Raw genomic sequence first — 72,089 nt, 5'->3', positions numbered from 1 at the left:
CGGATTTCATTTGGGTCTAGAATTTCTAACTGAGGTCCGATTTTCATGCGGTTTGTGGCAAAATGATGGCAACGTATTTAATAACAACCAGTAGGAGCTTCTTACACAGAAAAAGCAAGTGCTAATGTCTCCAACGTATTTAGTATTCACGGGAAATCTCGAGATTTAAAATAATGGGTAATAATAATAAAAGAAAACTCTTAAGGGTACATATATACTGAAAAAAGGTTTGGTCAGATTGACCAAAAGATAGGTGATAGTGACCAAACAGTTTGGTCAATATAGTGCCAACCAAAAGTTTGGTCACCAGCACGAAATTGTTTGGTACGATTTGTTTGGTTGAAGGAACCTAGTATTTGGTTACCAGGACAAACTATGCATTTGGTAATTTTGACCAAATAATGACCAAATAAGTAGGATTTGGTTGGGAATTCCAAATATTTGGTTAAAATGATCCAGATTTGGTTCTTGGAACTAAATAATTTGGTTGTAAATACTAAGCCTGCATTTAGTGAATTTGACCAAAACATTTGGTAGAAATTACCAGATACTGTTGGTATAGGTAGTAAACTGAAAATAATACGGTTATCACAAAAGTCATGGGAACTTTTTTCTAACAAATATGGTAACAAAGCAAGAAATTCTTCAACATGCAAATGGAAAGTTAGTACATTTGTAAATATTACGTCTAGGTTGAATGAAAATACACATCCCATAATAACTTTTTAAAGGTTTAAACCATTTTTTAAAGTACGAACAATGAAAACTTTAAAGCAAAAAGTCACCAATCATGTGCACTTCATGGTACGTTTCCACTTATCTTAAACCATCTGCGTTAAATGATTCCCACCGGCAAAAGCCCTAAAGGAACCTCCACAGAACGAAATGAAATCTTTCAGGTTTACGTCCTACGCTTATGCTGCTAAGGATAAGAGAGACGATGATGATGAGAAACAAATGACATGGTGCAATGAAGAAAGTGGGAGGAAACGGGATAACCTCGAGGAAACCACGCACACGGTGTTTGACTACCACAAAGTTCCCTATGCACCAGAGGTGAACGCTCTGCCAGTGTACCACGTAATGTCTATGCTACGTTTCATGAATATACATCCGGTGGTACAGACATTATCTGCCTCATTGTATTTACGATTCGTTGGCAACACTGAAATAATGGGTACGTCTGGGTGCAAAGTGATAGTATCAAACTCTTGCCCGAATCACGTTCTAGCAATGAGCCAAAAGGAACATGATGGGTTCAGGTGCTTACGCATGATGCATCGTAACATTCATTTTTAATTTTGTCGAATATGCCATACATATGGTCACAAACACCAACAAACTGACTCCTCATAGGGTCAGGTTGTGGGTTTGCCCGTGATCTGAAAACGGTTTCGTACTTCAAATGACAAGAGCTTTCAGACGATATAGGTTATCCCCAGGTACTTGGTCACGGAATGGAATTATCCCTAGGGTGGAAAGGAATTTTATCTTTATTTCTGTTAAGTCCTAGAGGGTTGTTGGAACCTGTTTGATGAAGAAATAGTAATGTACTATGAATGAAAGGTAAAGGGAAATGGAAGGCGAAGAATCTATTTAAGGTGGCATTATCTACGGCGAATCCATCTCAAATTCATTGTACTAGTATTGTCCCTCAGTAAGAAATAATTGAAAGTAAATTTGTAATAACTGTTGTCCCCTTCATGCTGCACAAATAACTTATTCCCCCTCAACTGTAAGAACCCTAGGATTCATTTTCCTATTCATCGTAGGATGTCTTACTGGAGTTATATTAGCAAATTCATCCCTAGACATTGTCCCCCATGACACTTATTATGTTCTAGCACATTTTCACCATGTACTATCTACTGTATAGGAGCCGTATTTCCTATCATAGCAGGCGTTATCCACTGATTCCCTCTATTTAGAGGAACAACAGTAAATCCAACATGACAGAAAATTCAACTCCTAGCAATCCAAAGATTAGGTATATTTATGATTATGTAAAAATGAATGTTACGATGCATCATGCGTAAGCACCTGAACCCATCATGTTCCTTTTGGCTCATTGCTGGAACGTGATTCGGGCAATGTCTTTATGATTTGTAGAAAATAATCATCCTTGCAATTAAATAGGATGGCCGAAATGTTAGGTGATAGATTGTAAATCTATTTATGGTGTAATAAGCCTCCTGTTAGGTCCTATCTATATTATAAAATTGAAAGTGACTATGTTTGTGACTCTTAATCTCTTGAACCGCCCGACCGATCTCGATGAAATTTTCAACGTAGATGCGGTTCTGGCCTGGGAGTGTTTTTAGCTATTTACTTTGTCTGTAGAACTTAGGAGAGGGAAGAGGGGGACATAGAGAAAAATAAATAAAACTTAATAACTCTTGAACCACCCGACCGATCTTGATCAAATTTTCAATGTAGATGAGGTTCGGGACTGGCATGATCTTTATTATTTCACATTGACGGAGCAACGTAGGGGAGGGGGTGGAGGGGGAAATATATAAAAATAAAAGTGACTATGTTCGTGAATTAATAACTTTTGAACCACCCGATCGATCTCAATCGAATTTTCAACATATATGAAGTTTAAACCTGAGAAGTTTATATATATATATATATATATATATATATATATATATAATTTCATTTTGATAGTAGATCTTTAACTCTTGAACCACCTGACCGATCTCGACCAAACTTTCAACATAGATAAGGTTCAGTCCTGAAATGTTTTCTTCACTTCACTTTTACAATGCATCGAAGGGGAGGGGGAGGGGATATATGTGTCAAAAAAGTAAATATAAAAGTCTGACTTTGTGACTGTCTGTCTTTGTGACTTCATCACGTTTAAACCACCCGACCTATCGTAACCAAATTGTCAACATGGATGAGGTTCAAACTTGAGATATTTTTTTTATTATATCACTTTAACGGTAGAACTTAGGGCTGGGGAGGAGAGAGGAGAAATCTACAAAAATAAATAAAACTTAAAAACTCTTGAGCCCTCAGACCGATCTTGATCAAACTTTCAACATAGATAAGTTTCGGACCTGGGAATTGTTTGTCAGCTCACTTTTACGGTGCAACCTAGGGGAGGGGGAGGGGAGATATATATATGGAAAAAGAATAAAAAGTGACTGTCTTTGTGACATCATCGCGCTTTAAGCACAGGACCAATCTTAATCAGATTTTCAATATGGATGAAGTTTGGGGCTGGGGTTGTCTTTATTATATCACTTTGACGGTAGAATTTAGGGGAGGGGGAGGAGAGGGGACAGATATATAAAAGAAAATAAAAATAACTCTTGAACCACCCAACCGATCTCGATCAAATTTTCAACCTAGATGACGTTCTGGCTTGGGATATTTTTTATCATTTAACTTTGACGGTGCAACGTAGTGGAGGGGGAGGGGGAAGCGGAAATATATGTAGAAAAATAAAAGTGAAAGTGACTGTCTATGTGACTTCACTCTTGAACCACCTGATCGATCTCGATCAAATTTTCGACATAGATGAGGTTGCGGCCTCGGATGGTATTTATCTATTCACTTTGACGATAGAACTTATGGGAGGAGGTAGGAGAGGAAGATATATAAAAATAAATAAAACTTTATACCTCTTGAACCACTGGACCGATCTCGATCAAATTTTCAACCTAGATGAAGTTCGAACATGAGATGACTTTTGCCATATCACTTTGACGATGTAACTTAAAGGAAGGAAAAGACATTTTGAAATTATCGAACATGACTGATATTAGTGTCGAATCTATAGTTTTTGAGGTCGCTGAGATGAACAGTGACACTTCTGATGTGATTTAAATCCAAATTCAGCCCCGCAAAAATTGTGGGAGGGGAGGGGGATATATATACGCTTAAAACACTGATAGCTTCCATAAAGATTACGCAAAAGTCAAACTGATACATGTGACTTTGTAACTAAACACTTTGGTTAGGAAAACCAAATCTTTACCAAATCACTTAAGATTTGGTTGGCATAACGAAATTAATCAATCAAATATTCTGACCAAAAAATATAGTGTTCATGACCAAACGTGTTTGGTAAAAATGACCAAATTTTGGTTAAACTAACCAAATAAGGTGACTAAATGCCCTAACCAAACAAATTTGGTATTCCTGACCAAGTCTTTTTTTTTTTCAGTGTAATCACCATGAGAGACCGCGCAAGCAGCATTTCGTTTAGACAGCTAATCATGGAGATGAATTTCTCTCTGCAGCATTCAGAATGCTCTTTCTAAATTTAACGTAGCTGGATGATGGGGGTTGCTTGAGCCCTGTGAAGTCTCACTTTTTTCCAGATGTGCTCGATAGGGTTTAATTCCAGAGATTTTACAGGCTATGGGAAAAGGTGTATACAGAAAACAGCAAACTTAATTGCCCTGGCAGCATAGAGACTTGCGTTATACTGTTGGAAGTTATAGGCCTAATCAACTAAAATGTGGAAAAAAAGTCGCAGAACAACATGGATAATTTCATGAATGAACGACACAATAGTCATACTTTTATGAATGAAAGCTTGATGGAGATGAACCAAATACGTAGCTTATAGTTCCGCCTTCTCAAATATCAGAATGCGAAACATGATCCTTTGTGGAGGATGTGAACACATGCTAGATTTTTCCGCTCACTTTTGTGTCTATGAATACGCATATGGGGTCACTGTATTGGAGACATAGACTTTTCCTATCACTGATCGCCTCGCCATTTTATCTAGAAAATGCAAATACATGTTGCACGATAAGGATTTGTCACAAGTAATTTTGGGAAATAACACGAAAACTTGAATGTTCATTCAGATAACGAACAGTTTTCTATAAGTATTACTGCTAAAAAGTCTGACGTTTCAAGTTTCAATACTGTCTGTTCATTCTTGCCTCCTTTACGAAGTAAAGCGTTTAAAATAATAAAGTGGAATAACGATATAAAATGAAGAGATTTTAAAATGCAGAATTGAATGCTTGAGTTGATAAAGTTTTCATGAAGTAACTTCCTCGATAATGCACTGAAACTCTAATTCCTGAAATAACTGGAAGTAGTTTACTTCAACAAACATTCCATTGGAATATTGGAACGAATCATCTTTTGACTTTCCAGGTGATACTAACTCCAGTAAGAAGATTAGTAAGTCTCTGTCATCAGAACGCAGAACAATTGTATTCACACGAAAGCTCTCGCGGAATTTGTTTTGAGTACATCTTCTCGTGTGTGAATATAAGTCTGCTGTCATCTGATAAGGATTAACAACAGTTAGCCAGTGAAATTGCTCCCTTCAGTCAGACTAGCTTATAGTTACACTTGGTTACATCGTATAAGCGGGGATTATCTTGCTTGTATAATCTTCCATTATAGATTGTCTTTATGTCTAAGAGAAGGCAATGGCAATACAAGATAGATGATAACATACACACATATACAAATACATATAGACAGGGTGCCGCTGCGAATTTGTACCAGCTTGCATTGTACACCGACAGTTAAAACGAATACATATTATATAACATGTACTAAATATAGTGTGTTATTTCAAATTTCCTTAACAGACTAGAAATGTTTTGCCTAGACCAGAAATACAATTATTCTTTATTTGAAAGGATAATTGTTTTTATACAGACTCAACTTACATGGAACGTAATGAAATTTTATTTCGATCATATTTATCTAAAATACTTCCTCTGTCCTAAAAATAGTGTTAGAAACGTAAAGGAAAATTTGGCTTAATGTACTGGACACTACTCATTAATTACTTCTGAAATTGAACAAGTGAACTTTCCTAAAACATTAGAAACAACGATAAATTTCAATTCTCACTACAGATTGGAAGTTGTCTGGTCATACCAAAAATCGATTTAAAAAAATACGAGATATGGACAAGGCACTAAACTTTCTCGCTTCAATTCTGTAAACTTAATCATGAGTGCTGCTGTTATTATTGTGTACTTTCTTCTGAAATACACAAACAAAATTATGAGGCATTTTTGGGAAACTTCACCGAAAGAAAACTCGTCCTCAAAAGTAAACTACACCTTGTAGATTTTTCAGTAAAAATTTACTTATCCTATATGTTACGGTTATTAATAAAATATTTATTTATAAAATAATAATAAAATCAAATGAGTGGTATTTTACATAGGGAATAATTCAAAATAATAAAACTCACCCCCAAGAGTGAAATACCCCTTGTGATTTTTTTTTTCGTAAGAAATAATTTACTCAATATTACAGAGCTATTAATGAAATATTTATTTATAAAATATGAACAAAGTTACTTGAGTCATTTCGGTGAAGATCGTCCGAAGAACTTCTGCTAAGAATAAACTACTCCTCGTACACTTTTCAGAACAAATGAGTTATGTCGTATTGTCATGTTATTAAGGAAATATTTGATTATGGAGTATGAACAAAATCTCCCGAGTCATTTTTGAGAGAATCATACGAAAACACTCATCCCAAGAATAAGTACGCCTTCTCGATTTTTCCTAGAGAAATAACATATCACATAACGGGGTTGTTTTTGAAAATTGATTTATGAAATATAAACTAAATTTTTACAGTGGTTTTTGAGAAAATACCAATTCTTGGTATTTACCCTTAAGTAAACTACCATTATTTTTAGGAGTAGGGAGGTAACTCGACCCTCCTGGAGAATCACAAAGCACCTGAAGCATGGGAGCCTGAAGAAAATTTTCTAGGGGGACTCAAATTTCTGATTGCTTTATTACGTTTGGTATTTTTTTTTGTTTATATGAATAAAATTTTAAGAAATTTAATACATTTTCGTGAGCCGAAGGAAGGGAGGCTCGGGAACCCAACACGCCTTCTCTTTCGAGCGCCCATGGTCTGAAGTGTAAAATTTGGTTGATGTTAAACAGAATCTCTAGGTGAAGTGTACATCAAGACGAACAGACGGACATATGTCGGAAAGTAACTTTTTCGGTATCTGTTATGAAACGTGTAAATCCGTTGAAATTTCGAATACTTTTCTTTTCACGACCATCATACTTTCTTCCCTTCTTTCGTTGCTCGGAAGTAAAAATGTAATGGAATGGATTTTTTCAGTTTCACGTTCTACAATTATGCCCATTAGGCTAAGGGAATCGGAGGTATAAGGCGAGTGAATGATGATGGAAGAATTTGTGGAATGAGATTATATACTGGAGCACAGAAATATATATATATATATATACAGGGCCGGATCCAGGATTCTCTGAGGGGGCTGCACCAATAACTACCAGTACATTTGAACTAAATGTATTTTTTAAAAAATGCCTTTAGGCATCTGTGATTTGAATGAGAAATTCCTTTGGAGCTGCTAAGTGCGTATTCTCGATGAATTCTTTTCCTTCAACTTTCAGAAAATTGACTTAAAATATTGGTTTTGCAACATTCACTGCTAACTTCCTTTGCACCCCCTAAATCCGGCGCTATATATATATATATATATATATATATATATATATATATATATATATATATATATATATATATATATATATATATATACCCCCACAGAATGGTCAATTCTTATTTACATACATTCTTTAGCTAATTGGATTGATTAAAGTTTAGCACCGCTTTCAGCACCGAGGATATGAGACGTGGACCTAAAGTATAATGTGGGATCCGTACCACATGAGCTTCCGCCAGGATTCGTACCCGGGGCTCTTGCGACAAAGTACACTTGTTGGTTTTGAAAGTTATTCTTTCTCAAATTGTTGTGAACATCTCTTCTCACATCTCTTGCCCCGTGAAGCTACTTAGTATTCTTTTTTAATATCTAAAACTTTCTCTTTACTTCGTGTTAAGGTTCCTGACATTCACAATCACTCTGAAGTAATCTGGTTTTACCGATAAAAGGAAAAAAAACTACACAGAGAAATAGATCCAATAATATGCTTTCGTTTGACTTAAAGTTTTCTATGATTTTCTCATGTACCTGTCTCTTTTGATCTATCGACTAAGCATCTGAAATATTAATACTCCCAGTGGATTAGAACTTCTCTGCTGTGGCTGAAACAAACAATTCGCAGTGCTTTCGTGTTTTTAAATTTCATTATTATGGATTTTATTTTTGCTTCATAGCTTCCGTGAAGTGGTAGAGCATTGCTGATCCAAGGCAAGAGAAAACCATTCTGAAAAATTGAAATGACCAATTGTTTTTATACCTATGGGCTTTCTGACTTTTCAATAGATTTAGCGAAATGTTTGACAAAGGATTTCTTGTTTGCTTTAGTACTTATACCTTATTCAAATTTTATTCATGGTTTCTGCATATATCGATCACATGTTACAAAACACACACGTAGCGTATGTTGAAAAGCGAGATATAAATGAATCATTAGGTTATTGTCCGATGGAAACAAGTTTCTCGCTGGTTCTTTTTTTCTTTCCTCCAGGAAAAAGAGTGAAATTCTGGGATTTGTTTGCTTATTCACTCGTAGCTTGCATTGGTCTACGCTACGGAAAATCAAAAGCAAATTTACGATTTCCATTGCCTCCATAGGAATACGCTATCATAGACTTTTAATGACCATATGCTATGCTCTTAAGTTAATATTTCGATAATTTCACATCGCATAGATTTAAAAGATATAACACGAAACAGACATTTTGTTCATGTGAATCTTAGAATGACATTATGATGCGATAGAAATGACTCGAAAGTTTGTATCCTAGAATGGATGATATTGTCATCCTCTTTATCATAAATATTGTAGTATGTTTTTGTTTCCAAATCCAGCAAATTAATGAGAAAACATAATACTGATTTTCCGTTGATTGTGTGCTAGAAATATTTCGCTGTAATTAATCGTTCATATACGTGGTGTGAAAATAAAGTAATGAGACTGGCTACACTATGCACGAACCTGTAATACTTGTGATGTGGTACTTAGGGCGAAGGTGATTCAACATGTGATACTTCATCAGTATAAGTGGGAAATCGCTAGCGTCACGTTGGTTGTCCGTAGCGATTCTTTTACTGAAGCAGGTTTTGCTTGTGCGTTCTGGCAATGAGTGACACGAATATCGAGGAACGCTATGCGATCAGGTCTTGCTTCATACTTGGACACCGTGCAACGGAAACTTTCGCAAAACGTCGCCAGGCATCGGAGACAGTGTTTTGTCAAGGGCCCGAGTGTTTCGTTGGTTTATGGCATTTGCAGAAGAAAGAGAGCCAATTGAAGATGAACCATGACATGTTCCAAAACATTTGTGTGATATGAATCGAATCCAAAAAATTAACGCTCCTGACCCTCTGCGTGTGAGGATTCTCGCAACTAGTTTGGAACAGTGACGCAGATTTCTCTTATCCTCAATTCATTTGTCAACAGCTGATGATCTGTGGTGTGACTCAAATTCAATTCTGCTCCTATCCTGACTGTCAACCGATGATCGGAATGCACAAGTTTCTTTATTCTTTCAACATTTGCATCAGTTCTTGCAACCGAAGACCTTCCTTTGTGAGATTCATCTTCACTTGATTATCTTCCTTCTGCAAATGCCTTAAACCAACGAAACACCTGGGGCCTTGATAAAATACTGTCTCCGTAGGTCTGGCGAAGTTTTTTCAAAGTTTCCATTGCACTGTGTCTGAGTCTGAAGCAAGGCTTGATCGCATATCTTTGCTGGATATTCGTGTCAATCATTGTTAGAACGCAGAAGCAAAACCTGCTTTACTAAAACAATCACTATGGACAATTAACATGCTGCTAGTCAGTTACCATTTACATTCATGATGTACCACATTTTCCAAGTCCCACGTCACCATCGTTGTGGGTTCGTGTTCAGTGTAGCCAGAATCATTACTTTATTTACTCACCACGTATATATACTTTGAAGTAATTAACTCACAAATGTTACTCATATTACAAGACCAAACACATAAATCCATACTGATCAACGCGAATAGAAGTAGAAGGAAGTGTTCCCAATGAAAAACTGTAAGGCTGTTATTATTTAAGTATTTAGCATTGAGAGAATATTCAAAAATAAAAGTAGAAACACCTCGGAAACTCAGGATCTTGTCTTTTTTTTTTTTTTTTTGGTCTAAATTGCTTGTTCAGAAAAACGCTACTGGCTACAGTGAACTGTCCTTCCGCTGTCTTCCCTGGTTATCAACATAGTGCTTTCATCCGTCATTAATAACATTAGATAGTAGTCACCGGAAGACAATACTGTTAGAATAGGGTTGCCACCCGTCCCGATTTCTGAGAAAATGTTCTGTTTCTGTTGTGGTTGTGTCGTAACTTTAAAATGCACCGATTATCAAGTTTATATGTGAAGTTGATAATGATGATGGTTATTGTTATTGTTGGAATTTAGTTTGCAAGAGAGCTTTCAAACAAATGGAAGTCTCATAATCTCCTCCTCTGTACTGAGGCAGGCATATATTTAGGTACGTAACACTTACGCCTATACTGCTTTTGGCCATATTTGGTCACATTTTTATTATACTAAGTATATGAAATAGAGCATATCGGATTTAAAGTGCCCTATTTTCCTTTTACTAATTAGATAATTGTGATTTGCTCTTTGCTAGAAACACTTGTATTTCACTATTACGAAAAAAAGGACCGTTGTTGAAATCTCTCCCACCAATTAACTGTTGATGAAGTGTTCATACAATTTATTTAGAAAGATGGCAATCCTATATTTGAAAGAGGATAAATCACCTAATATTTCTACCTGAATTTTAGTAAAGGGAGATGGAATGATGTAGAACGGATACTCCTATGATATTTATGTTATGATTTCTTCATGGTGAAAAGGAATCCAATGATTACAGAGACAACAGCCAAAGACTGGGAAACGTGAATGTATTGCCGGTGTTTGTAGAAGGAGGCACAATAAAGCACAATTCAGTTTCTGTCACAACAAGAATATTTGTATACATCTCTAAGATTAGCTCCTCTGATATTAGATTTATTGGCATCGTAGTTATCTATGAAACTGTTTCAATAAAAATTTCAGTATAGGGCAAATGAAGAATTAATCACTATTCCTTTACCAGACGATTAGTCAGAGGGAGCTCCTCCGTGGCTAAGCGGTTAGCATACGCGCCTTTGGCGTGGGAGACCCGGGTTCGATTCCCAGCGGGAGCTCATGTGGTTCGGATTCCACGTTAATCAGTAGGTCCACGTCTCATATAGCCTCGCTGCTGAAAGGGACGCTAAACCAAAATCAACTCAACTCAACTCAACGATTAGTCAGAGAAGTTCTTATCCATAAACATTAACATGAATGCCCTCTATCTTCGTATTCTTAATTTGTACATTTTCCACTTTGTGAGCTTTCGATTAGCAATGAATAACATGCAATGACATGTCGAAGCAAATTTAAACTTGTACACTTTAGTGGTTGCACTATATCCCAAGGTTATACTTGCTATCTAGAACAATGGGAGTGCTCGAAGTCAAATTATTCTAAACTCAATACTGACAAAATATCTCCCAGATTTTTTCTTTTTTGAAAACTGGAACTGTATGACTCTACCACTTTTTTTTGAAATACTTCCATTTGAAATGATATTCTAATTCGTAATCTATATTTCGGTTTATCATCGAGAATGATGATTTGTGAATACTCACAAGATATTTTTAACCCATTGCGTCCTATGTGTCATTTTCCTATGTGTGTGCTGTAAAACCGCTTTCATTCACTGTTAAAAGACTGTCTGGGTCATTACATAGGGCTTAGTTATTGTGTGCGCGTGGGGATTCACATTACTGATAAAAAAAATTATTTGGATTGTAGGACATTTGGATTGAAAAAGGGAAATTCTGATGTTCTGAAGGGATTTTATGCTGTTTCTCGTTAGCAACACTGACCGGAGATCAAAGACAAAGTTTTTCCTTTTCTGATCTCGAAGTTGCTAATTGTTTATCGTCCAAATAAACACATGTATGTTATAATTGAATGCTCCCTTGGCCATCTACTGAGACAATTTTTTTGTCAGTAAGATGCTATCACCTGAGGAGAAAGAGTAGAACAGTCTAGCCTTGAATCCACTGACAAATTTCATCATCTCCAGGATTCATACGACCCTTAATAAGATATGTTTTCATGACACCCACATGGATGTCATTGATACGCAAATGGTTAAATGAAGATTCGTTGCATAAAAGAATGTAAGTGACCAGGGGCGTCATTTCAGACTTCGCTTGAGCGGGGCAAGAGCACCACCGATATAAGAAAACTTTTACGTTTTGTACTAGTATATTAGTAGTCAATCGATTAAAGTATATGTATTACTCAAACTCTTGGGGGGGGGGGGCAATTGCCCCCTCCTGCCCTCCCTAAATGACGCCCCTGTAAGTGACTGACACAAAAGTTACTGTAACAGTAGAGACAAAAGATAGTAAATTGTGCTGCAGCGTCACAAAATAGAAAATATTTTTGCTTAGAAATATAACGTAGCATATAACGAAGTATGAAAATCTAATTAACCCATAAACGTATTAAAAGATAAAATAAGTGAAACAATTGCAAGAAGGTATTTACATTGTTTTCTACAGCAAGTCTTCAAATATGAAATAATGTGTCTAGTTTTTATTCAAAGGCTCCCCAGTTGTCCTGAGTTATTTCTAAAGCTAACTTTTCACAAAAACCAGCATCACTAAATCTGAGTAACAAAATATTGAAAATGTTCAATGTCAGCGCCTTTTGTTTTCTATTTTACTGGACCTTACTTTGCATGAGATAACACCACAGTTATAAGATAATGATGCTCAGGAAGCAAATGGTTTTCTTCTACCAACTAATATTGTCTCTGGTGAGTTGACTCATAACGGTTTTATAGGTCACGAAGAAAGTGTTTTCAGTGATCTAGTAGGGGGTATACTTCAAACTGCTATAGAAGTACTTACTGAGGATGCAGGATTCAGATGAAATCTTTCAAAATGCCATTTGTAATTAATTATTAATGGAAATGAACATAATAGGGTTGCTGAAAATATGTACAAGAACGGGATTGCTGATGAAAGAAATGAAACAAAGACAAGGTAATTATACATGTTCTGAATCTATCTTGTCAAAAATACCCTTAGATACGGAAGAAATAAGAAAAACGCCATCGAGTATTGTTATTAGATCAATATTCCCGTTTCAAGTAGGGTGGACAAAACGAGAGAAAATAATGTCTTATCTGGGGTAGGATGATGACTCAAAACACAGGATATCAGATCCGAATCTCGCACTTTTGAAATGTTCCATGACAATGAAATAGCGTAGCATTTCGACGGCGAAAGTGCAAAACTTCGTAACTCATCAAAGCCAAACTTTTCAGGAGAGGTATAAAACCATCCTGCTTTTACATTTTCTTACATCAGATACGACGTTTTAAAAATTAGTTTTTCACGTTTTTTATTGGTTTTCGTTTACGAACTTTATAGCCCAGTCAAAATAGGTTTTGTGTCGGAACAAATTCCCGGAGAGCTGAATTTTTTCCTGTTGATAGACTATGATGAGACATGTAATTTTCCCAAAGTCCCCGGTTCTCCCCCTTGTGCTTTCCCCCCAGCCCCCCTTAAAGGTGAATTTGCCGTCTCTCAGAAAATTAGCCATAACTCCGAAACCAGTGGAGCAAATGCTTCGCAATTTTTTAATTTTCTTTCTCTAATGTTAAGCTACAAAAAAGGTGTTTTTTATTTTTCTCGAAAAATGTATAGTTTCGTGGCAATTGTGTCTTAAAGGGAAAACAACAGTTTTTCGGCGGGAAAAAATCCCTTTAATTTTTTTCTACGAGGTAAAGTAAAAGAATGTTTCAAATGAAGGTTTTAGATAGAAGTGTAAGCTTTAAAACGAGGTATAAATTGTCACAGTACGTAAAGCCAGAGCTGGGTAATGTAGCTTTGGACGTCATAAGAATATGCTTCAAGACTCGTAGGAATAAGATCAGAAAATGCCAGTTTTGGTTCGGGGGGGCTTTCCATTATCCACCACCTATAGACCCGCCGTGTTCCGGACTGGCAACAACTGGAAGCTTTCTTATATTATGAGTTTATTTTAATTTCTATACTTTTAAATAAATTCATAACAAGAACAGCATCACGGACCACCCACCCACCACTAACCTAAGAATACTGTGTGCAATGTTTTCTAATATTCATTTTAAAATGAAGCCAGTTTATTCATGTAATTGATCTTCAAAATCTTCATTGTATTGAGGTACATTGTTGCATGATAACCCATTACAGTGCTTACACATAGCTAAACAAGTAATGTCATATATTCTGCAGCGACAATAATCTCCACACGCTGCCTTGCAAGAGCATGAAATTATTGCTAGGAGGTCATCAGGAGCAAAAGGTTTCATACTTAGTATCGGTCTTAAGACTCTATTTTTCCAACACTTTCTTTGATATATTCATGTTTCCAACCCCAATCAGTAGGATTAAGTTTGTTTCCTAACCACAATTGCACCTGTAAGTATACTCTGAACAGGTGCTGACGACACGCTTTTGAGGTCGGTGGTAATTTAGCTAAATCAAAGTTTGACTTCAAAGAAGTCTTTGCAGTTAGTCTTGTAAATCTGAAATAACGAGCTTCGTTTAAAGTTGAATATCTACTTAGCCCGTACATTGAAAGAACAAACTTTTCTCCATTCTCGAGAAGAGTATCTTTTGATGCATCTTGTTGCAAGAAACATTCTGCCTCACATTTTGCCTCTGTGTTTTTTTAATTAATTCAACTGCTTTTGTTTTCCCAATTCCAAAAAATGGCGAAGTTGTATCACAGCCAGAAATAACATGGGCAAAAAGGAGAAGTTTGTCTATATTTTTGTTGGATCTTTTCAATTTATCGATATCAAAACAAGTGCTTGACGGGTTCTTTCCTCCAACATCTTTTCGAAAGAAAATGGGTCTCTTCTCTGGTGCTAATGCAACTAGCAATATTAAAATGCCCGTGTCGTTTCCAACAACAATCACTTTGGAAAAGATATCAAGTTTGTCAATTCCAGTTTTTACAATTTCAGTATCAGCATCTTCTTCAGCTATAACTGCTGCTAATCCAACCTTTTCCAACTTTTTACATGTGCATTCAATCAATTTCTTTTTGTTCTTTCTGTTAGAAAGAAAAGGCTCTTTTTATAAGTATAATACATATTTAGTATTTTCGTCGAACTGTATTTCGCGGAGGAATATTTCAGTGTCCCCTTTTGGTGTTCTTCATCTTTCGTAGTCGCCTCTTCTGGATAACCATCGAACACCACTGTACAATTATTTCCATACTTGGACAGCACAAATGAGCAATAGTTCCTAACAGTATCTCCATATGTAGCATCCTTAGGGCATGAAACATAATGAAGAAGGAAACCTCCATCGATAACTATCCCAACATCTTCTAAGCATGGTTGCTCAACGATTCCTTCTGAAAATGCTTTAACTATAGACGATTTAGTTCCTTTCCGAAGATAAGTATCATCAAAAATCGATGGAGGTACAGAAGACAATTCATATTCCAAATACATTTCAGTTTATTGGGGCTGCCACATACACATAAAATTCTATTAAAAAGCTGTTGTGGGTTTATGTTCACTTTTAATGATCGAACCGATACAGACTTATGACTGGCTTGAGTAATTACCATGTCTTTTCTTTTCAATTTTAGCTCTCCAAAACTCTTACCTTTCATTTTCTCAATATCCTTGTGATCTCTTTCTTTCCTTGATTCCCGCAGTTCAACACGCTGTTCAGTAAAATTTAAGCCTGTTCCTGCAAATTTATCTAAGGCTTCTTGTATCTTTAAACAGTAGGGTGTTCTATGAATCCATTTTGACAAAATACTATCTGCTATTCCCCTTCCATGCGTCAGCCATCCCACCGCTTTCATTGGACGCATTAGGCATGTCTGTCCATGTCTGTCCAAGTTCCCGACCAACATTTCCCATTCCTGCGAACGGTAAAATAACCTTGTTTAGTAAATAATTCGTATTCTTCTTTTGATAGTTTAGATTCGAGTTTCAACATTTGCTGAGCATATAAATGCACAGATTTAGCATAGGGCAAGTGGCCTCCAGCATGGAAGTATGGAAGCATGTCTACTACTATACTCAAGTGCATGTTCCAGTTGCAAGTTCTTTCTGCAAATATAAATTTCAACATAAGATCTATGCACTTAATTAGATTTAGCCAAAGCTTTGCTGTCCTGTTAGATTTTTTTATCTCTTCAAAATGTGTTTCAATGTTTAAAACAGTTTCTGTAACTTCATCATCCAGGTTAATTTGCTCGAAATCCAGTTTCTTGTCAATAAGCTGCTGACATATGTCTTTGAATTTCTTGCAGTCCTCTTGAATCTTTGGATATTCTTCTCTTATTACCGTAATGAGAGACGCTGCAGTTAAACAATAAGCTCTTATTCCCCTAGAATATGCATGCCTACTTAACATGTGATTAACTGTTGCCGAACCATAAACAGTTTCCCATAGATTTTGTAAGCCACTTTCTTCCATTATGCGGCCTACTGATCCCATATAAGACATTAAAAGGTGAAATCCACCTAACCTAAGAATAACCTTTGATAAGTCACTATTAGGATCTGACCTTTCTACGATTTCTGTTGCTTTCAGATACAATGGTTGGTCAAAAGTAGCAATGCAAGATTGATTTCTTTTTCTACATTGATCTGCAGCAAAAGATAGATGGTAGACGTATTATTTGATTTATAAATGGTACTGCCATAACACATGTAGATAATGTTCATAAGCCCATTCCAGCCAGATTGCTTCTTTATAACTCCCATCCAAATTAAGTTTATCGGGTAAAAAATTGTACATAACTCTTCTGTGCTCTTACTAAGATTTCTGAGCTCACTGTACTATTTCGTCGGATTACACCAGCACTGAGGTTCGCTGACCCGGCGAAGCACATTTTTGTTATGTTTTTCGTTATGTGTCAAATAAATACTATCATAATATACCTCGTTTTAAAGCTTAGACTTCGATCTAAAACCTTCATTTGAAACATTTTTTACTTTACCTCGTAGAAAAAAATTAAAGGGAATTTTTCCCCACCAAAAAACTGTTGTTTTCTCTTTAAGACAATTGCCACGAAACTATACATTTCTCGAGAAAAATAAAAGACGCCTTTTTTGAAGCTTAACATTAGAGAAAGAAAATAAAAAAAAATTGCGTAGCATTTGCTTCACTGGTTTCGGAGTTATGGCTAATTTTCTGAGAGACGGCAAATTCACCTTTAAGGGGGGCTGGGGGGAAAGCACAAGGGGGAGAACCGGGGACTTTGGGAAAAATTACATGTCTCATCATAGTCTATCAACAGGAAAAAATTCAGCTCTCCGAGAATTACTTCCGACATCTAGCTTATTTTACCTTCATTGACTGGTCTATCAGCACACGCGTAGATTCAGATGTGAGAAATTGAACGCAACCAAAACCTAAAATTCCATTGAAACTGAAGATAAAAGGTTTTGCACTTTCGCCATTTTGCTAATTCATCTGATCCTATAATTAATCCAGTACTAATGCTAATATTTACTAATTCAACAAATAAACCTTTATGCATTGCAGAAAAGTTTGATTTGAAATTACCTGTGATGATTATTCTAGGAATGGCTACGTATGTGTCTCCCGAAAGATCTACTGAGACCAGAATTTGGATACTTATAATGAGTTAATGTAAAATGGTATAAGAAGGGATTGCTCCAAAGTAATCTCCTCTCATATCCATTTCGCTGGGAATTGATTAATATTTCCAAATTTACATTTGATAGGAAAACAAATTTTAATTTGATGGGATGGCTACACCAGAGAACAAAGGTAATTATTCGTGCGACTTCAGAAACTCCATACATGTTCAAGAAACATGCTTCGGTATCCAGTTAAACTGAAAATATGTGTTTGACAGACTTGTATGAAAGTGCACCATGAAGAATGCACAATTATGAATGGTTCTTCTTTACGAATTCAAATGGAGACATTGTACATACAGTATCTAAGCAAGGAAAACATGAACACTGGAATTAGGCCAGGAATAGTGAATGAACGCATCATATGTCTGGTGTGAGAAATGTGCCGGTTACACAAAATTGAAAACTGAACCCGTAACTTAAAGGTCAACATGTTTTGACGATTTATTCAGGAACAGCACGAACCAGATCTTAAAGAAATGCTTCGTGCAATCAGTGGCGGTCGGTGGATTGTGGTTTCGGGTGTTGCAGTACGAAAGATAAGAGACAGAAGATGTAAAGTTGGCTCATTCACTAATCAGCATAACTTTAGATGCAAATGCTATGTGACATGTTAAATTAAAAAAAATTATGTTTTTTAAAAATAAAAAAACGCAGAACATTTTATCCGATTAATCACCTTAATTAATTAGTAAGTTCATTATCCTCTCTTTGATTGGAGCAAATCTGTCTAATACATGCTGGTTGAACTCTGGTATTCTTATTGTCAGGTCTTTTCGATGGAAAGCATAACCAATGGTGATAACCTTTCTTGGGACATTCAATTCCTTGGTGTCAATTCTTTCTCATGTGGAAAAAAAAAAAAAAACTTTTCGTTCTTTGCTGACGCCATAGACACAGTTAATATTAATTTCAGAAGCTTTGTAGATTCACTAAATATTTTTTCTAGATTATTGCGAACGATTCATTCTAGCAAACTCAGTCCCTGAGAGTGATCCAAATTCCTCTTCAGCTTTGACTGAAGAGAGTTCGTAGCAGAGATTAGTATTATAAAAAAATGTACATTGAAAACACTTTATTCACAGTTTATCCAGGAAAATTTAAAACAAATTGAGGAAATGTATCTGGTGCAAACAACACTACTGTCATAAGATATCCTGTAAATTTAAACTGGATTATTTTTTCGAACACTCTCCTGAATTGCCCTTTGCTTGTTTTGTCTAAGCCTTAATTGCAAATTTTTCCTCAGTTGACATCTCGTCAATGTTTTTTGTAAGTTATTTACAGAAGTCATGGTATACAATTCATTCAGAATTTGTAGGTTATTTACAGAATTAAAGCACACACAGTAAAATTAAACCTAATAATTAAAAACCAAAACAGCTGATACAAAAGAGGTACTGGTATATGAATTCCGAATGTCACATATTCATACATCAACACACACACACATGTGCGTAAAAGAAAAAACTACATTCCAAATCATCCGTCTTGGTTGTTACGCAATGCACGATGAACACAATATACTTCCACATGAGGCGAAACAACGCTTATCAATGTGATATGTTTTGGAAAGGAAACCTCGAAACACGCCAGATGAAGGATTAGCATGTAGCAGAAGCCAAAAATCAAAGAACATCAAAACAAACAGCACTACCAGTTCTACACCCAGAAATGTTAACTGGGAGGGGTCCAAAGTATTTGAGGGAGGTCCAATATGTTTACATAATATGGAACCTGTCTTATACTGCACCCGAAAAGACGATAAGTAATTCTTACTTACTTTCACCAATATTTTTAGAAAAAATGATAGAACGATTATTTTTATAAGAAAAGAAGAGTACATAATGAGGCGTAAAATAAAATATTTAGCGTACATCAATCGTTTCTCTGTTAAACAAGTATATTTCGTTAAGAAAGTCTACAAATGTTCGTCAAGTTTCGAAATTTTTGGGAGGTCCGGACCCGGTGGACCCCTTCGTAGCTACGCCCCTGAGCATTGCTAACTAGTTCAAATTCAATGTGGCGTTCCCCATCATACAGTCTTATGTTGAAATTATCAAGATTATAAAATATACTTATTTTATAAAAGAAATATGTATATACTAAAATACTATCCACAGAGGGAGGGGGCGATTATACATACTGACTTATTAATATTTGAATCACAAATTACTGTGGAAGAAGCCTTCATTATCAATATAAGCTAAGTATTAACTTGTAAATGCGGGTCTACTTTCATTTGTTTCCTGCTCTACTAGATATCTTCTTTCCTTATTTTGTAATTCTGCAATCACTTTTTTAATTGTTATTATATTGATTTGCTTCAGTATGGTCCTGTAATTTACAAATATGAATGCATAAAAACAAATTCCATTTGTTAATTGTTAATGAAATAAAATTCAGAAATCTTGTTTAGCGCGAAAAACCTTCTCGTTCACTGGAAACCGTGCTGTGTTCCAGAAGCACTGCAACGACCAGTCTCTTTATAACTTCTGAGATAGGGGAAAGGAGACTTAACATTTGCTCCAATTGCCGCGCTGAAGGAATCTGGTCGTTGTATGCTCGCTGCAACAATATAAATTAGAGGCTCTGTGACGGATCATTTTTCGCTTTTTAAAACGGATTAACGGAACGAGCAGTTATAGAAGTAAAAAATTATGTTATTTAAAGTGTATATATGCGAGTATTAAAAAGTATTTTTTTTTTTATTTGCTACTATTGATAATAATATTTTTATCTTGAAATACTTTGGTCTTTGCACAACGCTGCAACACTAACATTGGCCGCCACTGCGTGCAATTACATACGATCTAGGCGTACGGATGCGAATGGTTTTCCTGTTTCGCGAGTTTATAGTCTATCGTTGTATAAATTAATATGAACGCGTTTGTCCTCTTTCATTTTCCAGTATTTTAGAATCTTTCACTGCCATTTTCCACTAATTCATTCTAATACGTGTTTACAACGAAAAATCTGACAGTACTAGTTTATTTTCTGTTGTTAGAAAATTTCAAGAAACACTAAATAAACAGGTGGATGTGTTACATTTTAAAGAATTAAACAACGAAGGATGCATTAATAGAGTATTTGTTTCAATAATTAAGGGATAATAATATTTTTTTTTGAATCTACAGTGAGGTACCTAAATAATTCCTTATGACAAGTAAAATTTTAATTTCCTTCAAATCAACGAAAGCTTAATAGATCACAAAAGTTAACATGAACAAATATTCAAAGACAAAATAAAACATGTATTAATAATTGAACCCGATTTTTTTTAAATGTGTTTTTACTACAACATGTACTATTTTAACAATAAAGGTACTAAATTTGTAAATTGTCAAATGAAAATGTACGAAACAGGAGAGAGGCAAATGATCTGCCAATAATGGCATAACAAAGTAAAATACAAAATATGAGTATCTATTGATGATTATCGCATTACTGACGTTTAATATATTATTATACACTAATAAATACAATTTAATGGGTCAAACTATTCTGTATTGACTCTTGTTCTTCAAATATATAATAAAACTTTTATTGTAAGGTCATATTATTTATTTTCATTTTTAAATTATTATGCTGGACTTTATTTGTGTACTTTGTTTGGAGAAAATTTAACTGATCTTTATTAATTTTTCGTGATAATCTTTTGGTCCCTTACCCACTGCTCACTTTCTCTTGCTGCTATTGGCCTAAATCGGCGCTTGATCAAAGATTAAGACAGCCTTGATCATAAAGATTTTAAAGTAACCAGATATAATACTAGAAATGATTTTAAAAAGTGTTACAATTTGTATGAGAAACAGTTCCAACGTAACTTTCAAGTTAATGACGTGCTTTGGGTGCAGTTTTCCTTGCTTAATTAAACTTTTGTAGCTCTCCGGTATGTAATCTGTGGAATATATTACTAAACTAATACTATACTGTTCTATACTACTACCTTAAAATTACTATACTTAACTTTTTCCTTCTTAGCTGAAACATCCCTTGTTTCTTAATATCACAAGAATTCGAGACTAGGAATGAAGCTATAAGAATAAAATTTTAAATACTCTAATGAAGTTGTAGTAGTTGGATTAAACTATTGTCAAGTGTCATGTCTGGTTAGTTTCAAATTTCTCTTCTAGAGCTTCGTGTGTTTTCATTAACTTCAATTTTACTCAACTCAAGATCATGCCATGCTAAAAGATTCGAAAGGATTTCTCAGAAGAAAGTTTTAATGTATATTATGCAAAGTTGAAGATAATTAATTTTTATGAGTTGCTTGAAGGTAGAGGACCCTTCTAGAAAGCCGTGATTTTATCGTTGTGGAGCGAACTTTGGTAATCTGCATAGTGGGTTGTTTGTTGATCAAACACTAACACATTTTGACGAGAGATCATCGTTGTCGTTGTTTTAACCTTAGAAGACGCAGCACCTTCTTTAAAACTGCCTTTGTAGTTTAGCTGATGAAACCATCTTCTTTGCAAGATTGCCACCGCTTTCTTCGATATTATCCATTAATGAAAAGCAAAATTGTCTATTAAACGAAAAAGCTTCTAGCGATAACACACTTTGCTAAGATAAAGTAAACTGAAATTCTCTGAGGCAAGAAGACGCTGGTTTAGGATAAAAGAGGCAATCGGCAGCAGCAACATTATTTTCAGAGACTTTCTACCCCCTCCTCACAAAAATCTGGGAAAAAGAAGACAAAATGACAGAGGTAAGTTTTTTGCTTAATTTATTAGCAACAAAGATTGGAGAGTAAAAATCTATAGTGGGAATAACACTCAAAAGACAAAGAATACTGATACGTATATTCTGTGTTTGAGTACGTAAAACAATTAAAAAAAAAAACTTTAAGGTCTTCTTGGATAATTAGTTCTTATAAGCTAAGAAATGAAAGCCTTTATTAAACGTTTCTCTGATAAGACAGTAACAGCCAAGTACTTCGACAAATTTTTTATGTTTTGTCTGAAATAAAGGATGTATAATCTTTGAAAAAAACAAATTAGATATTCTCTCAAATAAGAAGACTTTTACATACAGTTGCAAGCTGTATGTTAGCGAATTTGTAAATGTTTTTCTAACTTGATATAGAAAATATTTTGATTGTAAATAAGGAGGTCAAAGTATTGTAAATAATGAGACACAGTGGTTAAGGGGTAGAGTGCTCATATCGAGTCGGAAGTCCACGGTTTTATCTCAGACTACGTGGAGCGATAGTGGACAATGTCTGTTCGTTGGTATTCTCAACAAATCTATAACTATCCATCAATTCTTCCACCATAATTTCTGTGTGTATTTCATACTCCAATTCTGTCAACAAACTTTAATCGTTGAACATAAGAATAAAAACTTAAATGAGGATTGTAGAGAAAAGTACTTAACGTGGTCTGTTTTTCTTAAAATCAATTTGAGGTATTTCAAGTTGCTAATTTGACTTAGCTTGGTCAATTTATATTTTGATATGAGTCTAATTTCCCTTTGAGTCCCTAACGTCCCAAAGTACACAAGCCTTTCAACTGTATGTAATATGTGATTCTGATATTTGCTGTTGAGTTCAGTGCGACATAACCTATTCTAGAAAAGAAACTAAGTTGATTTTAGGTATATTTTTCAATTGGAAATCAAAATTAAATACGATAACTAGGTGGTCTTCAGACAGTACCTAAATGGGAAGCAACATAAAATTTCGACAATATGCCGTGTATCGCATAAGGAGAATCTAGGGGGTACTGACCCAATCTCTATTTCTCTAGTGACTAGCATTAGCAATACCAAGTGGCTGCCGTGTGTGATTTTAGTGTACTTGGTCTTGGGTTCGATTCCCGGCGGGAGAGCACAAATGTAATTTAGCCATCATTCACATAATTGATCATCTGTTTCTTTTAGCATAATCGCACATCCATGGGACGTTATTTAATTTTAAAAATAAATTCAGTTCTTGTATGCTTAAGCCTGAAGAATTTCTAAATGATCATTGTATTGAAAACCTTTATTGATTTGTATAATCTTTGTGTGTACATAACATTGTTAGTGCGTTGAGTCTGTCTTGGCTCAAGAAGTACCTTAAATAAGTTTCGCTGTTTTTCTTCAATGTGCTAAAACAACGTTCTGATTCTCTTGTAGCTAGAAGCATTGTTGATTATGTGTCCACTAATTTTGACATCTGAAAACATAAACTCTCTCGTATCCCCTCCTTTAATGCAGAAGACCCGACTTCGATTCGAAGCCTATGTAGTTTGAATTTCGCGTTAATCTATAGATCCGCATAATATATATTGCTAAATTTCCAATCAACCAATCCATCAAGCTCAGAAAATATGTCTTTTCAGTGATTTTCAAGCAGAAACAGTAATAAATTACTGGTTCAGTTAATTTTACAAATAAGTTTGGATTTAAGATTTTCTTTATCAGTACCGGATAGGTACAAGAACAAATGTTAAGTTATTTGTCGGGAAGGGATCTTTAGAAGTTGAAAATCGCCATTAATGCACTATTAAAAACGGGCGTAGTATTTGATTCGATTCAAACTCATTTCTCATTTGCGTAATTATAATGTCACATACTTCCTTAGGTCATGTTGCACTGTACTATATATATAGTGACTTTTTTATTTTTGGCCATACACGTATACTTCAATACTGGACTATTTCTTAGTATTTACTCGACTGTCAGAAATAGATATAGCAAACGCCTTCAAAACTCTTTCACTAGCGTTTGTATTTTTTTTGATTGCAATATATTATAAAGTATATTTACAGATGTTGATCAGAAAAATGGAAACACCTGTAGTTGAAAACATGTCAGATGTATGGGTTGGCAGTGGTGTCGTGGCGCCCGCAGCGCCGAACTGCTGGTGGTGGTGTGTTAGGTCGGTCTCCATATTACGTCAGGCGCAGTGGAACAGCAGTGTCCAGTGGCTGCAGCAGACGGAGATAGTGTAAAATGGGAGACCTCTCAGATTTTCAAAGAGGGCAAATTGTTGGTGCGCGGTTATATGGAGTGAGTGTGACGGCAGTGGCTACTGTGTTAGGTGTGTCGCGTGGAACAGTGTTGAAGGTGATGACGGCCTCCACAACACACGGGAAAACCACATCGGGGAAGAGGAACAGTGGGCGGAAGAAAATCATGAGTGACAGGTCACGCCGGGTATTAAAGCGCATTGTCACGCAGAACCGCCGTGCCACTGCGGAGCAAGTGACGGAGGAACTCAAGCAGTACCTACCCCACCCTGTTTCGACAATCACAGTCCGCCGCGAATTACATGGCATGAATTTACGGGGTCGTGTTGCACGGGACAAACCGCTCATCAGGGACCATAACACTTTCGCACGCCGCAAATGGTGCCGCGACCATGCAACTTGGACCGTTGAGGACTGGAAACGTGTGATATGGTCGAATGAGCCATCCTTCACCCTATTATCAACCACGGGCCGTGTTTATAGTGTGGAGAACGCCCAAAGAAGCTTATGATCTGCAGTGTCTCCGCCCAACTGTGAAACATGGCGGCGGCTCGGTGATGCTGTGGGCTGCCATATCATGGTTTTCATTGGGTCCTGTGGTCACACTTAGCGGAGGAATCACTGCCAACGATTATGTCGCAATTTTAGGAGACCACTTGCATCCTATGTTCCGGATGTTGTTCCCGGACAATGACGCCATCTTCCAGGATGATAATGCACCCATTCACACAGCTGGCGTTGTTGCAGCGTGGTTTGAGGAATATCGGGATGAAGTTCAACACTTCCCCTGGCCCGCCCAATCCCCAGATCTCAACATAATTGAACATCTGTGGTCCGTCTTGAAAACACGACTCCGGTGACGATTTCCACTTCCATCCTCTCTCACAGAACTGGCCGATGCCCTGCACGAGGAATGGTGTAAAATTGCACTTGCTACCATTCACGACCTCTATGCCTCCATCCCACGTCGCATCAAGGCTGTTCTGAAGGCGAAAGATGGCCCGACACCATATTAATATGGTAACTTGCAATTTCGTTCAGGTGTTTCCATTTTTCTGATCACCATCTGTATATGAAGGATACATCCAAAAAAAGCTTGAGTTTTCGATACGTGTCCGCTTCATCTATACTTTCGTTGTTCGAATGTACTTTATTTTAAATGTTATCGAAGCACCTAGTCTTTTTTTTTTTAATTTCATTGATGAAATTTGTAACTCTTGAATTAAAAAATTCCACCTGTTTCGCATTCTGCTAAGAGTCATGCCATAAGTCTCTGATTAAGATGGCTACGTTTTGGAGATCATATAAAAATGAACTCCAAAATGATAGTGATATTAGCAAAGTATACTCCTATATTACTAACTACACTATGCTACAAGGGTTCTACTTCTAAGACGAAATTATAAGTTCTAAACAAAATTAAAACGGTAAATTCAAATCTGAAATCAGAAGTTTCCTGTCAGAGGTAGTTCTGCAGTAACTTTAAGTAGTTTCAGCCACTTCTGTAATTATAATTTGAACGTATGGATAATATGAATCATCATTATTTGCAGCAAATACAGTGAATTTGTGGAAAGAGTTGGTATTATTACTTTTGGATTTCTGGCCCTCTTTCTAAAGGTTGCCATTATTGTTCACATAAAGTTACATTGAGAAATCGTCGATTTGTATGAAGCATGATTATGTTGCAATAAGGAAACATAAAACTTTGCTGGAAGTAGAAGAGATTTCAAATAAAAGGAATTTGTGAATCAAGTGATCATAGCTTAAATGATTTATGGTGCAACATGTTTTTGAAATTACATTTCAGGGGTTCAAATCTGTACTTCTTCCCACAAAATTGTTGTACTGTTTAAGCCAATCATGAGAAAAGATTTTGTGAAGACACAGCTATTACGGAAAAACGTTATAAAGGAAAATTGATGTCCACAATGTTAGTAGAGCATTGCTAGACTCTAATTCGGGACAAGAGAAACACTCAGGACGAAAGAAATAAGTAAGATGTTATTTTAAAAATTTCTTTCTTCTTTCTAAACGCTCCTTTAGAACACCTGCTAAAAACTGAATATACAGTATATATGAACACAAGCACCGTAAGTTGAAACTTTTCTTGAAGGGCCACAATTAATCTTTGGCACCCCTAGAAAAGATGAATTTGAGCTTCCCTAAAAAATGTGAAATTGCAACCCCTGGAATTTAAAATCTTAATAAATATTTTTATTACTTCTAGGGACTGAAATTGGCATTAAAGCAGGGCATCTATGTTTTATCCTAGGTAAATATATTTTGTTCATATTATAGGGCATCATCATAGTTTTTCAGTTCTTCTGAAAATTGTATGATGCGACCATTCCATGCTTCGCAAGTTAAATTGCGGGTACAATATTTGACACAACTTAAAGGCTTAAGAAATATATGTTATTTCTAGGGCCCTAATAGAGAACATTTTACAGAAATTAGCCCAAATTACATTTTTGTTTCATTTAAGATTCGTTTTTAGATGGAGTAAGACATCTTTATCTTGAAGTAGGCTCCCAGTCGAACGATAGGGAGCTTAAATAGGAGGGGTGAAATGCCTACTCTTGCACACTCCACACTGTTGAACATTGCGTTATATATTATCTTCTGTTACACTCTAAACGAATAAGCATTTTTACATCAGGACGAACGGATAAATGAAAGAACAGCCAGACTATCAGGCATAAAAAATCCGTTTTCCGGGAGGTAAGGGACATGAAATGTATAAATCCGCTGAAATCTCGAGCTCCATTTTTCTTTTTTACTATCGTCTCTTGAAAGTAAAAATAGAAAAATCAAGAAAAAAATAATAAGATCATTCTCAGATACTTATGCAATAGTATAGATGCTAATAAAATAGGAACTACGTGAATCGAGTTAGATAAATGGGGGTAAGAAAATTGATGATTTATCAGTATCAATGCCTTAGGCAGAGCGCTTACTCGGCTCGAGATTCATCCCTTTAGTACTGTGATACCGAAATGGTTTTCTGTTTTCATGCAGTTTTGATTTGATTTTGTGTTTAGCGTCCCATTCAGCAGCTGACTATATAAGACGCGAACCTTCTGATTTACATAGAATGTGAACCACATGAGCTCACGCCGGGAATCAAACCCTGGTGTCCCACGAAAAAAGCGCGTACGCTAACCGCTTTGCCAGGAAGGAGCTCTGCTTTCATATAGTATATTCCATTTGTGACTACTTTGTATAGACGTAGTACGATTCTTTTACATGGATTGTTACGAAAAATAAGTTTTACACAGTCATAATCACAGTCATCTTTTTCAACACTTATCCGTCAACATAAGGATCAATATCTACCATCTGCGGGTGCGAATAGAGAGCATTAAAAGAGAAGTTTGTTTTATTTTTATTACTTAACTACGGTTTAGTCGCATAGTTAGCAAGTGCGATCCTATCGCTCCTGGTTTTCTGTATTGTAACTGAAAGCACAAAAAGTTTCTGGTGTTGACCTGCATCATGCGGCAATTGAGGAGCTACCTGAATTAAGAAGTATCGAAATTCCATCCAGAAGGCCATAAATAATGGCGCCTCGAAAGAACCTATGTCCCAGCCACTCATCATCTAGTTGAACGTAAGGCATCTAGCTGGCCTTACGTTTTTAGCAAATTTCAATAGTCAATAGTGCGTAGCTAAAGGAAACAGAAAGAATGTAATTTCTTTCTTATGTCTCTCAACTGCAATCCGCCTCATCTCTGTGTACTGAAAGAAAATACTAAACTTCGTGTGAAAAGAGATGAAGTAGTCTGGTCGACCATATGGCCCACATTTTAGCGGTGGTGCCACATAAATGCTTGGTGTATGTGTAAGAGCATTTCTTCATTAAGGCAAATGGCACTGATCAGTATTGCACTAATTATTGCAGCTTGGAATTTCCTTTATAATGAGTTGACTCAGTTTAGATTTTTTTCTTTCACACCTATCCTATTATATGAAAGAGTAAAAGAGAGTCACTCTTCAATACAAAGGCCATACTACAATGACTAGAAACATAAAATTTGGACAGGAAACATCCTTGAAATGAAAACAACTGATAAGAAAGATTTTTTTAAAATATGTGTATCCTAGAGCAGGTTAAAGGGGGTTCAAATCGTTTTTCAAGATTAAAGCATCTAACATTAGTAAGTTTAAACTTAACATATGAGCTTCCATTAAAAATAACGAACTTGTGTTTCAGTGTTTTTCGAAAATTCTGCTCTTAAATAGGGAAAAATGAAATATCTTTCAGTTAAACGTACCACGCTTATGTCATTTAGGCCAAGGAAGACGATGATTAAAGCAAGCGAATGAGGATGGAAGAGCTAATTTAATCAGAAAATGAGAGGAAATGAGAGTACCCCGAGAAAACCCAAGGACACGATGTGTCCACCACAAACTTACTTGGCCGCAGGTCAAACCAGGGACCCCAGAGGTACGCGCTCTACCACTGAGCCACGGTGCCTCTTCCTAAATAGGGAAAAGGCGGCAAATTCTGTCATATAAATTTCGACTCTTTATTGTGGACAAGTAGTGTTGAACTTAAAGCGAGTAGTGTTGGTAGTATTGAATTACTAAAGCGAATAGTTACCTTAAAAAAAGATGTAATACAGTGAAACATCTACCAACAGACACCTCTATAAAGCGGACACCTCCCGTAACGGACACATTTTGGAATCCCCACACACTGTAATAGTTAAAGAAAAAAAAAACATTGGCAAACCTCTCTAAAGCGGACACGGTCTAGTACGGACACGGAAAGTCTTTTCAGTCTTTTATAGGTATTATTTTCCTCTGTATTACGGACACTTTCTCTAGAAACAAGGTGAAAAGTACTGTAAAAATACATTTTTAGTAATTCATACATGTGTCACCATTTTGCTTCCTCAACTGTCTGCTCAGCAACCCAGACGAAGCTTCTATGTTTAACAACACTTTCATGTCCTTTGTGTGCATTCCACTCCCACCTAACCTGTTTTAGACACAAAAGTGATTGACAGTTGCCCGCCATTTGGGATGACACTTTATTTTATTGTCCTGCTGGAATCTCTAACCAAGCAGAAGACAAATTTTATACCTTTTGCCCGTGGGTGCGCATATTGTCTCAAAAACGTAATAAATAGTGATAAGTGTAAAGTGCAGAGAATTATAACATATTATTTACATGTTGTGCCTCGAGCATAGAGTATTGGATGGTGGAGGATAATGCAGGTACAGTAACATTTTGGTAATATGCAAACGTATTTTTTCCAATTGCATATTAGATTGTTTACTGATTTACGTAAGAAAATATTGAAACCTCTCTAAGGCGGACACCTGTCTATAGGGGACAATTTTTGATTCCCCACGGCTGTCCGCTTTAGAGAGGTTTCACTGTAGAAGTGTTATGTATTGGCTTTGGCTTGACATAGTTATTATTTGGCAGCAGTAACTTTAAAACTTTCTATTTTAGTTATTATCTATATCAATGTTGCATGTAAAGCATTAACATTATAAAAATAATATCTTAAATAACATACAATATTCGTTGATTCAACTGTTTTGTTTCTTGTTTGTGCGGAGTTTTTACAGCCCTAAGTTAATATGATTTGTTTGTGAGGATATGTAATAAATATTGAAATGAGATAGGAGTGTCCTTGAAAAGTTAATTTAAAAGCAGTTTCGTGTTCTCTCGTGCTTAAACAAAGAGGCACATATCTTATACCTTAATCTGTAAAACTGACTAAAATAAGGTTTTTCTTTTCTTGTTTATTTATTTAAAAAAAATAGAGCTGTAGTGTTGCAGGAAGAAGGAAGAAGCAAATATTTTGAGTATTCTGCAAAGATATTTCAACTGGATTAAACCGCAATCAACTCTAGCTATGGAATGTTGTTTTATTCTTTCTGCTTGGAATTAATTCCCAGCACATCAAGGCATGGCATGGCGGTTGAATGGAATGGGTATGGAGAGGGGTGGGGGTTGCCAACATACGTAACAATTTCGTAGATGAACAATTTCAATCTCCACAACACCCGTTCTAATCAGCCGTGTTATTGGTTTATACGATTTTACCATGGACGCTGTGCATTCTACATCTCATGCTATTAATATTTATCTCCTGAGGGAGAACGGTTGTCGGGGATCTTTCCGCTCTCTGTTTACCTTTCTGAAAAAAAAAGTAGTAATAATTAAAATGCATAGTTATAATCCCAGGTTAGATGTAAATGACTGTGCTAGTTATTGTTCAGGCACAACGGAAGCCAGCGTTGAGAAGGCTGTCGGAATTGAAGGTTAAGATTAGGAAGTAGATTTCTGGTCTTCGGCATCTCTCGCCATGTTAGCCTCTCACATATGAGGGATGACGTCCATCGGCGATCCCACTACCCAAGGTATCAGGGAGGAACAAAGGAATGGGGAAGAAAGGAACCTCGGTCCATTATGTTAGGTACCATTCCGGCATTTGTCTAGTGTAAATGAGGAAAAATGAGGTCATTTAGAGGGGCAGGATGGGGTAATTGCTCCCCCCAAGTATATGAGGAATACACATACTTTAATGGATTGTCTACTAATACACTAGTACAAAACGTGAAAATTTTATGTCGGTGCTGCATTTGCCCTCGCCTCTCACGCGAAGTTTGAAATGAAGCCCCTGAGGAAAACTCACTAAGGAGGCTAACCTGATAAAAATTTTACACTTTTCATTCCACCAGGAATCAAACCAGGGGCTGCTCGCACCAAAGGCGAGTACTTTAGTGACTACGCTATGTTGGGCCACTGTAATAAATATTTAATCCTGCACTGAAAAAAATAAAACACCGTTGAAGCACTTTTCGTAACGATGTTGAGGGGAATATTCATGAGTGTTTCTAAAGTGCGCTTTGCGTGTCCAAAACGTTACTTCTCTAAAAACAGTATCAAGTACGATATATTTGAAACACTTTTTCTCGACAAACATTTCGAAAACAAAGTGATGACATACATTTTGTACATACATCTTAGACATACTTGGACAACACAGTGTTTACAAGGGATGAATATGTGTCATGTGGAGCTGTTCAAAGAGTGTCGGCAATGTTTACAATGTCCTACTGTGTCTAAAAGTAGATTCTGTATTTTTTGCAGACTGTAGTAAAATAAGAACAATTCATTCATTCAAAATAGGTTATATGCGGTGTTCAATTTCGAGCTAATGTAGCACGGTACCTGAAACAAGTAACTCATCATTCACGCATGTTGTTGATGCGTGAAGAGTGTGTATTTTTAAATGTGTCTACTTTTAAATTTGATTATGTAGTCTATACTCTTAGTTTGTTGATCCCATCCATTGTTAAATATATCAGTATTTTTTCTTTCACTTTAAGCCCAAATTAAAATTTCCATACTTTATTATGATATTTCTGCTGTTTCAGAATGCCAAGATCGAGGTTTGGAACGGCAAACCAAGGCTCAACGCCCCAAGAAGTCATGGAAGCAGCAACCCATGCTGTTCTCAAAAATGGTAAAAGCATTCGCTCTAGTTTGTAGCGTAAGGCTTTAGAGATTTTGTAAAAAGGTCGGCAAAATCGAGCCTTTTGCTTTTCCAAAATATGATTACAATCCACACATCAAAGTATTTACCAGAGAACAAGGAATTAGTCTCCCTACTTATATTAAGCTTTCTGCAGATTTGTATTATGGTCTATCTCCTAAGGAAAATAGGGAGTTAGGTTATGACTGGGCTAAGATGTTTAATTTGAAAATTGTATCAAGGATGGACTGAGACAGAAACTGCGGGTGTTAATTGATTGTAATCTATCATTCAGCATCATCCAGATATTTCAATCTGAAAACCTGAACTAACTAGAGTCATGAATTTTAACAAGAAAAATGTCGATCTCTTCTCCAATAAATATGCAAGTGTATATACATACATGTTTGAACCTCATAATATATATAACATCGATGAGACTGGTATTACTATTGTCCAAACAGCCAATACAATTGTTGTGACAAAAGGCAAGAAATAAGGATGTGTAGGAGCCATCACAAGTGCTAAGAGGGACAGTTTAGTTACTATGTGTTTCGCTGTGAATTCCTGTGATAACACTGTCCCTTCAATGTTTGTGTTCCTGGGAATGCATTATCGCGATTATTTCGTTAGAGGTGGTCCTCCAGATTGTTAGGTGGAGTACCAACTAAATCTACATGGATGTAAGCCTCAGAATTTCTTTCCTTCATTCAGGATTTTGCTAAACGTGTCAGACTTAGTTTGGAGAACAAAGTGTTAATTTTATTAGACAATAATGAGTCACACTTACATATTCCAGTCATTGATTTTTGTAGGAAAAATGGAATAGTGTTTCTATCATTTTCACCCTCTGTTCTCGTAAGTTACAGCCACTTGATCGTGGAGTTTATGGTCCTTTCAAAAAACAAGTCAATTCTACCATTGATCAATGGATGAAAAATAATCCAGGTAAAAGAGTGTCAATTTATGATATCCCCGAAATAGTTTCTGCCGCTTTGTTTCTAGTTGCACTCTTAACAATTTAATGTCTGAATTTTTTGTGACAGGAATTTAGCAATTTAACGGAAATGTGTTTGATGAAAGCGAAGTTTCGCCAGCGTTAGTCACTAACAGAGATGTAGACCTAACTTCATTTTGTAACTGTACAGCTGACCGTCTTGCCAAACATCTACAGTATATGAGATGTAGGCTATTCCAGGCACTTCAAATGAATTGTCACCAGTCCGGCATTTACCTAAGGCTTTTGAACATGGTAATGAACCCTATGTGAGAGGCAGGAGGAAGCCTAAAAGCGCTACTTTGGCAGATACTCCTGAAAAGAATGAAATACAAAAACGAGGAAGAACCAATCGGTATTCTGTTCCCCTCAAGCCACAATTCTACCTAGAGGAAATACAAGATTTTAAGATAAGAAATAACATTGAAATAAGGATGGGCGGATCCAGGACGGACTTCTGGGGTGGGGGCGGTGGGTTGTAATACTGCTACTTAGAGATACATTTAAGAGCTCCAAACTATGGGATGGGTTTTATTTATATATACAAAATAAGAAAGTTTCTTCTCTTGGGGGTGGGGGATCGGAGTGATCGCCCGCCCTTGAATCCGCCACTGGAAATAAGAAAGAAAATAGGTACAATGCAAGGAATAATTTATCAGAAGGTGAGGAGGAGGAAGACACATTTTGCTTTGTGTGTTTGAACTATCACTAAAACAGTTTACCAAATAAAGAATGGGTCCAATGCATTGAATGCAAAATTGGGCTCATTTAAAGTGTACTAAGTAGTCTTTCAATGTATGTCTTAATAGTCTGTCAATATAAATATACAGTTCCTCCCTTTTTTGCGAGTAAAATTGTAGAATTTTTTTAGTAATTAAGAGAAGGCAAATGTAGCGATATATTCTAAGTAGAAGTTTTGTCCTTATTGTGCATTGTGTTTGTGCATGTTGTAGGTATACCTTTTACACTTTTTGCTGAAATTTGTATACACGACTCGAAAAGTGCACTGCAACCTGCAATTCTAATTTTCCTGCAATAGCAGGTAACCCCAAAATCTCGGTGGTTGGGATGGTTGCGAATTCGAAAGGCGTTGGACCAAACCTCAATTTTGTAACAAATATGTAAGTGTGCCAAATTGCAAATAAGAGAATAAAACAAATTGTTAAAAATGACAATTTTATTATCGTGATGGAGCTGGATACTCAAGCAGTTCAAACAAAATGAATGACAAGAAACATGTATCAGAGGAAAGCATTTTTTCTCTTCTCCCCACCCAAACAAAAAAATCTCATAAAAAGAAATAAATTATATATAAGTTTTAATATAAAAGCCCCACCCCAAATTCTGAAAGTTGACACCCGAAACGCAAAAACAAACTGAACCAAAGTGAATGAAATTGTGCACAGATATTACGGAAGTAAAATGAGGGAATACGGGTTTCGAATTTTCCTGGAAAAAAGGGTTGTGTGGGACACGGACTACTCCAAACGTTTGACCACGAACTACCAAAAGTGCTAGCAAAAGTATGTCAGATGTGTGTGAGGGACATGAAGAATTGCCTCGAAATCTTTTGTATGGATAATACGCAAAAAATCAAGAAATACGGTTTATTAATTTTCTGTGGAAACACGGATTTAAGGGGCAAAAGCCCCCACCCATAATTTTGAAACTTGATGCCCGAAAAGCAAGAAAAAGTGGACCGAAGTGAATGAAATTGTGCACAGATATTGCAAACTTAAATGAAGATACGAGTTTCGTATTTTCCTGGAAAAAACGGTTGGGTGGGGCACGAACCTCTCCCAAATTTTGATCATGCAAAATCAAAAGTGCTGGTAACAGTATGTCAGATATGTAAAGGACATGAAGAATTGCAAAGAAACTTTTTGTGTGGTCAATACGCAAAAAATAAAGGAACAGTTTTTTTAATTTTCTGCGGAAAAACGGTTCCAGAGGACGAAAGCTCAAACCCAAAATTTTGAAAGTTGACGCCCGAAAGGCAAAAAGGAGTGAACCGAAGTGAATTAGATTGTACACAGATATTCTAGACATAAAGTCAGGGAACTCGGGTTTCGTATTTTCCTCTAAAAAATGGTTAGGTGCGGAATGGACCCCTCCAAAAATGTGACCACGAAATATCAAAAGCTCTAGTAACAGCATCCCAGATGTGTATAAAGGAGATGAAGTATTGGAACGAAACTTTTTCCATGGACTAGACTGAAAAGAAAACAACGAAAAGGTGTTTTTTAATTTTCTGTGGTAAGACGGTTTTTGGAGGCAAAGAAACCCACCCCAAAATTTTGAAAGTTGACACCCGAATGGTAAGAAGAACTGAACCGAAGTGAATGAAATTTAGCGCAGATATTGTAAACATAAAATGAGGGAATATGGGTTTCGTATTTTCCTGGAGAAGTCGGTTGGATGGGGCACCGACCCCTCCAAACCTTTGATCAGGAAAAAAGAAAAGTCCTAGTAACAGTATGTCAGATATGTGTAAACGACACGAAGAATTTAAACGAAACTTTTTGTATGGATAATACACAAAAAATAGAGGAATACCGGATTTATTATGTTCTGCGAAAAAACTGCATTAGGGGGCAAATGCTCCCAACCAATAATTTGAACATTGAAGCCTGAATAGCGAGAAGAAATAAACCGAAGTGAATGAAATTCTGCAAAGATATTGTAGACATAAAATGACGGAAAACGCGTTTCGTATTTCCTTGGAAAAAACGGTTGGGTGGTGCACCGAATCCTCCAAATCTTTGATCACGAAAAATGAAAAGTGCTAGTAACTGTATGTCAGTTGTGTGTGAAGGACATGAAATATTGAAAGGAAACTTTTGTATGAATGATACGCAAAAAATAAAGGAATATCGGTTTTTTATGTTCTCCAAAAAATATTAGGGGCAAAGAGTCCCAAAAATTTGAAGAATGACGCCCAAAATGCAAAACGAAATACCCGAAGTGAATGAAATACTGCACAGATATTGTAGGCATAAAATGAGGGAATACGGGTTTCGTATTTTCCTGGAAAACACGGTTGGGTTGGGTACGGGCCCTTCCAAACCTTTGATAACGAAAAACGAAAAGTGCTAGTAACTATGTCAGATGTGTGTAAAGGACATGAAGTATTGGAACGAAACTATTTGTAATGATGATATGCAAAAAATAAAGGAATACCGGTTTTTTATGTTTCGCGGAAAAACGACATTATGGGGAAAAAGGATCCCAAAAATTTGAAAAATAATACCCAAAAGGCAAAAAGAATTGACCCGAAGTGAATGAAACACTGCACAGATATTGTGGACATTAAATGAGAGAATACGGGTTTCGTATTTTCCTGAAAGAAAAACGGTTGGATGGGGCACGGACCCTTCCAAACCTTGGATAACGAAAAACGAAAAGTGTTAGTAACAATATGTCAGAGGTGTGCAAAGGACATCAAGAATTGCAACATAACTTTGTGTATGGACAATACACACAAAGTAAACGAATATGTTTTTTTTATCTCCCCTCGAAGACGGTTTTAGGGAGCAAAAACTCCTATCTAAATTTTGGAAGTTGACGCCCGAAAGGCAAAAAGAAGTGATCCGAAGTAAATGAAATTGTGCACAGATATTGTAGACAAAAATGAAGGAATACCAAAGGCGCCCATCAGAGGAGCAAGGTGGGGCGCTTGTCTCACTACAGTAAAATGTACTTCGGAATATCGACAACCCAATAGAATTTTTACATTAGTTACAACAAAATTTGAAACTATATTTGAAATAACGCTTATACTTGCCCCGCCTTGAAAACCACAATATGGGCGACCTTGAGGAATACGGTTTCATATTTTCAAAGAAGAAATGGTTAGGTGGGACAAGGGCCCTCGAAACCTTTGATCACACAAAATGAAAAGTGCTGATAACAGTATGTCAGATGTGTATAAATGACATGAAGAATTTCAATATAACTTTGTGTATACTGAATACGCAAAAGTAAATGAATACGGGCTTTTAACGTTCTTTTCATTTTTAGGGGGCAAGAGCCCCAACCAAATTTTGAAAGTTGACGCCCCAAAGAGAAGAAGAAGTGAACCGAAGTGAATGAAATTCTACACAGATATTCTAGACATAAAACGAGGGAATAGGGATTTCGCATTTTCCTGGAGAAAAGGGATGGGTGCTGCATGGACCACCCGTATCACGAAATATCAAAAGTGCTAGTAACCAAATGTCAGATCTGTGTAAACGACATGAAGAAATGCAACATAACTTTGTGTATGGAAAATACGCAAAAAATAAACGAATACGGTTTTTTCTACGGGAAAACGGTTTTAGTGGCAAAGGCCCTAACCCGAAATTTTGAAAATTGTCGCCCGAAAGGTAAGAAGAAATGAACCGAACTGAATGAAATTGTGCACAGATATTGTAGATATAAAATCAGGGAATCCGGGTTTCGTATTTTCCTGGAAAATAAGGTTGGCTGGTGTACGGACACCTCCAAACATTTGATCACGAAATATCAAGAGTGGTAGTAACACTATGTCAGATGTGTGTAAAGGACACGAAGAATTGCAACGAAACTTTTTGTATGGACTACACGCAGAAAATAAAGGAAAAGTTTTTTTTTATTTTGTGCGGTGAAACGGTTTTAGGGGCAAAAGAACCCACCTCAAAATTTTGAAAATTTAAGCGAGAATGGTAATAAGAAGAGAACCGAAGTGAAGGAAATTGTGCACAGATATTGTGGACATAAAATGAGGGAATACGGGTTTCGTATTTTCCTGGAAAAATCGGTTGGATGGAGCACCGACCTATCCAAACCTTTGATGACGAAAAATCAAGAGTGGTAGTAACAGTATGTCAGATGTGTGTAAAGGACAATATGAATTGCAACGAAACATTTTGCATGGACAATACGCTAAAAATAAAGGAACATGGGTTTCTCAAAAGAACCCAGCCCAAAATTTTGAAATTTAAATCCGGAAAGGCAAGAACAAGTGAACCAAAGTGAATGAAATTTTCCACAGATATTGCAGACAAAAAATGAGGAAATATGGGTTCCGTATTTTTCTGGAAAAAATGATTGGGTGGTGCACTAACTCTTCCAAACATTTGATCACAAAATATCAAAAGTGCTAGTAACAGTATGTCAGATTTTGTAAAGGACATGAAGAATAGCAACTAAACTTTTGTACGGACAATACGAAAAAAAAAACGAATAGAGGATACTTTCTGCTGAAAAAAGGTTTTAGAAGACAAGAGACCTATTCAAAAGTTTGAAAGTTGACGCCAGAATGGCAAAGAACAGTGAACCGAAGTGAATGAAATTGTACACAGAAATTGTAGACATAAAATGAAGGGGTACGGGTTTGGTATTTTCCTGGAAAAAAGGGTTGGAGCGGCACAGATATTGCAGTAGTAAATTTAGGATACGGGTTTCGTATTTTTCTAAAAAAAAAGATTCGGGAGGGCACGGACCCCTCCAAACATTTGATAACAAAAAATCAAATGTGCTAGAAATAGTATGTCAGATGTGTGCAACATGAGTTGCAACATAACTTTGTGTTTAGACAATACACAAAAACTAAACGAATCCGGTTTTTTACATTCTATTGGAGAACGGTTTTATGGGGCAAAAGCTCCCAACCTAAATTTAGTGAGTTGATGCCCGAAAGGCAAAAAGAATGGTGCACAGATATTGTATACATAAAATGAGGAAATACGGGTTTCGTATTTTCCTGCAAAAAAAGGTTGTGTGGGGCACCAACTTCTCCGAACCTTTGATTACAATAAAATGAAAACTGCTGGTAACAGTATGTCAGATGTGTTTAAGGACATGAAGGGTTGCAACGAAACTTTTTGAATGGATAATACGCAAATAATAAAGGAATACTGGTTCTTTTATATTCTGCAAAGAAACTTATTAGGGACCAGAAGCTCCCAACAAAATTTTGAAATTTGACGCCCGAAAGGCAAAAAGAAGTGAATCGAAGTTAGTGGAATTTTGCACAGATATTGTAGACATAAAATGAGGACACAAACTGGGGTTCAATCCTACTTTATTTACACTGGATAAAGTTGTAAATTATGGTTTAGTCCATCTGTTGATCATGTAGGATTGAAACTCATTTTATCCAGTGGGATTGAAATCCAATTCATCCAGTGTATACATGAGCTTCAAGGAGGTCTATAGCCCCTATAACCTCCCCGTTGGATCCGCGCCTGTTGAAATATTTGTAGAAAATTTCATTCAATTCGGTTCACTTGTTCTTGCCTTTCCGGATTCAAATTTGTAAATTTTGGGGTGAGTTCTAAAACCGCCTTCGCGAAAAACATAAAGAAACCCGTGTTTCTTAATTTTTCGTATTGTTCATACAAAACGTTTCGTTTCAATACTTCATGTCCTTTACACACATCTGACATAGAGTTACTAGCACTTTTCATTTTTCGTGATCAAAGGTTTGGAAGGGTCGTTGCCCCACCGAAACGTTTTTTTTTTCAGGAAAATACGAAACACGGATTGCCTGATTTTATGTCCACAATATCTGTGCACAATTTAATTCACTTTGGTTCACTTCGTCTTGCCTTTCGGGCGTCAATTTTCAAAATTTCGGTTAGGGGCTTTTGCCACTAAAATCGTTTATCCGCAGAAAAAACGTATTAGTTTATTTTTTGGGTATTGTCTATACACAAAGTTATATTGCAATTCTTCCGGTCGTTTACAATATCTGACATACTGTTACTAACACTTTTGATATTTCGTGATCAAAGGTAGGGGAGGTCCATGCCGCACCCAACACTTTTCTCCAGCAAAATATGAAATCCGTATTCCTTCACTGTATGTCCACAATGTCTGTGAACAATTTCACTCATTTCAGTTCACTTCTTTTCTTTGGGGCGTCAAGTTTCAAAAGTTTGGTTGCGGCTTTTGCCCTCTAAAGCAGAAAAGCACATAGAAAGACCATATTCGTTTACTTATGCATATTCTCCATATACAAAGCTATATTGTAATTGTCCATGTTATTTACATACATCTGACATACTGTTACCAGCACTTTTCATTTTGTGTGATCGAAGGTTTAGAGTTGTCCTTTCCCCACCTAACTTTTTCTTTTCTGAAAATATTAACCCGTATTCCTTCATTTTGTGTCTACAATATCTGCAAAATTTCATTCACTTCTTTATGCCTTTTGCGAGTCAACTTTCAAAATTTTCTTTGGGAGCTTTTGCTACTAATTCCGTTTCGCCGAGAACAAAAGAATCCGTATTCCTTTATTTCTGACGTGTTATTCATACAAAATGTTTCGTTGCAATTCTTCATATCCTTTACACACATCTGACTTACTGTTACTAGCACCTTTGATTTGGTGAGATCTAAGGTTTGGACGGGTCCGTGCCCCACCCAACCGTTTTCTCCAGGAAAATACGAAACCCATGTCCTCATTTTATGTCTACAATATCTGTGCAAAATTCTACTCACTTCGGTTCACTTCTTCTTACTTTTCGGTCCTCAACCTTCAAAATTTTGGGTGGGAGCTTCTGGCCCCTAATACAGTTTTTTCCAGAATATAAAAGAACCAGTATTCCTTTATTATTTGCGTATTATCCATACAACAAGTTTCGTTGCAACTCTCCATATCCTTAAACACATCTGACGTACTGTTACTAGCACTTTTCATTTTTTTGTGACCAAAGTTCGGAGAAGTTGGCGCCCCACACAACCTTTTTTTGCAGGAAAATACGAAACCCGTATTTCCTCATTTTATGTCTACAATATCTGTGCACCATTCTTTTTGCCTTTCGGGCAAAAAGAACGGTGCACAGATAATTTTGGTTGGGAGCTTTTGCCCCATAAAATCGTTCTCCCGTAGAATGTTAAAAAACCGGATTCGTTTAGTTTTTGTGTATTGTCTAAACACAAAGTTATGTTGGAATTCATGATGTCCTTTGCACACATCTGACATAATGTTTCTAGCACATTTGATTTTTTGTTATCAAATGTTTGGAGGGGTCCGTGCCCCGCCTGAACGTTTTTTTCAGGAAAATACGAAACCCGTATCCTAATTTTACGTCTGCAATATCTGTGCACCATTTCATTCATTTCCGTTCATTTCTCCTTGCATTTCGGAATTCAACTTTCAAACTTTCGGGTGGGGGCTTTTGGCCTTAAAACGTTTGTTCACAGAAAGAGCCGTATTTATTTTTCGCCTATTGTCCATACACAAAGTTATGTTGCAATCCTTCATGTCGTTTACAGTCACCAAATGTTAGGGAGGGACGTGGTGCTCCCAACCCTTTTTTCCAGGAAAATACCAAATCCGTATTCCTTCATTTTATTTCTACAATTTCTGTGCACAATTTCATTCACTTCGGTTCACTTCTCTTTGCCTTTCTGGCGTCAACTTTCAAAATTTTGGTTGTGTCTTTTGCCCCCTAAAGCATGGATGTCACATCTAATTCATCAATGATCAAGTGAGCAGCGGTATAATGCTTTTTTTACTCTCCAGTCAGTCTTTCTCCAGTTTTATTGTTTAGATTTAACCATGGTTACACCCAGATGCGGTGAACCATGATCAGGGATGTAACCATGGAGTTAGCCTATGGGGTCCAGTTCTTCCCGGAAAGTATTACTTATAGAAGATTCATTAGCAATTTTCACATTAAATTTAAAGGTTGTAGCAGTTTTAACGTAGGGCTGTGCGATATCTTGATCGAACTATTGATATGTTCAAATATCAAAATATCGATATCGAAATTTTTGATCGATATTTTTGATATTTGGGATGTTTGATATTTCTATTTCTTCGAAATTTTAACATTGCTTCTAGTTCGATCTTTCGATATGTTTTCGATATTTGATATTTCTCAATATTTCGATATATCGTACAAGTTTCCATATTTTACCGCTGGATATAGCAAAGTTCTATCGAATTCCCACCCGAAATGACGTGTTTGGCTACGAGCCAGTTAGGGATGCGCACAACACGAGACAAGGCAGATTTTCGTTACGAAATTCAAGACAAGACAGAGCTCTTCAAGTATAAACAGATACAGTTATTTTGAGACGAGACATAACTTTTGCGGCACCTTTTCAAGAGAAGACAGCCTCAAATCTAGTCTCGTGCGCATCTCTGGGTCTGATCGTGACTTATCAAAACAAATGTTAATGAGCAATAACAAAATATAAATACAATATAGGTAGCCTAAAAACATTTTTATTTTCATTCTTGAGATCTTAATGTAATGTATTGTTATTGATCTTAGTATTTTATAAAGTATTCTTAAGCTTAAGGTAATGTATAGTTATATTTGGAATTCAGTTAACATATTTTTTCTCAAATTGCTTTATGTACAAATAGATTTCTTTTTATTCTTGAGTGCTTAAATAGAAGTATAGTTATTAAACTCAGTATTTTATATCGTACACTTAGGGTTAAAGTGATATATAATTAACTTTTGAATTCAGTTAACAGTTTTCTTTCTGGAATTGCTTTAACGAAGTATGTAAAAAAAAAAAAATTATTTTTTTTTCTTGAGTGCTAAAAGTGATGTACAGTTATTAAGCTTAGTACTTTACACTCTACTCTTAACCTTAAACTGATAGACAGTTAATTTTTGAATAAAGTATGCCAATTTATGTGAGTGACGAACACTGGTACGAAACCCTGACTACCACTGGAACATTTCGATTTTGAGATCACGACTACTCGTGCAATATAAGGGATTTATAAATATATTGTATTTCCTTCAACGGTTATTCGATTTTGAATTCTAACTAGATGGACACATATGGAAAGAATCAATGTGTCTTTCCAACTATGGTACAGCTCCGAAAGATTCACGATGCTCACAGAAGAGACAAAAGAGTAAGCTTTCAAACTTAAAGTGACGACCACAGGTGCTTTTATCTTACGTGGCGGGGGAGTTCAAGAGAGCACCAGAGTAGCTGAGGGAAATTGTAGGGGGCTAATCTTAAGGGACAAGTCAGATGAGCTAGGGCCGGCCTTGTAGAAGAAACTTTAGTAACCTGTATAGTTGAGTTAATTAAGGGAGTCTTTTAGATAAGTTGCAAATTAATAACGATTGCGCAGGTAGATTACGTAGAAATTAGGTACCAATGTTATTAACCGTAGTTCACCTTCTAATTTAGACTGCGTTGTAGGCTGGGGGAGGCCCTCAAATAATCTTCTGGTAAGGTGTTGGAGCTTATTTGTTTGGTGGGTTAGGTGAGTTTAGGTGAATGAGCCTTATTCTAAAGGTATATCTCTATTTTAAGAAATTTTAGGTAGCAAACTGTTTTTAAAGAGATTTGCTTGGATTTAGATATTTTTCATTAAGTATGTAAATTCATTTTGTGATTTCAGTAGCTCACATATAGGTTTCCCATCACTGCCGTATAGCGTATATAGATAGGATATTTTAAACCATGTTATATCTCTGCAATAGATGGACATTATTAAGAGAAGAGGAACACAATCTACATACACTTACAATCGTTCATGTGGAGGTCATTAGTGAAAAGGAGACAAATCAACCTAAAGTAAGATGGATATAGAGGGTCGCTAGTATGGTCAATGAAAGAATTGGTGTCTCAATTAGTTGTAGGAAATTTATATAAAGAAATCACAAAAGTTATTGTGGAAGAGGGTATTTGAATCAAAACAACATTGGGACAATAAGAAGAATCGGTTTCTCAGTCTGTTGAGGGAAGTGACAGTGTGAAGGAAGTGCAAGAACAAAGGAAGTTGAGTATATATCAAACAGGATAATTTTGGTTTATAGACTGAAATGTTCAATAGGTTCTAATAGCCATCAAATAGTGAGGTAAGCCGTATATATTGCATCTGAAAATTAGATACTTGCAGAACGACGGGAACGTGAGGATTCTTTAAGAACAACGTAAAGCACTGTAACTGAGACAGAAAACCGTTTCTCACACTCGAAGGTTTGAGAATGAACTAAATCAGATTATAACGCTGTAAAAAGAGGACACAACCGCTACGAATCCTAAAAAAAGATACTGAATAAAATTTAAGTTCCAATTACAAATTATATTCAGATGATGAAATAGAATTGGAAAAAAATTTGGAGAATCAGAAGATATCTCACAGTTGAAAAGAAGACAGAACATGGCGACAGTAGAGTAGCAGTTCGTTGTCAAGAACATTTGTACAATACCTTATGTCTTCCATTGAGTTTCAACTTGACAGTGAGATGTCCTCGTATTTCAGATGCCTTGGATTAGTGTTCAAGGTGTTGGCATCTTGTAAATTCTTCTGTGTGCTTCTTGGTTGCGATATTTGCTAAGGTTGAGTTTGTGGTATTGCAGGATGGTGTATTAGCAATGGAGGTTTTGGAAAATCAAAATTTGAAGATATTCATGTACTTTCCGGATTTTGTGACAATTGGAACTCTAATAATCACCATTTCTTCCTTGTTCTGGAATACCTGGAGGTATCACAGATAAGATTTGGTTGCGTGCTGTCAAGTGGGATATGAACACATAAGGAGAAGGCGAATACACATTTAATAAATGTACCGGCGAGTATTTTGCGTGAATTTGAATCTGGGGGGATAGGATAAAGAGTTCGGAAGAATTGGATTACTTTTATATCCGATGATGCAATGCTTTGTGCAAAGCTTAGCTGGAAGTAGAGCTCTGTCATGCAATTCTTAATGGAATTGACAATGAGATAACGCGCGTTAAAAGAAGAAAGGTACCAGATGGAGATACACTAGAAAAGAACCAGAAAAATTCTAGCATAACAAATATCCTATACAAAATAACTCCGATATGAATTGGTTCTCGAGAAGTAGAAAAATACCAAGATTATGCTGTACAAGAAATGATACAATTATAGTACGCACTTATAAAGCTATAAATTATAGTTCTGAAATTTATAAAATCTTTACGGAAATACTCATTTATCAATTAGATAAAGTTAAACATCGCAAAAAACTACAATTAGAAGTTATTACAATATAGCAAAACATTTGAAGTGGTAAAGGAACTAACAGAAAGGTCGAACAAGTATTCTTATGTCCTGCGTTTCTTGACAATAGAAAAGCTTTTGATTCGTTGAAAACATCTGTAATTATTCACGCTCCTACATCAAGATGGGTCAAATAACTTATGTAAAAGTTATTTGACAATATCTGTAAACATGCCAATGTACATGTCCAACTGTTAGGCTATCTGAAGACCATGAGAATATAGGAGGAGGTAGGACAGAATGATAATATTTCTCCCCAGTTTCCACAAACGAACTTGATTAGGTGTTTGATCTCTCATTTGGAATAATAAAGAAATAAATATAAATATTGCGTCCGTCTTTTTCTAGTGTATTATATACTGCGATAACACACATTTGTAAAGAACAATAAACGGGAAGGATATAGCCTATAACGAATTGATTTTTTTCCTTTTTTGAACTTCGGGAATGACACAGTGATTTCAATGGGAATTTCGTGTTTATAATTTGTGTACCTTTATAATCTAGTGGTAATTAGGATACAATTAAACTTAATTTTGTATTACAATTCTAAATTTAGAGTCGTACTTTTAAATCAGTCATGTTTCTCTTAGTTCTAAAATAACGAAAAATAATTAAAAAAAAAACTTTTATAAAACAACAACACTACCTTTAGTTAACATACACTTTAATAGGATGTAAATTTGTCCAGTTACATTGGAAAGGCTTGTATCAGAGTAGAAACATTTCGTAATTAACCAGAAAACCATAATAATCCTTTTTAATTGGCAAGTACTGCAATTAATTAGACTAATTATTTACAGTAAAGAAACAGGAATAATGGGCCATTCCATTAATTTTAGCAGAGCAATGTGAAAATGAGGAAAGAGATGAATATGTACACACAGACATATACATATAAATATAGGTTAGAAGGAACAGAATTCATTTGCAGATACCATGGAAACGACTCATTTAAATTATATATAATGAATGCTTGTAACGAGTACTTTCTAAAGTACTTAAAACTCCTATGTTTGAAGTTACCTCCACGTTCTTTACCGAACTTCTTTCACATCCCGACAAACCAGGAAAGCAGTTTCAGATTTTTAAATTATCGCATTATTTCAGCTACATAAACCAGCGATTTATATCATCTCATGGTTGAACTAAGAATATCGATGCACAGAGTGGCCACGAAGTCCCGTTACCCCTGAAAATAGGTAACATAAATCACTAACGTAGGTAAATAATTACACAGAAAGAACTGAATGACATGAACAACAATGCTCTTGAGAAGTTTTATTGATATAAGGAACATTAAGGTCCCTCAATAGGCATTCACGCATCTGGAGAATTTTGTTGTTAGACGAATGCGCCACGTAGTGGCACTTCGTGTAACTCACACAAATACAGCAAATACAGTAAGGGTGCAGGTCAAAACTCATCCGGCCTTACCCCCTGGAGTCACATATCTTGTCCCTGTGCAGAGAATGGTGGTAAAACAAAAATTCTTGTCCATTGTAAACCCTCTGTTCGATGTGTAGCCTCTCTGTCTGGTAAACATCGTTCTCTTGCGATGATTTACATTACAAATTAGATGTTATTGGCTCTATATGTAACACGGGTCATAGGAAAACTTTCAATGCATATAGACTTATTCAATATAAAAACTAATAGCAAAACGGTCATCTTTCCACGTAAATCATATTACACAGAGTTATACCTACGTATACGCACAATTCTTATGTGGAAATGACTAGAGTAGCAAAGGACCGAAGCACATGAAAGGCTCCAGCCAGTGGCGTAGACAGAAAAGTCGTCAAGGGGAGATTCACAAAGCATTGCTGGAACGCAATTCTTGTATTCATATGAAATAACCAATAGTTTATACTTTTACTACAGATAAGCTTTCCATTTTATTCTCGTATGAGTCTCCTTCTTCCCACCTATGTTAACTACATAAAATACATTACCCAAAGTTTGTATTATTATTATTATTATTATTATTATTATTATTATTATTATTATTATTATTATTATTATTATTATTATTATTATTACTATTATTCAAGAAAGCGTTGTATGTAATGTCAACCTCCAAATTATCCTTACGTACCTTATTCAAAATAGTAGTACCAGCTGCCAACTCGTAAACTTACCACTGGCGTATTAGAAGGCTATCGGGCTCCAGTCCCCTCTCCGGCCCGAAAATCGTTAAAATTTCCTGACAACCATAAGGAAAAAATAAAGTGCTTATTGACATATTGTGCATAGCCCTATGTCTCCTAAACAAAATCCTAAATATGTCACTGAAACTTACTCAATATTTCTGATAAAATATGCTATTGTATAAATTATACTCTTTTACATTATGAGTTTAATATTTCGACTTTTTTCGTTACATCTCTCTTCTAAAATTCACAACGACGCATTTTGAGTCATAATTGCAACCTGTATGTACAAAATTTAACAAAAGTAACAGATAAACTTATCCGCAATGAAAATAAATTAAAATACAATAAAACGCTGTTCATTTGGCTATATAAACTCTTCTATGTGATGGGAAAATCATTAGTAAAGTAACTGTGGCAATAACAATTTCGTACCATCAGTGTTCTAGAACTAAGCAGATCATAGCGTCTTATCGATACCAAGAAAATTAATATGAGATCCAAGTATACCTAAAGTTGTTCTTTTCTCAAAGATCATGAACCTTAGAATACTCTTTTTCTTTCTTTCCTTTTGTTTTCAAAACGTGACATTTCTAGTAACCAGAAGGAAAAGTACAATCCCAACGTTAGATTTTGTTGTACAAAAATCTTTGGAATAGATCGATCGATTCAAATGCTAGTTCCATCTTGATTTCTCTAAGCGAGGAAAATTACCCAAATTGGTCTAGAATAAAATCTTGCGGTGGCGATGAAGTTCTACTTATTGTCGTGCCGTGGAAAATTAGCACCCGGAACGAGAGTATACGACGGTGCCCCCGTACATATGAGTGAGGTCGACAGTAGGGATGGCCACAAAGTTCCGGTTCCGGTGGAACCGATTCCACGAGGAACCGGTTCTCGGATATCCGATTTTAGAAGACCCGTAAAGGAGGCACAAAGTTCACCTTCAAAAAATGCAAAGAGGACCATGCGCTTGTGCCCTCCCTGCCCAGACCCGCTTGTGCCCCCAGAAAAAAAATGGTCCACCAGTGGGTGTTTAGCCAAATGAGTTGGCCAGTTTGCCTGTTTAGCCAATGAGTTTGCCAGTTACCCAGTTTATTTAGCCAAATGTGACAAGCAGCCGCCGCCTGGGCGCCTGTCTGTCGCTTCCGCCATTTCATCTAGCACACTGTTCACAGCCTGCCAGCAGCTCGGGTTTTGCGTACGGATGGTCACAAAGATTCGGTTCCAGCGAAACCGGTTTCGATTCTTAGAGATCCGGTTTTCAGAACCGGTTCCGGAACCGATTTAAGGCCTGGGTCCGTAAACCCGGCTCCAGAACCGGATTTGGGAACCGGTTCCAGACCTGGATCCGAAGAACCGTATCTTTTAGAACCGGATCTGTTCAGACCCGGCAACCGGTTCCACCAGGAACCGGTTCTGGCCATCCCAAGTCGACAGACCAGTCGTGAAGCGCCATGTTTGCCGGGAAGCGTAAGAAAAATTTCAAAAATAAACCCTGCTTTTCATTGGTTTTGAGCACTCTTTATTATTTTTTTCTTCCATTTTATATATGTGCACGCGATGCGGACGGGTAGTTCACAGTCTCTGTCCTTGGTTAGCTGCCAGTCCTGATGGGCTTATAAACGACGATGGATTGTTGGAAGTGAAGTGTCCAAGTTCAGCTCGTGATTATACTCCAACAGAAGCGGCTACAAAATTGAATAAGTTTTACTTACACATAGACTCTCTCACAAAGGAGCTAAAACTGGAAAGTAACCATAATTATTACTATCAAATTCAGGGACAGTTACGAGTGACAGGTAGACAGTGGCAAGGGCGCCGGTTTCTCTGTAATTTTTTTGGGGGGGGGCATTCAGATGCAGAAGGTATTTTTTCTATATATGAAGATTTTAATACAAATTGCACTCATATTGTACCAAATATTGTATATTTTACAAATACAATAGGGGGCCACATGAGCTTTGGGAGCCCGGGCCCCCTCGGCACCCTAGGATCGGCGCCTTTGGACAGTACTGCGACTTTGCTGTTTGGACACCAAAGGGACTATCAATTGAATGTATCCGAAGAGATTATCATTTTTTGAATAAAGTGTTTCCAAAATTACAAACATTTTATATGTGTTATATTTCACCAGAGTTGCTGGATCCTCGAGTAAGATGAAGTCAGAAGATACAATTTCGTGATAGGAGGGATAATCTGAATTCGTAAAAGGAAACGTTGTAGGAGTACCAAATACACCCATGTAACTATGGGAAACTCATGCATTCTGCTGTGCATTTCTTCATTTTTCTTTCTTTCTTTCTTTTTTTTTTTTGTTTTTGTTTTACAAATTATAGTATACCCGTCTGCCTCAAATAAGATTTTAAAAGGTGAAAAATAAACAACATAAAACTTTACAATTCTTTAAAAGTTATATCTAAATTTTCCACCATGAAACAGTTTACATTAAAAAAAAAACTGGTAGACATATTTAATTTAATATTATTTGAATATCAGATGTAGAAACGTAAGAAGTACTGTAAAATGGTAAGATTTTTGAACAATATTTTTGTTTGAGAAACAAGTGAGTTTTCTTTGAAAGTACAAGTAGAACTACAATAAGTAGCTTCCAAACTATGGGAATTCAATAATAAAACTGGAAGTAGTACATCTATAACTTTTGTTTTCAATAGAATGATCCTCGTGTTCTCGTTTGGCAGAATCTTGTTTGGCAGATAGGGATTCCAACTGGTTTTCAACGTTCAGTGTTGCTATGTTTCGAAGAACAGAAAATACGCAATGAGTGTACATTCCAATTTTGCAGAATGAGAGATGTGGGTTTTTCGAAAATCTGTACTGCACCTGAAGCACTCCGATATCTTTATTATACGCTGAGAAACGCCGATACTTGTAATACATGTTGAGAAATTGATCCTTCGTTTGGAAATTGATTCCATGGAAACAAACGTTTTGAGTGAAAGATTTTTGTTCATTGATGACAGACAAAGGCAAACGCTATTCCGAGTCTCACCTCTTTCTTAGATTTACATTCGATTTGTTTTTCTTTCACGCGAAAGAGGAGGAAATTGAGGTGAATTACTCGTGAACATTTAGCTGCTAAGACACTTCTTCAGAACGGGGATGGGTAAACTTGGCACCGCTGTACACTGATTCTGCAAAACACCAAGTAACCAGAGTGATAAGATAAAGGATAGAACCTGTTCCTCCGACTCTGCATCCAAATCAAATTGCAATTACTTACCCGCTATCTTGCTCTTCCGGTTTGAGTAAAAGAATATGCGTGAAAGTCGAATAAACTATTGGGACATGGAATCTTTTCCCAAACAATGCTTTTAGCTTTTTTTTTACCGTTTCTGTTCTATAGCGATGAAATTGGGGACCGTAAATGACAATTTCTAAAACTTCTTGTTGAATAGAGTTTAACTTAGAAGAACCTATTCTCTGAGATATCGTGTTCAGCGCTCTCAATAATGGAGTGCTCACAACAATGGAGTGCTCACAACAATGGAAATAATTAGGAAATCAAAATTTTGCACGGATAATACACTAGATATTGTACTAGTACATACGTCTGCGTGATTTGAGATCCATTTGTGAATTACTGATTGAGATATCGTGTTCCGCGTTCTCAACAATGAATGGTTGTAACAATGGAAGAAATGACTAAGTCGAAATTTTGCACGCATTATGCACTAGATAATGTTGAGGTACGACAATGTTTTAAGTTTGGTTTCATTATTGCTTTAAATAAAGTAGTTATTGCGTTTCAATCTTTTTTTAATTTTCTAATATATTTCTATTGGCCGAGGGGTGCGCCATCTAATGGCTCAGCTTCAAACTACTTAGAGGTATTGATAAACCTTAAGTTTCCAAGGATCGGTCTGTCGATCGTCATTCTCATAACAAAGATCCGTTCTATGTTTGTGTTCGATAATTCTTCCACACGGGTAGGTCGATATGGATGCAGACCTAAGTCTTGTTTCATGTGCTGCTGGATAGTCGACCGGGGGTAGGTATACCCAGTTCCAAGGATCGCTTACGCGTCGAGTTCTGCGGCGACCCCTCCACGGACGTCGCGACGAAACGACATGTTTTTGCTCGTGTGGACGATCTGTCACATCTTTCCTTATCCTTCACAGTTCCTGTGGCGAATAGTTTCTTTTCAGATTGTAAAAATGTTTGTTTCGGGGGAGGATGTCGTTGAAACCTTGTCCGAAAGTCTGCACGCACTTCTGCTAGTGTCTTAACTGTGTGGTTTCTCTCATGCACTCAGGACTTGCGATAACACGTTCTTCAATACTGTAACTTGAAGTATCAGGCATCGTTCACACAATCTAAAACAATGGAATACCTCAGATTAACATTTGTAAAGAGGTAACGGATAAACTTACATTAGCATTTATCAAGGGGTAACGGGAATTTGTTAGCACTCTGTATATATTATGGTGGTGTTTCTGATGATTGAAAGCTGTAATAAAGAAAAATATGAACAAAAATATCTACAAGAATGTTCAAGAATATTACATGTCTATCTTTCGGGATAAATACACCTGAGACTATCCTCAACCTAGTAGTTATACACTTTATCAAATCTTGGTACTTGTAGGCTGTAAGTTTTGCGCCCTTGGTTAAGCAACAATACGAAACTTTCAATTATCGTATCTATCTTTAGCTATAATGTATAGGACTATCGTATTTCACGTTTTCGCTCCGTCTGTAAATGTCATTTATTAACAGAACATATTATATCAATTTATCACTTCTACAGGGAGTGAGAGGGGTTTTTGCTGATCTTGTGGTTTTACCCAGTGTGTCACACGAAAATATTTTGATTTTGCTGTAAGAACTTTCGAACGTAAAAATTGCTGTTATTTGTTTATGCGATGTGTTCCTCTTCCCTTCTTGAACTTATGACTATAATTTTCAACAGAGGCTTCATAGTGTTATTTGCTGTTCTCATTAGTGGCTTGAAATATGGCTTCTGTCTTCTAATTGGGTGATTGTTTTATTGTTTTCTGATGTTGAAGTTGCTATGTGCTTATGGTGAGTATTTCAATACGCAAAACATACATTTAATTGCCCAAACAAAGGGAAAGTGGATTAGAGACAATACTATGGACCAAAGACGAAATACTATATGAAATAGCAGAGCCGAAACCAACAAATAAAGAAATGAACAGGTTAAACATTAAAGAGTTTTAGAAGTTGCATAAAAATAACTTCTATAAACACCACTTCAGTGAAGAGAACAAAACCATCACAGCTAACTCCATCACTCTACTATAAGGAATGACGGTTATTACAATCAAAATAATTATCAAGTACAGAGCACAATAAATCACTACTACAAGAATTACTTGCAAGGATATATCTAATTTGAGACTAATACAAGTTTTCTTCAAGGATTACAACCTATTACTATCAAGATCTCTTTAACCACAAAAGTAAGACCTTTTCATACAGACACAAGGAACTTTCTAAGAATAAAACACCGTTTTTACCAAAAGAATGAAGCATTTTGTGACCATCAACTACATTAAAACAAACACAAACATTGAAGCACTCTACAGCTATAAGATCACAAACAATACAATACAGACACAATCCAGGTTTACGACTCCTCGCTTATAAACACGCATACAACATAAAACGCAATGGTCAAAATAGCTTTAAGGCTAGAAGTTCTTTCCACTCATACTCTGAAAGCGATAAACTGACTAAAGACTAAACTAGACTACGCTTAGTTTATACCTCGTTGCTCTTTCTTTCTTAAAATAGTTTGTTTACAGTAAATTGTATCTGTTTTCTTTTCATTTTATCGTAGTTTCTGATTAGAAAGTAGTGCATCGTATGGTTTAAAGTTCTGATTATGTATGATATTATGTCTTTATGAAGCATCTATATATCTCATAGGAAGACTGTGGCAGTGAAAACAGACGAGATCCAGGTGACCGTTTTCTGATAGTGGTTTGTATTTCTTCCTGTCTAGCTATCCTGATGGTTTGTACTTCTTTAATTGTGAAATCTATTTTATTAAGTTCTTTGGGTGAACATGCATCTTCATTCCTCTTTTCTTGTTCTGTGTCTTTGGGCTTGCTTCTTGTTTTGTATTCACAGAAGTTGTAGGAATCTCTTCGGTGTTCATATCTTCCGAACCCTCGCTTTTAAAACAGAAATAGTAAATAACAAATAGTATCTCAACCTACAACATATGTAATTGTAGAGCATAACTAACTAACTCTACGGTCTATGGAACCCGAAGGTTCAATGCCGCGTTCGCAAAAGCTCTCCACTGACTTCTATCCTTAGTCAACTGGATGCAGTTTCTACTTTGTATTCCAATCTCTGCAAGATCCATCTTAATGTTGTCCTCCCATATGCACCTAGGTCTTCCTAATGGTCGCTTTCCGATTGATTTTCCAGTCAAGACTTTGAAAGCATTTCTACTTTCTTCCATCCTAGTTACATGACCTGCCCATCTAAGCCTCCTAGACTTGATGATCCAAACAATATTTGGTAAACATTAATAATAATAATTTGTAAATTTGTAAGGTATCTCCTGGTTCGTATTTAGTAATCTTCAAAATAATTCAAACGTTTTAACACTTTCTTAGCTGGTTTTTAATACTTAACCATGAGAAGCGTACATAATCAACTTTCTGCATATACAACAAGATGTCTACACCTTTATACACACACTTATTTTCTCAACAAGATGTCTATGTACATGTACATTTATTTACGACGTTGCTATAGTAACAACTCTCTCTTTAGTTAACGATTACAAAATAAATCTCGAAATCTCTATGTGTTTTTCTTTTCTTTATACATAATACTGCTCAAATAATTCGCCTCTGATCCCTTTTTATAAACTGGCACAGATTGCTAATATTATATACAACGTTATCGTTGTAAATTATGTAGTTCCTCGTTGCTATGAAGTTTCCGCCATTCTCCATTTCCGTTTCATTTGGGTCCGAATATTCGTCTCAGGATCTTGTTCTCAAACACTTTCAGTCTATGTTCTTCCCTTAGAGTAAGCGACCATGTTTCGCAACCATATAGAACTACAAGCATGATTATCGTTTTGTATATTTTAAGCTTTAAATTCCTCGACAGAATTTGCCACGACAAGAGATTTTGAACTGAATAATAACACGAATTCCCCGCTTTTAGTCAACATTTAATTTCTTCGTAAATATTATTTTCGTCTGTTAATATTGATCCTAGATATTTGAAAGTATCCACTTTATGAAAAGTATTTAATATTTTAGCGCGTCCATAATTTTCCGTATTACGGTCCCGACGCATTTCCATGTATTTAGTTTTCTCCGCATTTACTTCTAAACCCATGTCCCTGCAAGCGTTTACTAAGATCTCTGCCTTTTTTTTATTGCTCTCCTGTCATCCTCTATTAAATTTACATCATCAGCATATGCCATAACCTGGAGAATACCGTTCAGCTCTGGGCCCTGGTCGCTATCTTTGATTTTCCTTATAGCGTATTCCAGAACAAAGTTGGACAATAATGGCGACAACGCATTTCCCTTTTCAGGCCATTTTCGACGTGAAAGCTCGTGGACAAAATTTTTCCTATCCGGACTTTACTTTGGGATTCATTTAAACATATCTTAATTAGTCTAATTAGCTTTCTCGGTATTCCAAGTACTTTAAGAACGTTGTATAACATTTCTGTCCTAACCGAGTCCTACGCCTTTCTAAAATCAATAAATAGTTGATGTACCGGGGTATTGTATTCCCACTTCTTTTCGAGTATTTGGCGAATGGTAAATAATTGGTCGATAGTTGATCGATTTGTCTAAATTCGCACTGATAATTTCCAATAATTTCATCTGCGTATGGGGTCAATCTTGCTAATAAAATATTTGAAAAGATTTTATAGGATGTTGACAGAAGAGAAATGCCTCGATAATTCAAAGTCAGTTTTGTCGCCTTTCTTGTGAATTGGAACAATGACTGATTCTTTCCACTCTTGTGGCAATTCTTCCTTGTTCCAGATAAGGAGAATGAGTTTGTGTTTTTCGCTCCCCAATTTTTCGGTTCCAGCTAAAATTAACTCAGACGGAATTTCGTCTACACCCAGAGATTTGTGTTTCTTTAACTTCTTTATAGCGGTTTCTACTTCTATTCGGTTGATTCTGGAATATACGGTTCTGCGGTGTGTATTTCCTTTTCTTCATGCACATTAGTTTTTGGCTGCGTGTTCAGCAAATCGTCAATGAAATCTTTCCATCTATTTAAGATGCTAGCTATCCTTATCAGTGAGAACTGTTCCGCCAGCTTTCTTTAATTTCTGGCAGCACGAGGTTGATAGCCTTTCTTAAATTCGTTGATCCCCTTATACATGTCCCGAATGTTTTTATTTTTGCTATTACGTGTATCTTCATGTTCCTTAATTTTAGCTTTGAAAAAATTGCGTTTCTTTGTTCTAAAAGTTTTGTCTGATGTCTACGAAATTGTGTGTAGTTATTTCATTCGGATTTTGTAGTCCATGTAATTTTGCCTGTTTTCTCTTCTCTGCTAGTTGTAAAGCGCTATCAATTAAAAGTTCATTAGTTAAGTTTTAGTTATTAGAGCTTAATATAATGCTCATTTGACTCAAGCCATGTATTTATTATTTCACTTTGACTGAAGCACAAATCCTAACGGAAAGGGGAAATTAGAGAAGAGTTCAAACTGTTTCCCTAAAATTAAGGAGATGAAACTCGGCATAGTATGTTCCAGGATAACTTTGGAAAGCCTGGAGCATTTTCAACCAAACTTGGTACACGTATGACTTATAAACTGGACACAACCTGTGAGGTAAGACACACCTAGGTGATAAAAAATAATCCATGCCGAAAAATTGTAATAATCTTAATCTTAGGAAGTACACAGCCAAAGTTGAACTGTAGAGAATTTAGATGCATACTTGTTAAAGGCGATGTTACGTATAACATATCATCATCTGTCTTTCTTTTCTCTTACCCTCTCTGTACAGTGTGGTCCGGAAGTGAGCTTACCCCCCTTTAGTTTCAACAGTATAATGTTAGTTATAGTAGAATGTCTGTATACAGTTACCTTGAAGTCTTAAGAGTCTTAAGAGTCATAAACATCGGTATGATCACCATCCATGTCATAACACAGCTGAAGTCTGCGCCAAGTTCTCGCAGATGTTTTGCAGTGATACTGCGGAGTCACGAGGGTGAAGGCGTGTTCCACAGCTGCTCGTAATTCCTGCGTTCTGTGATTTCGAGTGTTTCTTACTTGTTGCTTTATGAAACCCCAGAGAGCATTGTCTGGTGTCGTCAGATCGGGATTTCTTGGAGGACAGAGAAAAGGAGCTGGTGAAGATGCACAACTAATATTTGTTCAATGCTATATGGACTTTGATCACACACTGCAAAACACAGCAGAAAACAAATGAACATGGACAGCAATGTAGCCAGACAATACAAAGCAATGTTACTAGACAATGCCAAGCAATGTTACTAAACAAATGTGGGTAAAACTTAAAACTATCAGAAAACACCCACTTCCTGATCACGCTCTATGTATGTATATTCAGCATAGCTCTGGAACGCCTTCAACAAATTCAACTAAACTTGGCACATGCACATATAATTTATGAAAAAAATACTCTGTTTGTGAACACCCCTAGGGTAGGAATGGACAAGGAGTGACATTTATAAATAATCGAAAATGATCGATACTAGTGTCGATTACATAGTTTCCGGAGTCACTGAGGTGAATTGACACTAATGATACCTTCTAGTTCAAGTTAAATCTCGATCGGCATATGAAAAATATAATAATATATAAAAATTAAACTGATCAAATAATGAGAAAACGGTTATACAGTTTGAAATGAACTTTGGAACATAGCAGGTACTAAAAGCTTAACTTTTGTCATGCTATTTTGATGAAAAGGCTTGCCGTCCGTCGCAGGAGGCTCAAAAAGGAATGCCAGAAATATATTATCTTACAGATCTTTATAGTTACACTTTCATTGAAATGCATATCCGAAGAGAAACAAGGAGTTCTAATAAATTCCATAAAAATATACTCCCCGTGTAAAGAACGACTATTTCAACTAGTTTTATATATTTTACTGCATGCGTGCCCAGTAGGAGAAAGATATGAATCGAAACGAACATTTAAGAGGCATAACTGGGAACTTTTTTAAGTAAATTTATTTCCTAGGAAATGTGCATTTTATAGGGAAACGTTTCACTCCAAAATTACGTGTTTTGATATCTTCAGAATATTGAACTATCTTTCATTTTCATATTATGCGTTAACTTATGCCTTAGTCGTATTGAATGGTCTTAAAATTTTTGGAAGTTTGCATTTGATAAGAAAACACATAAGATACCAGAACATTCAAATATAGCAGTGCCAGTGTAAATCCTCAGTAAAAGAAATCGCAACGGCTTTATCAAGTTGAATATTAACATCAGTCAAGCTCTCTCAATTTCTGATGAATATTTAAAGATATGTGGTCTGGAGATGTCAGCATGGTACACGACAGCTATTCCGCTTACCAGCAGGGATTTATTTGTAGCCAGGGAAGCCTGGGAATTTCTCCCCTTCTAAGTTTTAGTTTCCCTGTCTCTAGGTTTAATTCTATCTTCCCAGCCTGGGAAGATATTTTCCACCTTTCTTAGGCTATACAATTTGTTTTAAAGTACAATAATTCAACTCCATATTTTAGTAACAATTCTTTACTTTTTTAGTATGTTTATTGTCGGGAGCTATGCTGGTCTTGTATATAGAATTGTTTCCCGAAGAAAAATCTTGCAGCTGATACCACTGATTATTATACTTCATCTGAGTAGCACAATAATAATAATAATAATAATAATAATAATAATAATAATAATAATAATAATAATAATAATAGAACATTTTCAGATATTAGTGAGCAATCAATGCAGCTGTGAATTGGTAGTTTCTTCGTTGACAAACACCTTAAAAAGAACATAAGGAAATGGATATATTTTAATAAAGGAAAAGCTCCTGACGATTAAAAGGCAAGTAATTCCGGTACACAAAGTAAGAAAGTAAGAGGCTTTTATTGTTAATTGTGAATGAAATTGTGTTAAAAAGACAACTGTGATATTTAGAACTGCCTATGCTATTGCGCAAAATCATCTCTCGTTTACCGTGCATCTCACTAAGTAAAGAAATAAATGCAATGAATCTCGAATAAGTTCTCTACTCTAATGTTATGTGTTCAAATATTATTGAATTTGTAGCTACAGAAATGAACGAAAAATGACTCAGTATCTTGCGAATTCCGATGAATCCTTCGTGCTAATGATGGACGAATCCTCCAATGTGTCTCATAAATCTTTTCTCATTGTGTATACCCGTACTGTAGTTAATCAGGTGTATAGCAATATATTTTAGGTTTATTTGAGTTATAGGTAACAATAGGCAGAGAGGTTTGTGATTCCATATTTAAAATATGTGAAAATATGAATCTTTCCAAACTGATATTACGGGGAATATTTGTAGCAGTTTGTATTGATGGCGCAAATAATATGCAAGGCGAAATAAATGGTGCTGTTTCTTTACTCCAGCGAGAATTAGACACCAACTTATTTTGTTTCACTGCATGAGTCATAAGCTGGAACTGGCTGAAGCTGAAGCTGTTCACAACGTTGTAAATACGATTTCAGATATGGTTCATTTTCAAAGCCTTGTAGAGTGATTGCACGGTGTTTACTTAATGTCCCCGAAAACAGGAGAGAAATCGAATTAATATCACGAGAACTAAGTATTCACTTCTATAATATTACTAAAGTTTTTGATGTACGGTGGTTAAGTTAGGCTCTTCATACCGTTCAGTAGAAGCATTGCGGAAGTCTTACCCTGTGCTAGTGGAACACTTTCGAGAAGCTTCTACAAGTTTGCAGAGAAGCTTTCAGCAGCGTGCAATATTTTCAGATCTGTACGTAGAACTCACTAAGTGGAACTTTGTTTATGCAATATACATGATCCGAGATGCACTGGAACCTCTACATATCCTTAGCCTGTTTCTACAAGAAAGGTCTTCATCCCTTGTACAGGTAATAAGCAAAATTAAAAAAAAAACTGTAAATGTTCTGGAAGCGTTGAAAGAAAAAGGAGCATGTCCATGGGGCATGTCCGCGGTGACTCAGTGGTAGAGCGTTCACCTCTGGTGCTTGGGGTCCCGGGTTCGATCCCAGTCCCCGCCAAGTGAACTTTGTGGTGGACAAACACCGTGCTCTGGGTTTTCTCAGGGTTCTCCCGTTTCCTCCCACTTTCTTCATTCCACCATTTCTCTCATCATCACCGTCTCCTTTAGTCTAACCGGCATAACCGTGGGACGTAAAACTCAAAGATTTCATTTCATTTTCACTTTTACTGTGATTGGTCGCCACATCACAGTTTCCAGAACGAAAGCAACTGAGCCATTTTTGGCTGTTGATTTTGGTAACGTATGTTGAAGAGGCTTGAAGCAGTTGAGTATTTATCAAAGAAAAAAAAGACTGTAAATTGGAGTGTAATTTTGCGAGAAATTTCCTCATCTTTATGATCCAGTACCTTACGTCTGATTACAAGAATTCCAAAAGTTCTTGCACATCAACTGGCTTCTACTACCAGATCTGCGACAGTAACATGATCCTCTGTGCAAAAGGTTTTCCGACTGACGATATTCCATTTGCTACCATTCAAAACGTTTATAATTCCATTTCAACTCGCATCAGAGCTCTTCTGAGGTGGAAGGTGAGTCAGCGACCTCAGAAGAACTCTGTATATGAATTAAGTAGTGAGATGCTAAAATCAGTGATTTTTCTTTCTGTTTCAGTAACCTATGATGTTTATCTTCGATCTCTCGTTGAAAAATTAATATCTTCCGTTGATTGTAAATGCAGGCCTGAGAAACCATATTACGTGCTGGTATTTAAAAAAATTGACAATGCATTATAAGATTAAATATATGCTGATATAAGATACCCATTACTAGCTTCCGAGAACTTTACTATGTGGTTTACTTCCTTCAATAGAACATTCTTGATCAGGTCCGTTCTTGAGTGGTTCACAGTATTATTGATGATTTCATATAGGACAGATCCCAGGGAGCTTATAAAGGCTTAAATGCAAATGTGCTACAGCAAAATCGAGAATGCTCAGAATTTAGCAAGAGAAAAAATTTAAGACATAAATCGGTCTAGTCTGAATACAGAATTGTCAACCTTGAAATATTAAAAAAAAAAAAAAAAGGTGAAATCTCAAATCTGACTACACAGTGTATTACAAATTGAATCCAGAGAGAACGAAAAGGTCAGCGAAAACTATTTTTATATAAGCATAAATAGTGCCGTATATATATATATATATATATATATATATATATATATATATATATATATATATATATATATATATCCTAATACAAATGAAGCTTATTTTCATGAGAATTTGACGTATTTATTACTTCATAGTTGAAATATACGAATACTCACTCTACATGTTACAGAGTTCTTTTCTAATTTCTCACAACCGCTTCTGAATGAAAAATCTAGTGAAAAGGGCATGAGAAAAGGTTTTGAAAATGAACAAATTTGTTCATTGCAAAAAAGAAAGAAAAAAGAGAAACTGACATTTCTCTCCAATAGAAAATTACAAAGCTTTTATTTAGAATATTTTTCTGCTGTTCTTGCGGTATACGTACATTGTGTAATTGTGTCTTTTACATTTACTTTCACAACCACTGAACTTCATTACCTAATGCTGCTCAACTGTGAGTGAATATTTACACACTCCGATGACAGCTCGCTATAGACATATTTCTAATTACTTCATCAAGTAGAAAACATCGAAACCAATTTCAAAAAGACTTCAATACACGCCCTGGTAACTAATGATGCTTTCGTTTAATTACTTTTCAGAGAAACAGCCAAAGGGAGGGAAGCCTGGAGTTTCTAATTTGCGTTCTCGGAGATCCCACTAGTTTAAGAAGGAAATGTTTCTTCTTCGTTTGCTTCGACTTTCTTCTTGTATTCGCCTTTGGAAAAACTTACTTTAAGAAAGAGTGAATTTAGAAAAAAAAAATGAGGTGAAACCTTTTGCATGATAACATGATGATATACCTGGTATATATCTATCGGTACGATCAAAGACATTGCATTTACATGGATCGTACATTATGTTTAAAGTAAACAGTCTTTAGTTTAATGATATGGCATTTTGAATGAACGTAACAGTTAACATATTTTCTACTGACCAAAATCAAATGTACATGCGGTCTCTGACATAGAATTTAACAAAGCAAGTTTTGTATGTCTTTGCACACATTTATCAATCCGTTCTTTGCTTAACTCAACTATTTATGCATATACTTTTGTTTCTGAAAATTATAATATTGAGAAGGGATACTGAGAATGCATCCAAATTTAAGAGATTCTCGATGATTGTTCTGTATTCAGCGTGTGCGAACGTAGTGTAGGGTAGTGCCAAAAGAAGGTAAACGAAACCAAAACCATGATGCGATATGAATAATTTATTATTTTTCCTGAAATGTTTAAGTGCTTTTTGCATGCGTAATGTTAAATTCATATGTCGGTCATATGGCGAAAGATATTGATGCTTATTTTTATAAAAGACAGGTACTTCAACAATTGAAAAACCCAGATGTTCATGCTCGCTTGCAATACTGTGGATATGTTTTAGCAAATGTGTTTTAAGATGCATATTATATGGAAATTTTTTTTCTGATAGAAGTTGTGTTCTCCTCAGTGATCACGTTAACAAACAATTCATGCGTCTTTTACGCTGGGAGAGACCCAATGAGTGCTCACGAAGACCACTCCATTCGACAAAAGTAATCATGTCGGCGAGGACTTAACGGACCCTATTTCATCAAAATTAAATACGGCAACGCAACAACAGTTACAGCTAATGGATATAAAAAAGGTCATAGCATGATTTCATGCAGATATACAGACATTTTGTGATTTGCATGATCTTGATTTCAATCAGAAAGTTTTTCAACAAGACCGAGCCAGCGTTCACATAATCCAGGGAAATAAAGCAACGCTACAGGTGTTAGCGGGACAAGTTCTTTCCAGAGAGACTGAATTTCTTTTTCTACCTAGGAAATTACATGTAAGATATGTTATACTTTTCTGTGGGGAATGTTAAAGGAGTTCTTCACGCCCGTCCACAAAATGTGGAAGACCTTTGCGAGAATATTCAGCCAATAATTGGGGGTACAACCCTTGAATAGTATTCCTGTATCTTGCCAGGAATAATAGAACACATAATTATTTAAGATGACCGTCATATGTTGTCATTGTGCGATAGGCATAAATGTAACTAAATATGTTAGGTTTCGGTTACCTTGTTTGTTCCACATTATACTAACGTAGGAGAAGTTTTAAGCAACACTCACGTAATAGAGGGCAGATAAGACAGCAGAAAACATGTCGGCATGCGTTACTATCCCTCATTGATGTTTAAAGGACTCAATGTAATCAGAAGATGCGTTTGAGGGGTTTCGTATGGTCGGCTATGGGAAAGTGGGTTCTCGAGTCGTGAAATTCGTGCGCATACAGGACATACCGCTACAACCATGATGCGTTTATGCAAGCCGTGGACACACACATACAAAAGTTCTACAAATCGACGATCGGGTACTGTACCGTGTAATATGATCACACAGCGAGATGACAGACACCTCGTCCGCATGGCTGTAATAGCCTTTACAACGTTGTTCATAGTGGGAGTTCGAAGTAGGCGAGCAGGCTAACAGCTGTTGAGTTGTCTCTTTTGTCCATTGGACGGCATCTTCCGAGTAATGAAGTGGTGACACACATGTCACAACGACACATGTCCCTGGCGCAATTGAATCGTGAAAACATTCGTGTTGACATACAGACAATCGTGTTTTCGTAGGGTAAGGGGGTACAATTTCGAACAGGTACAATTCTGAACACAGTAAGCTTTTGCACCATTTTTCGAAATACAACAGTTCCCAACACTGAATAAAGAATATGGCGTTGACAGTGACTCCTGTGCTTGTTTGTTTCTGATAGAGTTGTGTGTTTAATTGTTTGTTGAGGCCGTACAGAAATTATTCTTCAAGCAAAGGTGTGTATATCAACCTTAGAAAATGTCGTACTATAAAATAGCTCATTGTTTGACGTTGTATTGTTGCTTTAAATTGCGAAATGTTGGTTGTTAGTTTACTGTAGTATGTTGCACGGTCCATGATGGAAACAAGTATGGTACACCAGATGCCATCTACGAGCAGCATTTGTAACTGTTTAGTCGCAGATAAAGTATAGCGAAAGGTACAATTTCGAACACCAATAAGGTACAATTCTGAACACTAGATTGAAGATACATATGAGCCAGTTGTGCTACCATTCTCAGTGTGCCTTTCGTGTTTTGTCATTACAGATGCCACGACGGAAAACTGAAACGAAGAAGCGTCTTTTGTGGAATCCTTCTAATATGGCAACAGCAGTGAAGAGCGTCTTATCGGGTGATTTATCGTTAAGAGGGGCATTGGCATTGTATCACATTCCACTAGGCACCCTTCGTGACCGTGTAGGAAAGGAAAAGGAAAGGCAGATTGCACTTACTCCACCGATAACAGGCAATATTGGACATCCCACAGTACTATCGGAAGAAATAGAGAAGGCTTTGGTGAATAGGTTAGTGTATTTCGAGAACAGAGGATTAGGACTTACACCCTTGCAAGTAAAACATTCTTCTTTTCATGTGGATCTGGCCTGTGGAGTTCAGAACCCATGGAATCCAGATGTGAAGATAGCTGGTGATGACTGGTTCAAAACCTTTATGAAAAGGCACCCAAACAAGTTTGAGAAAACCAGAAGGACTATTGAGAGCTAGAGCTGCAGCTATGAATGAAGAAGAAGTAAGGAACTACTTTAGAATTCTGATAGGTGTAATGAATGACTTTAATTTGTTTGATAAACCTCAATGCATATACAACATGGATGAGACAGGGATTCCCTTGAATAACAGATCCATGAAAATAGTAAGTCAGAAAGGAAAGCGTGAGATCGTGTCACTAACCAACGTTGAAAAAGGGGAAAACGTAACAGTCGTTGCTTGTTGCAATGCTTCTGGCTCTTAGTCCATTTCCAAAGGTGTCAGAATGCGCCCGGAATTCAATTATGGTTTGCCACCTTGCACAGTTGTGGAGTTGAGCGAGTCTGGTTACATCAACGAAAAGGGTTTTCCTTAGGTGGTTGGAACATTTTTGTATACACAAAACTCCTGGTAAAGTTTTGCTTATACTGGACAATCATGGAAGTCACACCAATTGCAATGTTTTGAAATTCTGCCAGGAGAATGAGATCGAGCTCGTGGGTTTACCACCTTATAGTAGACACGTTCTTCAACCTTTAGATAGAACTTTGTTCAAGTCTCTGAAGGCACAGTAGCACAGGAAAGCAATAAACTGGCAACATCGCCATCCCAACGAGACTCTGTCGAAGCTCAGATTTAATCCTCTCTTTTGCGAGGCTTGGAACGAGGCAGCTTCTGTTGGCTCGGCCAAAAAAGGTTTTGCGTGTACTGGAATCATGCCCTTTTCGGACGACACTGTTCCAAAGTCCAAATTTGCTCCTTCCCTCATGTCCGTATCGTCTTCGGAAGAAAAAAAATCAGTGTAGGAATAACACTGAAACTAATGACATTTGTGCACCAGGAACATCGAAAATTGATGATTCATCTACATCACAAGATCAAGATAGACCCACTATTATCTCACCTACACCAAATACCTCAGGCTCTCCTATACCACAAGACGAAGACAAACCTACCATTCTCTTACGTACACAAAAACCCTCCGATTCTCCGGAAAATGCTTTGGTTCGTAACATCCTCAAACCTCCTGAGAAGAAACCTTCTACACGTAAAAGGAAACTCCTAACCTCGCTCCATCTTACAAGCAACGCTCACATTGTTGAAGTACGGGCTAAGAAATTATGTGTTGTTAACCGGCCTACTCCAGGAAAGAAGCTTCAAGTTACAAGACAGCCGCAAAGCAGGGCATTAACTCCAACAAATGAGGACATATATGACTTTTGTCAGTTGAGCTATTACAGTGAAGAATCCGTCATGAAAGGCGACTGGATACGATGCCAATCTTGCCAAGTGTGGTATCATGAAGTGTGTGTAGGTGCACAAGGTAAGAAACAATTTATTTGTGGAAAATGTATGTGTTCGAAATTGTACCTACCAGTGTTCGGAATTGTACCTGATGTGGTACAAATCTGAACGTTTCTGTGCTAACAAAAAAATTATGTTTATGGACATTGTAACAGAGCTTTTTTCGTAATATTTCTGTAACGCAACACATAGATTACAAACTTTGTATTTACCAAAAATTGTCCTGTTATTGCGTCTAGTTTGTCCGAAAATAAAAAAAGTTTCTAAAGTGTTCGAAATTGTACCCTCTTACCCTACATAATCCTTTCTACGTATCCTTTTACTGTTGTACCAATCTAACCCATTAGTCTTTCCCGTGGTGATTGCAATGTTTTATTGAGAATTTGTCGAACTCCATAGCCGACGAATTCCGAAGAGCCATGAAGTGCATCATGCGGTCTTGCCTGCAATGTATTGAGGGTAACTTCAGCAGTGGCTCTATATCAGATATATTCTTGAGGTGAGGTTATATACTTTGTTAAGACATTTTCGAATTCTATATGTCAGGACATTTCTGTCTGTCACACGTATCTTTGGATGTAAAAGCCTTCTTCGCAAAAGAAAGGATGCTGCTGATTCCTTGTCCTTTACATTCTTCTGGCATATTGCCCATCGAGCAGGCATACTATATTTTTGATTGACACTTTGTTCTTCACAGTCTACCAGCAGACAATATCGATGACTAGTTGGCTCGAATATTCTCAGTGGTAGGATATTCTTCAGGGATAAATTTAAAGTGTTTTTTTTTTTTTTAATTTCATTTGAGGAAGTATAGAGCATGATATCTGCACATAAGGGTTTGTGCAATATTTATATCTCTATTTATAGGAAAGAAGTGTTGTGTAGTTTTGTAAAGTAACATAATTAATTTATGATATTAATTTTGTTCTACTTACTTTGTTCGTGTTGCATTTTCATACACAGTAGTGCGTATGAAGATATTTTACACAAAACAAACACCAATATACAGGGTGCGGCACGTAAAACCGGCCCGTCGTAATATTCTGGTATATTGTGTTTTTGGCAACACTTAAATAATCTACCTTCCTACCAAGAGATGGCGTGTCGAGGTCGGGTCGACTTACGTGACCTGCAGCAGTCACGTGCAGCCCCAGCCAGTGAAACTTGTCGAAACCAGTTAAGGAAAAGGCCTCGTTGTGTTAAGCCGGGTGAGTGTCAGTGTGTGATAATGCCGTATTCGATACCCGAGCGTGTTGCCATTGTTGAAGGGTTCATTCTCACTGGATCTTTTGTGAAAACAAAGATTTTGTTTCGGGAGAAATTTCCAGGACGTTCTGTGCCAGCAAAAAGCACCATTCAGGAATTGATTGAAAAATGGCGGCGTACAGGATCGGTTCAAAATGCTCCCAGGAACAGACGACCATCTGTCTGCACACCTGAATTAAAGATGCAGGTGGAGGAGATAATGACAAGAAGTCCTCGAAAGTCAACCAGGAGATTGAGTCAACAGGTTGAGTAGTCATATTCAATACATTACATTTCATTTATGTGTTGTAGTTAATCATATTCAATACATTACATTTCATTTATGTGTTGTAGTTAATCATATTCAATACATTACATTTCATTTTATGTGTTCACTTTACGGGCCGGTTTTACGTGCCACAACCTGTATAAGATCGATCCATTTATTTATGCTAGCTAGAACAGGAAGCATCCACAGGGGTGCACCGTGCCCGGATCTCCAAAAATTCATAACCCTTTTTAAATTATATAATGAGCACCAGGGACGCACTCATAGGAGACGCACTCACTTGGCCAACGTAAAGGTCCTTTCCGAGCCTTAGCTATTTTCGAAAATTCATTCTTTTAAATAAGAGTTTCAGATTCGTTTAATTCACGTTTCTTTTCTCAAAAGATTGTTTTCCATTCATAGTTGTTAAAATACTAGAATTAATCCGTTCTACTAAGTCTTTAATATTTCATAAAAAAAAACCTTTCAAGTTTCTAACAAATGGAAATGACTTCATTCATAGTTGCAATAGTATTATATGTGTATTGTCATGTTTAATAAAAGTTTTAGAACATTTACTTGCAACATTAAAATATTAAAATTTTATGCTACGTAATTCATTAGCAGAAATTTGGATATTTAAAATTAAATCAGAGAGGAATATAGAAATGTAAAAACGAATGACATATTAAAAGTGAAAGTGAAAGTTTGAATCAGTTAGTTATGTATAAATACTGAGTTTGAGAACCACGAGTTATGCTAGAATTATTCCCTCTTCGACTTGTTTTGATTTCTGGTCTCAGCATCGTAGGAAAATGTCTTACTCTTCTGGAGTAACGTAAATTTACCTTTCATTATTCCTCAATTAGAAATTTTGGAAGACGACTAGGCTGATGTGATTTGGTTGGTTTCCTGATAGGTACCTTTTTGTAATTTTCGTTTATTTTCGTTTATTTTTTAAAGATATTTCACAATATTACCGAATGTATCCTATTCAGGTAAATGATATTATGTAGTTTAGTTGCAAGTACTATTTGTTTCTTATTGTCACTAGGTTTTCTTGTTTAGTAACTAGTCAATTTGTTGTGCATTGACTGAATGTTCAAATAGCAAAAATGCACTGATGATATATTGAATCTATCCTCTGCTAAAATGCCTCCATAAAAAACATTCCTGCTCTTTCGTTGTTTTGTATATTCAATTTATGTTTGCAAATTAAATATTTCTAAGTAGAATATTCACCTTATCATTTAAATCATAAATCTTTTCATTACTTTAAGAAACTCATTATTGGTTAAGAGAAACATCATTTTATTTTATTAAGATACGCCACAGTATGTTATAACTTTATACAGGAAAAGTTATTTATAAGGTGAAAAGTTATTTATTCTGAACTACCATATATTACATTAATGAGTACTCATCAACATGAAACTCCAAATGAATAATATACAGTACAACAAGAAATACCGTGTCAATATAACTCAGTTTTAACACAGATCAATAATCCTAGCATCAGTCTACTTTAATGTGTTATAACAACATTAAAGGTGTGGTTCGCATAAGGATGGTGTTACGGTTTAACACAGAGTGGGTTAGGAAAACAAACTACAGCGGTGTGAAAGAACTAGGTGAATAAAAGAAGAAACACGGAAATAGGAACAACCATGTTGTTCATACAATAAATAGGCTTTGCTGTTAATAACTCCAGCTCTGATGGTGAATGAGCCATTGGGATACTACTATTGATAACTGTTATTCGTCAGTGAGAAGAGAAACCTTAATTTTCGAAAAAAGAAAACAATGACTTACTAGCGATATCATAGTCGCCTCAAAATCCTATGTATCAGATGGATAAAACTATACGGTAAATACTACCGTGCATTTTTATGTCATCTTCCAACTTAAAGTTGTCCCTTTCTTCGGAGAAGTGATTCATAGTGCGAATTTGGACGGCATAATATTGTAGTAGATCTGATAAACTTTTCTTTCTTCATTAACTATTAAATCATCATACATGTATTCAACTGTAAGAAAGATACAAATTTAGGTAGCTTTAATTAAAAAATAACATTATTAATGAATGGTAATATGTGCAGGAATCTAGTAGATAAGTGAGAAAAACAACAATAAAAATATATTTACATGAAGGCTAAGACCAAGAGAAAAATAAAAAATAAAACAGAAGAAACATAACATTTAAACTGACGATGGTAAAATTAAGTGAGTATGAATTGCACTAGACGTGACATCACTAGGTTTTGTTAGTGGAGAGATGTAATTTTATTCTGTTCCTGGGGTCATTCAGCAACTGATGTAGACATAGAATTAGTTAATACTTACTGTACATATGATGGATAAATGTTAGGCGATAAATGGTAGGATGATATATGGTAAACACATCTGAGGATCCAATTGGAGGTGATACAAAATCATATAGGGTTGAAGCGAAGTATCATACTAGTACATCGCTGTCTCTATCATAGCATATGAAGTCCTGAAGTATTGCATGACATAACTGAAAGCAAGTAGTAAGTAACAGATTCGAAGCCGTTTTAGGTGTGTGAGTAAAGATGGAAAATCAATAAGATTGTACATAAGCGTGGTTAGACTTGGTAAGCTGATTCGATACACTAATCGTAAGGCATGTCGCTCCATGATAAGAAAGTTCTTGATAATATTTGTCTGATGCAGAAGACTATCCGTTTAAACAGATTAACTATATTTTGAGCCTGGGTGACAGTTTCCTTAAGATTTGGAATCCGAGATAGCTTGCTATCAAATACGGCGTCAAGGTAAATAAAAGTCGAATTAACAGAAACTGGTGTATGTTCAACAAGGAAGGATAGTAAAGTATGTTTTCGATACAATCTGGAGTGTCATCGTGGTGGTAAAAATACAAGAGAGTGTATCTTTGTAGAGTTAATACTCAGGCATGTGACACCAGTGGGCAGAACTATCAATAGCGGGTTGCGTAAGTCGATTTAATTGCTAGATAGTACGGACTGTAGAAGGAAAAGCTGTGTCGTTAGCAAACTATTAGGATATAATAATCTGAAACTGGCAAGGTAGAGTATATAGAGAAGAAGAGATAAAGACGAACCTTGAGGAACTCCAGACTGTCACAGAATATTGAATGAGAGAGCATTGATGATGAGTAAGTATGCCAGACGTCCTGTTAAGAAGGAAGTGATCAACTGTATATATGGAATAGATAACACAGAATAACAAAAGTAGTAAATAAGCTCTTGATGCCAGAGTTAATCAAATTCTTTTTCGGTATCAAATGTCACCAAACAAAAAAGGAAAACTCTGGTTGTATTGATTATAAATGGCTTTGATCACAGGGTATAGCTGATTTAAGGAACGGAAATGAGGTCCGAAACCAGGTTGATGCGTAGGCAGAAGATTGTGACGCCAGATGTAGTCATGAAGTCGTCGGAAACGAATCCGTTCGAAGAGTTTACAGAGGCAGCTGGTTAAATGAGTAGGTGGTTTCTTTGGTATCTTCGAAGAAAATATTTTGTAAGCGTCCGAATTCTCTGTCAGACTTTCCACGAGCTAAAGTGGTGTCGTCTGTTTTTGATGTTATTACATGTGTTCTCAGAGCATTTTCTTCCTGACGATTTTTCTTCCCTTCCAACCACTTAATAAATAACACTGTTCAACAAAGTTTGATCGAAAGTATGTAAATTCTTTGAAATTGCGATTTTTACATTCATTTAAGCATAATATGAAAGAAAATGATAATAGAAACATTTTCTTAGCTCAGGTTGTGAAAACAAACGCCCTTGTACAACAGTAGCTGTATATATACAAATGTATTAATATTTATAGAACATTTAAGCAAAATCCTTGTAAAAACCTACATTTCACTTTTTTTTTTATCTATTTCACTGTGATGTCATAAGCAGGAGAGTTAAGAAGTACCCTAACCTATAGCTTTTTATACCCTTGTACTTCCTTTTTCAAAATTGCGCAAATATCTGTTTCACAGCGATACAGAAAATAAAGTAACCGTGGTCAAGTTAAACATTAACAATTCCGTAATAAAAATCAGTATTAACATCAAAACATGAAAAATATGTACAAATACCTTTTTTGTGCAAGAACTACACTGCAATGTAGACAAAAGTTTCAAGTGATCCCTTCTACAGGTTTATGTTTATTTTATTTTGAGTGTCTTCGCTTGGTTGCCTTTTGTAGGTTACATCTGGAGCATCCCTTGCAATAGTCCAACAGTAGTCGACCAATATGTTAAAACTCCACTTTCCCTCATATCTCTTCTCCATGGCTGCAATATCTTCATGGAAACGCTCACCATGTTCATCACTTACTGCTCCACAATCTTCGGGATAGAAGTCTAGATGTGAATGAAGAAAGTGGAGTTTCAAAGACATATTGCAACCAAGATTTTCGTAGCACAATAACAACTTTGCTACCAGTTGTTTGTAATTTGTTGCCCGGTGTCTTCCCAAGAACTGTGAACAAACACTCTTCAAACCTTTCCACACAGCTTTCTCCTCACCTTGGAGAATTTCGTCGAACTTGTGATCTTTGAATAGTTGCCTAATCAGTGGCCCTATGAAAACACCATCTTTAACTTTGGCATCACTTAATCGAGGGAATTGTCCTCTTAGGTACTTATAGGCCTCACCCTCTTGGTTCATGCTCTTAACAAAACTTTTCATAAGACCTAATTTAATATGTAGAGGGGGAAGCAAAATTCGGTTACGATCTACCAGTGGTTCATGCTGCACATTTTTCACTCCCGGCTGAAGAGTTTATCTGGTACTCCAATCACTTTTGCGGTAATGAGATCCACGATCTCTACTGTCCCATTCACATATAAAGCAACAATACTTTGTATACCCTAACTGCATACCTAGCAACAGTGCTATTACTTTAAGGTCACCACAAATGAGCCACTGAAAATCGTAATATTTAATGGCTTGAAGTAAACGTTTCAAGTTTTCGTAAGATTCCTTCATATGAACTGCGTAACCTACAGGAATTGAAGGAAGTTCATTTAAAATATTAAAAGCACTGTCTTTAAACTCACCTTGGACGAATCTATAAAGAGCCTCCACTCCGTAGGTTCGTAATTAATTTTAAGTGCCCTTATGAGACC

General features: G+C 36.2%; 1 long non-coding RNA gene across 1 annotated transcript; it reads left to right on the top strand.

Annotated features, from left to right (window-relative positions):
- The first annotated feature begins 22,095 nt into the window (after positions 1 to 22,095).
- On the top strand, positions 22,096 to 61,590 carry LOC145672823 (uncharacterized). Its single transcript, XR_014128682.1, has 3 exons — positions 22,096 to 22,388; positions 32,038 to 32,126; positions 61,191 to 61,590. It is a non-coding gene; the product is annotated as an uncharacterized LOC145672823 (long non-coding RNA).
- The last annotated feature ends 10,499 nt before the right edge of the window (positions 61,591 to 72,089 follow it).

Source organism: Thermobia domestica, chromosome 16 (assembly GCF_964235325.1).
Source record: "Thermobia domestica chromosome 16, izTheDome1.hap1.1, whole genome shotgun sequence".
Classification (NCBI taxonomy): Eukaryota; Metazoa; Arthropoda; class Insecta; order Zygentoma; family Lepismatidae; genus Thermobia; species Thermobia domestica.
The sequence above is the reverse complement of the archived record's forward strand: the minus strand, read 5'-3'. Positions and strand labels throughout refer to the sequence as shown.